This window comes from Argopecten irradians, chromosome 1 (assembly GCF_041381155.1).
Source record: "Argopecten irradians isolate NY chromosome 1, Ai_NY, whole genome shotgun sequence".
NCBI lineage: Eukaryota > Metazoa > Mollusca > Bivalvia > Pectinida > Pectinidae > Argopecten > Argopecten irradians.
In genome coordinates this window covers 5,917,602-5,982,340 of record NC_091134.1, presented here as the reverse complement: position 1 = coordinate 5,982,340, position 64,739 = coordinate 5,917,602, and the positions used below count along the sequence as shown (strand labels likewise).

At 36.4% G+C, this 64,739-nt stretch overlaps 5 protein-coding genes and 2 long non-coding RNA genes across 11 annotated transcripts; 3 read left to right on the top strand and 4 right to left on the bottom strand.

The window, feature by feature from the left end:
* Positions 1 to 6,758: 6,758 nt before the first annotated feature.
* On the top strand, positions 6,759 to 16,486 carry LOC138316185 (E3 ubiquitin-protein ligase MIB2-like). Of its 5 annotated transcripts, none has more exons than XM_069257771.1 (12): positions 6,759 to 6,858; positions 9,868 to 10,084; positions 10,209 to 10,379; positions 10,698 to 10,804; positions 11,866 to 12,072; positions 12,328 to 12,464; positions 12,855 to 12,959; positions 13,258 to 13,362; positions 13,679 to 13,838; positions 14,732 to 14,889; positions 15,853 to 16,005; positions 16,348 to 16,486. In XM_069257771.1, the coding sequence occupies exons 3-11, from the start codon at positions 10,264 to 10,266 to the stop codon at positions 15,967 to 15,969; spliced, it is 1,212 nt and encodes a 403-aa protein (XP_069113872.1). In that variant the 5' UTR covers positions 6,759 to 6,858; positions 9,868 to 10,084; positions 10,209 to 10,263; the 3' UTR covers positions 15,970 to 16,005; positions 16,348 to 16,486. The 5 variants fall into 5 exon arrangements, with proteins under 5 accessions (XP_069113872.1, XP_069113854.1, XP_069113863.1 ...); XM_069257753.1 differs by having other exon boundaries at positions 12,834 to 12,959; XM_069257762.1 differs by having other exon boundaries at positions 12,834 to 12,959; positions 16,255 to 16,386.
* Positions 14,096 to 15,757, bottom strand: LOC138316262 (uncharacterized). Its single transcript, XR_011207612.1, has 3 exons — positions 15,361 to 15,757; positions 14,711 to 14,912; positions 14,096 to 14,193 (listed from the first exon to the last, which is right to left on the bottom strand). It is a non-coding gene; the product is annotated as an uncharacterized lncRNA (long non-coding RNA).
* On the top strand, positions 16,018 to 32,043 carry LOC138308951 (E3 ubiquitin-protein ligase mib1-like). The gene is made up of 9 exons (XM_069250011.1): positions 16,018 to 16,049; positions 16,348 to 16,504; positions 16,727 to 16,881; positions 17,058 to 17,184; positions 17,987 to 18,089; positions 18,334 to 18,413; positions 23,183 to 23,361; positions 23,788 to 23,998; positions 30,711 to 32,043. Exons 1-9 carry the CDS (start codon positions 16,018 to 16,020, stop codon positions 30,762 to 30,764), a joined length of 1,098 nt encoding a protein of 365 aa, XP_069106112.1. The 3' UTR covers positions 30,765 to 32,043.
* A 1,644-nt stretch (positions 32,044 to 33,687) lies between these two features.
* On the bottom strand, positions 33,688 to 37,106 carry LOC138316142 (toll-like receptor 2). The gene has a single exon (XM_069257670.1). It carries the CDS (start codon positions 37,066 to 37,068, stop codon positions 35,263 to 35,265), a length of 1,806 nt encoding a protein of 601 aa, XP_069113771.1. The 5' UTR covers positions 37,069 to 37,106; the 3' UTR covers positions 33,688 to 35,262.
* LOC138308941 (uncharacterized) lies at positions 33,789 to 35,186 on the bottom strand. Its single transcript, XM_069250001.1, has 4 exons — positions 35,157 to 35,186; positions 34,537 to 34,883; positions 34,055 to 34,486; positions 33,789 to 33,816 (listed from the first exon to the last, which is right to left on the bottom strand). The coding sequence occupies exons 1-4, from the start codon at positions 35,184 to 35,186 to the stop codon at positions 33,789 to 33,791; spliced, it is 837 nt and encodes a 278-aa protein (XP_069106102.1).
* Positions 37,107 to 37,696: 590 nt separating the features above from the next.
* On the bottom strand, positions 37,697 to 48,119 carry LOC138316169 (synaptotagmin-B-like). Its single transcript, XM_069257731.1, has 7 exons — positions 48,014 to 48,119; positions 47,707 to 47,885; positions 42,761 to 42,989; positions 41,999 to 42,159; positions 41,087 to 41,584; positions 40,392 to 40,509; positions 37,697 to 40,179 (listed from the first exon to the last, which is right to left on the bottom strand). The coding sequence occupies exons 3-7, from the start codon at positions 42,954 to 42,956 to the stop codon at positions 39,872 to 39,874; spliced, it is 1,281 nt and encodes a 426-aa protein (XP_069113832.1). The 5' UTR covers positions 42,957 to 42,989; positions 47,707 to 47,885; positions 48,014 to 48,119; the 3' UTR covers positions 37,697 to 39,871.
* A 6,537-nt stretch (positions 48,120 to 54,656) lies between these two features.
* On the top strand, positions 54,657 to 63,113 carry LOC138316037 (uncharacterized). Its single transcript, XR_011207586.1, has 5 exons — positions 54,657 to 58,487; positions 58,703 to 59,597; positions 60,132 to 60,255; positions 61,265 to 61,527; positions 61,870 to 63,113. It is a non-coding gene; the product is annotated as an uncharacterized lncRNA (long non-coding RNA).
* The last annotated feature ends 1,626 nt before the right edge of the window (positions 63,114 to 64,739 follow it).

The window sequence follows — 64,739 nt, the reverse complement described above, 5'->3', positions numbered from 1 at the left end:
TCGACAAACGGACGGACCGAAACTCGGGATTAATGATTAAACTATCAAATAAATATTATAAAGAGGGGCGAATAATTGTGCAAAAAATTGTCTATAAATATAGACGTTTATTTTTGCCCTGCTCATTCTTATACAGCTCTAAACTACTACTTGGACTACATCGTCTTCCCTGCAGCATAGCTCTGTTCACACAAAATGATCAATGCAACAAGGTAATGGCGTTCATGGCTCACCCCAGCCGGGGTGGCCGGATTTATTAATAATAAAGTCGATTAAAATCTTACTTTTTTATCAAAATATAAGTTTTTTGTGTGAAGGTGCGGCTAAAATACCGCCACAAGAGAACCTGCCTTAACGAAGAAATTAAGGCAGGTTATCGCCGCCACCTGAGGGCTGATCGAATACGACAGATCTGAGCTCCCGGCAAGCCATGAAAGGTGACGTAATCCCGATCGAGACCTAAATTAGCCTGCCCGTGTAAGTCTAAAGCATAACGCTCTAAACGCGCTATGAAACTATGCCCCAACACCAAAGCTTGCCTCCCTCGACCTGCCATAACGGATTATCTTGAATAAAACCGTTAAACCGAGAGATAACCTCTCAAAATATCACAAAAGGATACTAATAATGTAAACAATGTAAATACTCACTTGCTTTGTCCAAATATTTTTGTTAAAATGAGAACAATTGAGCCATTACTCTGGAGCGTTTTTGGCTGTGATGATTTTTAAAGATGGCGTCTCTATAAGGGGTTAGCTGTGGGGCCGCTGTGGGGCTACCCAAAGGTAAAGTGCCCACGGGGTCACCAGTCAGCTAAAATTTCGAAATCGACAAACGGACGGACCGAAACTCGGGATTAATGATTAAACTATCAAATAAATATTATAAAGAGGGGCGAATAATTGTGCAAAAAATTGTCTATAAATATAGACGTTTATTTATCTACGACAGGTACATCAATATATGCATGGTATAAATCCCTATTTTCAAGCGTATTCCAAACTCATATCTGTGATTGAGGATAATATTAAATAGGTATCGGACATGTACAGAGGTACTTGTGTCTGTAAAAATCGATATTTACAAACAGATTGTTTATATTAGATGGCAGACACAGAAAATCGCCACTCTATCTTATGCGAGTAGAGTAGGTCCCGTTGTCCTCGTGACGTCACAGGTCAGGGGTCCCGAATCGGGGTCAATGGCTTTGGGCTTCAGGTGTGTTCTAGAGAAAAGTCGCATTATCTCTAATACCGTATTCGCTATGAAACTCGTACTTTCTCCATTCTAAATTTTATACAATGACACATTTATTTAGCCTTATATACCAAACCATTCCGTGTACACTTTAGGCGTTAACCCGTGTGAGGAAGGCTCTAGGTCCAAGACAGACGAAGTTAATCATATATTATGTAGTAGTGTCCGTGTTAAGTAATTACCCATGTGAGATAGGCTCTACGGCCAAGACAGACAAAGTCAGTAATATAAGTGTCCATGTTAAGATGTCACTCATGCAAGGAAGGTTCTAGGGCCAAGACATACGAAGTTAATAATAGTAATGTCTATGTTAAGCGTTAACCCAAGTGAGGAAGGCTCTAGGGCCAAGGCAGACGCAGTCAGTAATATTAGTGACCATGTTAAGCATTTGCCCATGTGAGGAAGGCTCTAGGGCCAAGACAGACGAAGTTAATAATAGTAGTGTCCATGTTAAGCATTTGTCCATGTGAGGAAGGCTCTAGGGCCAAGACAGACGAAGTAAATAATAAAAGTGTCCATGTTAAGTGTTTGCCCATGTGAGGAAGGCTCTAGGGCCAAGACAGACGAAGTTAATAATAGTAGTGTCCATGTTAAGCATTTGTCCATGTGAGGAAGGCTCTAGGGCCAAGACAGACGAAGTAAATAATAAAAGTGTCCATGTTAAGTGTTTGCCCATGTGAGGAAGGCTCTGGGGCCAAGACAGACGAAGTTAATAATAGTAGTGTCCATGTTAAGCATTTGCCCATGTGAGGAAGGCTCTGGGGCCAAGACAGACGTAGTTAATAATAGTAGTGTCCATGTTAAGCATTTGCCCATGTAAAGAAGGCTCTACGGCCAAGACAGATGAAGTTAATAATAGTAGTGTCCATGTTAAGCATTTGCCCATGTGAGGAAGGCTCTGGGGCCAAGACAGACGTAGTTAATAATAGTAGTGTCCATGTTAAGCATTTGCTCATTTGAAGAAGGCTCTGATGCCAAGACAGATGAGGTTGATAATAGTAGTGTCAATGTTAAGTATTTGCCCATGTAAGGAAGGCGCTAGGGCCAAGACAGACGAAGTCAACAATAGTAGTGTCGAATGTTAAGCGTTCGCCCATGTGAGGAAGGCTCTAGAGCCAAGACAGACGAAATTAGTAATAGAAGTGTCCATGTTAAGCATTTGCCTATGTGAGGAAGGCTCTGGGGCCAAAACAGACGTAGTTAATAATAGTAGTGTCCATGTTAAGCATTTGCCCATGTGAAGAAGGCTCTAGGGCCAAGACAGACGAAGTTAATAATAGTAGTGTCCATGTTAATCATTTGCCCATGAGAGGAAGGCGCTAGGGCCAAGACAGACGAAGTCAACAATAGCAGTGTTTATGTTAAGCGTTAATCCAAGTTAGGAAGGCTCTAGGGCCTAGACAGACGAAGTCAACAATAGAAGTGTCGATGTTAAGATGTCAACCATTTAAGGATGGCTCTAGGGTTAAGACAAACAAAGTTAATTATAGTAGTGTCCATGTTAAGCATTTGCCCATGTGAGGAAGGCTCTAGGGTCAAGACAGACGAAGTCAACAATAGTAGTGTCCATAGTAAGCGTTCGCCCATGTCAGGAAGGCTATAGGGCCAAGACAGACGAAATTAATAATAGTAGTGTCAACGTTAAGCATTTGCCCATGTGAGGAAGGTTTTAGAGCCAAGACAGACGAAGTTAATAATAGTAGTGTCCATGTTAAGCGTTAACCCAAGTGAGGAAGGCTCTAGGGTCAAGACAGACAAAGTTAACAATAGTAGGGTCCATAATAAGCGTTCGTCCATGTGAGGAAGATTCTAGGGCCAAGACAGACGAAGTTAATAATAGATTCTGTAGTAGTGTAAGTGTTAAGTAATCACCCATGTGAGGAAGGCTCTACGGCCAAGACAGACAAAGTCAGCAATATTAGTGTCCGTGTTAAGATGTCACCCATGAAAGGAAGGCTCTAGGGCCAAGACAGACGAAGTTAATAATAGTAGTGTCCATGTTAAGCATTTGCCCATGTTAGGAAGGCTCTAGGGCCAAGACAAACGAAGTAAATAACAAAAGTGTCCATGTTAAGCATTTGCCCATGTGAGGAAGGCACCAGGGCCAAGGCAGACGAAGTTAATAATAGTAGTGTCCATGTTAAGCGTTAACCCAAGTGAGGAAGGCTCTAGGGTCAAGACAGACAAAGTTAACAATAGCAGTGTCCATAATAAGCGTTCGCCCATGTGAGGAAGGTTCTAGGGCCAAGACAGACGAAGTTAACAATGGTAGTGTCCATAATAAGCGTTAACCCAAGTGAGGAAGGTTCTAGGGCCAAGACAGACGAAGTTAATCATAGATTTTGTAGTAGTGTAAGTGTTAAGTAATCACCCATGTGAGGAAGGCTCTACGGCCAAGACAGACAAAGTCAGCAATATAAGTGTCCGTGTTAATATGTCACCCATGAAAGGAAGGCTCTAGGGCCAAGACAGACGAAGTCAACAATAGTAGTGTCGATGTTAAGATGTCACCAATTTAAGGATGGCTCTAGGGCCAAGACAGACAAAGTTAATTATAGTAGTGTCCATGTTAAGCATTTGCCCATGTGAGGAAGGCTCTAGGGCCAAGACAGACGAAGTCAACAATAGTAGTGTCCATGTTAAGCATTTGCCCATGTTAGGAAGGCTCTAGGGCCAAGACAGACGAAGTTAACAATAGTAGTGTCCAGGTTAAGCGTTCGCCCATGTGAGGAAGGTTCTAGGCCCAAGACAGACGAAATTAATAATAGCAGTGTCCATGTTAATCGATCGCCCATGTGAAGAAGGCTCTAGGGCCAAGACAGATGAGGTTGATAATAGTAGTGTCAATGTTAAGTATTTGCCCATGTAAGGAAGGCTCTAGAGCCAAGACAGACGAAATTAGTAATAAAAGTGTCCATGTTAAGCATTTGCCTATGTGAGGAAGGCTCTGGGGCCAAAACAGACGTAGTTAATAATAGTAGTGTCCATGTAAGGCATTTGCCCATGCGAGGAAGGCTCTAGGGCCAAGAGAGACGAAGTTAATAATAGTAGTGTCCATGTTAAGCATTTTCCCATGTGAGGAAGGCGCTAGGGCCAAGACAGACGAAGTTAACAATAGTGGTGTCCAGGTTAAGCGTTCGCCCATGTGAGGAAGGTTCTAGGGCCAAGACAGACGAAATTAATAATAGCAGTGTTCATGTTAAGCGTTAATCCAAGTTAGGAAGGCTCTAGGGCCTAGACAGACGAAGTCAACAATAGAAGTGTCGATGTTAAGATGTCAACCATTTAAGGATGGCTCTAGGGTTAAGACAGACAAAGTTAATTATAGTAGTGTCCATGTTAAGCCTTTGCCCATGTGAGGAAGGCTCTAGGATCAAGACAGACGAAGTAAGAAATAAAAGTGTCCATGTTAAGCATTTGCCCATGTGTGGAAGGCTCTAGGGCCAAGAGAGACGAAGTTAATGATAGTAGTGTCCATGTTAAGCATTTTCCCATGTGAGGAAGGTTCTAGGGGCAAGACAGACGAAAGCAATAATAGCAGTGTTCATGTTAATCGATCGCCCATATGAGGAAGGCTCTTTGGCCAAAACAGACGAAGTCAACAATAGTAGTGTCCATAGTAAGCGTTCGCCCATGTCAGGAAGGCTATAGGGCCAAGACAGACGAAATAAATAATAGTAGTGTCAACGTTAAGCATTTGCCCATGTTAGGAAGGTTCTAGGGCCAAGACAGACAAAGTTAACAATAGTATGGTCCATAATAAGCGTTCGCCCATGTGAGGAAGGTTCTAGGGCCAAGACAGACGAAGTTAATAATAGATTCTGTAGTAGTGTAAGTGTTAAGTAATCACCCATGTGAGGAAGGCTCTACGGCCAAGACAGACAAAGTCAGCAATATTAGTGTCCGTGTTAAGATGTCATCCATGAAAGGAAGGCTCTAGGGCCAAGACAGACGAAGTTAATAATAGTAGTGTCCATGTTAAGCATTTGCCCATGTGAGGAAGGCTCTAGGGCCAAGACAGACGAAGTTAATAATAGTAGTGTCCATGTTAAGCATTTGCCCATGTTAGGAAGGCTCTAGGGCCAAGACAAACGAAGTAAATAACAAAAGTGTCCATGTTAAGCATTTGCCCATGTGAGGAAGGCTCTAGGGTCAAGACAGACAAAGTTAACAATAGTAGTGTCCATAATAAGCGTTCGCCCATGTGAGGAAGGTTCTAGGGCCAAGATAGACGAAGTTAACAATGGTAGTGTCCATAATAAGCGTTAACCCAAGTGAGGAAGGTTCTAGGGCCAAGACAGACGAAGTTAATCATAGATTTTGTAGTAGTGTAAGTGTTAAGTAATCACCCATGTGAGGAAGGCTCTACGGCCAAGACAGACAAAGTCAGCAATATAAGTGTCCGTGTTAATATGTCACCCATGAAAGGAAGGCTCTAGGGCCAAGACAGACGAAGTCAACAATAGTAGTGTCGATGTTAAGATGTCACCCATTTAAGGATGGCTCTAGGGCCAAGACAGACAAAGTTAATTATAGTAGTGTCCATGTTAAGCATTTGCCCATGTGAGGAAGGCTCTAGGGCCAAGACAGACGAAGTCAACAATAGTAGTGTCCATGTTAAGCATTTGCCCATGTTAGGAAGGCTCTAGGGCCAAGACAGACGAAATTAATAATAGCAGTGTCCATGTTAATCGATCGCCCATGTGAGGAAGGCTCTTTGGCCAAAACAGACGAAGTTAATAATAGTGGTGCCCATGTTACACTGAAAGCGTTTGCCCATGTGAAGAAGGCTCTAGGGCCAAGACAGACGAAGTTAATAATAAAAGTGTCAATGTTATGCGTTTGCCCATGTGAGGAAGGCTCTAGGGCCAAGACAGACGAAGTTAAAAATAGTAGTGTCAATGTTAATCAATCGCCCATGTGAGGAAGGCTCGATGGCAAAAACAGACGAAATTAAAAATAGTAGTGTCCATGTTACACTTCAAGCGTTCGCCCATGTGAGGAAGGATCTAGGGCCAAGACAGACGAAGTTAATAATAGAGGTGTCAATGTTAAGATGTCCCCCATGTAAGAAAGGCTCTAGGACCAAAACAGACGAATAATAGTAGTGTCCATGTTAAGCGTTCGCCGAAAAAAAGAAGGCTCGAGGGCCAAGACAGACGAAGTTAATAATAGTAGTGTCCAGGGTAAGCGTTAGCCCATGTGAGGAAGGCTCTAGGGGCAAAACAGACAAAGATTACTATAGTAGTGTCATTATTAAGCGTTCGCCAATGTGCGGAGGGCTCTAGGGCCAAAACAGATGAAGTTAATAACGTCAGTTATGTCTGATCTTACTAAGCGTTCACTATCAGCTACTACCCGTCTCCAAAATAACTGTTACAAACGTTTTCAGGTATTTATTAGAACTATGCCTGCTGCTTCTATTATCTCTTCCTTGATACCGTCACACATTTGACCTTTTGTTATTTCAAAATAAAAGGATTCTCAGAAAAGTGGATCAATAAAGAATCGTGTACTGTCATGTGATTTATAATACATGGAAACAAACAAGGAAGTTACCTGTAAAGGTGGCAGGAGGTATACGGTGAGCGGTAACGTGAGGTAAGTGTCTGTCACAGCACTTTCGTGTGTTACTCAGCAATTACGTGTCTCACTCAGCACCCATCAGTTTGTTAGCACAATAACCTTTAACTGTTTAAATACAAGAACAATTATTTCGAAAATGATGTTTTGACAAGAATGTAATATGAACAAGTTCAATCATGTCTTTTGTAAAATTGTAAATTCAATGCCTTTAATGTATGCTATACTTCAACCGGGATACAAAAATGTACTCTCAAATCGAGTTATAATGAAATCATGCTATTAAATCCTGTTAATACGATCCGTTTTATGTGAGCTGTATTGTCATAGTGACTTTTATCCACTGTTTTCTTATCGCCATTGTGCGCAAAATGAAAATGGTCATCATTTAGCATTTAACATTACAATTTCCAACAGTGTAAACATACTTATAACAATATTGACCAGCTCATAGGTTGGGGTGTGGTGCTTGGTGTCTTCGGCGGCATGATTCAGTGATATAGCACTATACAAATGGCAACAGTTCCACTATACAACACGAATATAACGCAGTCTCCCAAAACACGCATATCACACTACTGGGGGCAATTATCATGTACTGACTGTTGTTCAGTGGTTTTTCTGTGGGTAATCCAGTTTTCCTCTACATCAAACCTGGCACGTCATGAAATGACCCTGGCTGTTAATAGGACGTAAAACAAATCAAATCAATATAATCCTTAAATGAAAGGTTGATGCGTTTAAGATTTAACACCAATGTATATAATTATTTATATTTTGTGATTGAATCTGCCATAGACCACAATGTTTTAGCCATAGGCAATTTATTTAGACATTATATATATATTGTGAAATTATGAAAATAAAATAAAAGGAATATTTCTGAAAAAAGAATAATAAGAATGTCGAGTTTACGTTGACTTTGAGTGAACGTAAGCGTATCTATGGATACATGCAACGATTTTACCTTCCACTTTTCGGATACAATGGGTGTTTCAAACCTACTGAAACGAACAAAATAATATCCCTTAAATCGTTTTCTTGTTCTAGGTTTTTATATACTCCACTTACGCCATAACAGGAATTACACTGATTATTATTTTCTGAAAAATAAAAAAAGCAAACCAAATATGCTTTTATGTCAGTTTGACAATTAACATATCTGTATTTGTGTATTGTTTGCTTCCATAGGGATGCATTAACATATCTGTATTTGTGTATTGTTTGCTTCCATAGGGATGCATCAACATATCTGACCTCTTTACAACGTGCTACTTAGACAGAATACGCGTATATTGATGACACAAGCGTTATATGTAACCTAATTATGAAAATGTCCGAAGCATTGAGTCGTGACGCACCGATATTGCAAAGAAAATGATTTAATTGGTATTTAAAACTAAATACGATATATTATGTACATTGTATATTAATGTCCTGGTGTTCGATTTACATGTAAACACATTCCGTCAGAGTAGATTAATCATTTGAGCATTTAACTACAAGGCTGTCGGTGTTTGTATTAGCTGTCAGATTTTGCGGAATTTCACAAGGTTAATATGTCATTAAATTGTGCATTTCATTTTAACAAATTGCAAATTATCATTGGTTAAAGTCCAACTATGAATTATTGAATTTGTTAATGTTAAACACACACAATTTTTGCCAACTGATTAAGTCTATAACCCACTGTAAATATTTGTTACTGGAAAAAGAGGTCCCAGAGGGGCGCCTACCAACGACTAGGCCCAGCACCAGAAATGTTTCTCAGACATATTTTTACTCAAGTCTATGTTAAATGCCCCTATTGCATAATCGTAAAAGGCGACTAAATATTGGATCTTATCTTTTATCTTATCTCTCCTTCCTAACTGACTTTATGTTTGCTAATGCCTTCCTTGGCACCGCCTCACTTTTGGCCTTGAGTTGAGCGTTCATCCCAGTGTGGAAGGCTCTGGGTTCTGTCCCCTGGCCGAGAAACACCGAAGTTTATAAAAGTGGTAGTTTCTTCTCCTGCTTAGCGCTCAGCGAACACACGCTACACACCGCATACATGGGAGGCCGTCCTTTCATGACTCTGGCTGTTAATAGGTGTTGAAAATAATCAAAACAAACAAACAAGCCGGGCCCGCACCTATGCTTGACATAGGAAAGAGAAATCAATTCTGTTCTTTTCCCTCTCCCTTTCAAATATTGAATGCACATATGAATGCTTCACATAAAGGTTACTCACAGGAAGTGGCTTTAGCAGAAACAGTCACTTAAATTGTCGTTTAATCTGACACTGCCAAAATTGATATGCAGAACTCGGGACCAACAATACCCTAGTTTAATTTGAGGAATATATACCTTTTAAGTACTTATTGAAAAAGTGACAAAATCCAAGATGGCTGTTTCCTTTTTACGGAAGGAAGGACGGACAGAAGGCTATTTGAATAGACCACTATCTGATAATGGTGGGTGGCTAAAATACAACTGTTAATCAGGATTTTGTGATTGACAACTCAATTCAATTCTTTGTTTTTTAAACCTAACGGTTCACCAGAAAAGGTGTATAATTACGTATATATATGAAGAAGGTATAACAAAACTTATTTTACAATATAAGACATTTTTACTGCACAGTTACACATCAGATACATCCAACACGTACACGGCGGCTGCGATAGTGTAGAGAGTATTTCTACTTGTGTTTTTAACACACACATTATTTAACAATTGACACTGATCATGGTGTCGTCTATATAATTATAGCGAAAAACAAATCGGGCGATATTATATACCGATATTTGATTGGTCACGGGCGATATGGCATACGAATGAAAACATGTACGCTGTCCACGCTCTGTTTAGGCGAAATTAGCGAAAATAAACACTGGCGAGAAAAAAACACTTTTCTTAACTAAGATCTAGTATGACTTTGATTGGATGATTAGACATAATGTCTTTAAATGGTCATAGCTGCTTCTAGACCATTTTGTATTTTTACAAGTAAATTCATCTGATGCGGCTTTTATCATGTCATAGGCATATAAAACCGAAATGGTTCTGGGACTGAGGGTGGTGAGAGGACCGGACTGTAATCTAGGGAACGAGGATGGTGGTGACGGCCATCTTGGAACTGTGGTGGAGTACAACGGTGATGACAACGTCACGGTTGTGTGGGACATGGGGTCAAGGACGAACTGTCGCGCGGGACAGGACGGTAAATGTGATCTCCGTATCCTGGACAACGGTCCAATAGGTAATGCTATCGACTTGATGAAGTATCGCATTCCAAAATATTTTAAATGCATTTCTATAACAGTGCTTTGTTATGGGTTTTGTTTTTGTATTGTCTATACATCTATTTCATTTCATGAATACAGGGATACGGTTTGGTTCCTCCAAATGTTTTGAGTGTAAAGTAGACGGTGTGTTGGCATGAAGTGGAACTGTAGGGAATGTGAAGATGTTTGTCTCTGTAGTGTGTGTTACATTAAAGGGAGACATGACGAGAGGCACGAGTTTATCAGATACTTCAGTCCAGGATCGATCGGGTAAGGCAATTAAGTGTCTAATAATTAAACATTTCTTTATTTAAAAAATATTATACCTGGTATTCAATAAGTTGTACTCTTATACATGAGCAAACACATTTAATTCTATGATTGAAAATTATGTTCGTAGTTTGAAGTAATTCCTTTCTTTGATAAACATTAAGCATGATGTCTTGATGATAGTTATAAATGTTTCCAATGGTTACGCCTTGTTTATGATATTTGAATTATTAAAATATGAAATCTGCATTTGGCACATATTGCAAAGATTATACATTTATATAGATATTGCACAGTTGTATAATGTAAATATTTCAGAGTGAAGGTTCCGAAGCGCTTCATCTCGCAGAAACAGAAATCCCTTGGGATCTTCCCAGGAGCAACGGTCGCTCGTGGTACTGACTGGAGTTGGGCTGAGCAGGATGGTAAGAATGTATGTTAGAGGAACAGAATTCTCGTGGCAGGATGGTAAGAATGTATGTTAGAGGAACAGAATTCTCGTGGCAGGATGGTAAGAATGTATGTTAAATGAACAGAATTCTCATAGCTGTTTATTTTCGCCGGAGGTGTTACGTTATTTGTGCTAGCCTATAACTGTCTTACCACGTACAGTATCAAATAATAAACACGGTTGTACAGGTTCTCATCTTGTATATTCTTCCCATGTGCTCTTCACAACAACCAATGACGTAATCATAAATTGTGTAACAGTACTAGCGTGTTCGATTACGCTGTAAATGAATAGGTAAGTTCAATGACATATAAAATTACAATAATGAGACATCGTTACAGGAGGGACATTTTCAGAATCTCATCTGCAGTTGAACCAAAAACTGTCCACGAAGTATTATCGAGTTTCCTTAAGCATGTTTAAATTCTTATTTTGCTCCTTAAAAACAAACATCAGTATTTTACTAATTACCTCAGTAATAACAACAGTAACGCCATGATTCACAAGTATGAAACATTTTTCAGTGCCGATATAACGTCCTTTTGAAGTGCCGAAATATCAAAATATATTATGTGTGTCGAAAGTGATAACAATTTTGAATACTAACATAATTTATGGGACATCTCAGCATAAAGGGAGTGGGACGAATGGTTTGGCCGTTGTCAGTGGGGTGTGCTTGTTTAGTGTCTACGACGATATACTTAGTGAGATACACTATAAAAATGCCAAGAGTTCCCACCAACCAATCCTGATGTAAAGGGTTAACAATCTACCACAATTATGTGTTTCTCGCTAAAAAAGGATATTTCTGTTAGATCTACCCAAAAAGAATACTGTAGAGGAAATATGACTTCCACCCGATAACAACACGGTCATCCAAACTGACACCGAGTCCATACTTTCATAAATAACTTATATTTTCTGTATATTGAAAAAATGAAACAGTGATTTCTATTTTATGACACTAGCCGCCAACAAGCAGTCGTGACAACTTTCAGTATTTGTGTTTATATAAACTTATATAGTGCTGTTTAGGAGGAGCTGGGAGCCCCGGTAAAGTGACAGGACTGCGATCATACGAGGAGGGCATTGGTGATCGAAACAGCGTTACAGTCACGTGGGAAAAGACACAAAAAACTGCAAACTACCGGGTGGGATTCGAGGGCAAGGTCGACCTTAAATGCATGGTAGACGGCGAAGCCCCTGGTTACGAGTATTACAAAGAACATCTTCCTCTTCTTGGTAGGTAGATAGATGTAAGATAAAATACCTGAACGTATCAATTCTGATTATTATCGCTGGGGAAGGACTAGCATATGATATGTGAGAGTTGATTCTAAATGCGAATATGAAACAATATTTTGATACTGATTTTTAATATTTCTTTTACTTATAGTATCTTATTATGTGATCCTTGAAGTGCGGTCGTGAGTACGACTTAAGTTTTTTTTCAACCCTAATTTCTCAAACTAGTCATTTGTTTACATACTTTTCCAGATGGCGACATTTTAGCAAAATATACAGATACTTCATCTTCAATTAAAGTCAATGATATGATTTGTGTGGGCATGTCAAGGGAAGATTTGAAGAGTGCACAAGATAAACATGGCGGCTGGACAGTACGAATGAATGACGTAGGTCTTTATCCTCAAAGCAATAGTTATTCGTTTTGGCTCAAGGAAGATGATAAACATAGAAAGCTGTTTGGAAGAAAGTGAATTTCACGGGGTTTAAGCAAATTAAGTATTACCGAATGACATTGCACCAATGTACCGGACACTTGCATGTTTCCTGTTATACAAATTTTATCGCGCGAGAGTCAAGATAACCTTGTTTATATTGTCGATATACAAGTTAGTATTTACATTAAGCGAAATAAACAAATATATCTACATCGCGCACATATTAACATGTTTGGATAAACGTTGGCTTTTATTTTTCAGACAAGATATCTATTATCATGAAGTTTTGAATTAACAAAATATTATTTACTTTAACAAAAGTTATTGTTGACTTCCACACAGCTACCAGGATGTATGGGCAAATTACTGAAGTTTTCTCGATCTGGCGATGCCGTTGTTGAGATCGGCATGAACAAGTGGATTCTCAACCCAGATGCTTTGGTCAAGGTATAAAAATAAAATACAAAGACACTATTTAAAACAAAGTATAAAATGTCGTAGTATTTGTGTTAGCGCCTAATTTTATGAAGTTATCATTTATTTTTCTTAGTTTAATAACTCCTATTTTGGCTTTAACAATTAAAGTCTTCATTATTATTTCAAATATTTTTCACTATTTCATTGTCAATTCTTATTTTATATATGTCTACCCTTAAAACATTGTAAGAATTGTACCACATATATCACATTGAGATTCATTGCACATACATGTCTATAGATTTGATGACATTTGACACTTTCCTAGGTTTACGATGTCGATATTGGTGACATTGTAAGGGTGTCAGATGACCGGAAGTTTGTACAAACAGTACAACAGGACCACGGTGGATGGGTCGACGATATGGATATGGTACGTAGTAATCACAAAATAGCAAATTACTAGAAACTTAAAACGCCTAATAAAATGACAACGCATGAAAGAAAATATTTTTTTTGATAAAGAATAACAATTTTTCCTGAATTGTCCAATTGGAACTACAAGGGTATTGCTTTAAACAAGAAATAAGATCAAAATCGTCTTTCTGTCACCGCCTTAGGAACTTTTGAGGTAGTTAACAGCTGTTAACAGAAATGAAAAATAAAAATGCAATGATATGGTGATCAATAAAACCAGTCACATAAAACTCACCTACTCAGGTTTGAAGGTTATGATAATTGGTTTGCAGGTCCTTGGTAAAGTAGGTAAAGCTGTGCGTATCACCCCGAAGAAAGATGTAGTAGTGGCGTTCGGGAGGAAAACCTGGATCTTCCATCCCGCCTGTCTCATACCTGATCCAGAGGGGCAGATATTTGAAATTGATCCGATCTCTTCGGGTGCTCAGCAATGTAAGTGAACCAATCAGTAGCGGATAATTATTTTGTTATTGCCTTCAAGTTCAAACTAATGTTAGCATCAACAACGTGTGTTAATAATGCATTTACACTGTTGATACTTGCTAAAACGAGTTGATGTGTTAATAAATAAATTGATGCGGTAACAGATTCTTACTATAAGTGGTTATAATGTTTATCTATGTATTCATTGAGCTACACACATATATAAAGATGAACACGTGTATACAATATTGCATTTTTATAGGTAATCCAATGTACGCTACATACGTGCGCCAAACACACAACAACTACTACTTTTATAAATTTCCAGATTTACTCTTCCTCTCCCTTCAGGTCAAAATTTCACCTAAAACGAAAAATATAATAGCAGGTTAAGTTTCTTAATTTGGAGCTTATATCAAACCATTTATTAATATCGTCGTCGATCATCAAAAAAATATCATCCCCGCGGAAATAGCTACATATACCTTATTATTAGATGATTAAGTAATTCCAAACCAATGCAAATGCTCATTTCAAGAAAAATTGAAATACAAATACCTTGGTATATCATTCTATTGGCTGTAAATCGGTAACAGTCACAGCAATAGAATAGTTCAAAGTTTATCAACGTTACATGGAAATGCTATTAGGATATAATACAATGGTATCAGTCGATTCATGTTTGCTCGATAGAGTTAAAATGTAAATAAACTTTTTAAAATCCCCTCTATTTCAATGAGTGTGATATCAATTCTTCTAGTAAACAGTATCCACACTTCACAAAATAAATGTGATATGCAATTAAAATGAGGTTAAAATGTAATGTGTGTATAAATGACATTCATCATCCGTCACTTAAAGTGTGAAAAATCAATTCTCACATGTAACATTTGTTTATACAGCTGCAGCAGGACTGGGTGATATTCTTGGTTTGATGTTGGCACAAATGCTTCTCGGTGGAGGAGGTGTAAGAGTTGTCGGTCCTGAAGATTTTTTGCAGGCAGCTGCCAGAGGAGATGACGATCTCATTGTCAAAATCTTAAAGTCCAATCCACAGTTGGTAAGACAATAAATGCATCCTCACTGAAAATAAAATGATTACTTGATTAGCGATTATGCACCAGTTAGGAATTCACAAATGTCTTAAGACAACTGTATTATACAAATGTAAGTACATGTAAAGATGTGAATTGAAGCATGCAAAAAACAGCAAACAACCACACCCACTCGGTAGTATATGAGATGTGCCAGGTCAAAGCAGGGGAGGGGTCAACATGGATCGTTGCATGAAAATACACTCTAATTATCTTTGAAAATAGATATTGAAATATTTAATAATAAACCAATATAATATTGTTGTTTTTTTCATTTAAATGCGCGATCCTTTTGATGTTAGACATATACCTGCTGTCCCTATTGCACGATATCGTAAAAGGGCGACTTATCTATGAACTTATTTTTTCGTTTTCCGTCACCAACTTAAAAGATGATTAAATGTAGAATCTTATCTTGTGTTTTCTTCATAACTAACCTTCGTCTTCCTTACGTCTCCCTTCATACCGTCACACATTTGGCATGACTTTGAACGTTCGTCCTTGTGAGGTAGTCCCTGGGTTCTGTCCCCTGACCGAGAATAACCATCATCTTTAAAAGTTGTGGTTTCTGTTCCTGTTTAGCATTCAGCATAAATAAAGTGGGACGACTTGTTTTTCCGTTAACAGTAAAATGTGACCGGGTGGGGTGTGCTGTTCAGTGTCTGGCGGTATCCTTCAGTGATGTAGCACTTTAAAATAGGTACGAGTTTCCACTATGGCAAAGACACACAACACACACATACCGCATTAACACAACCACACTGCATACAGAAGAGGCCACACTTAAATTGCTCTGGCTGTTAATATGACGTCAATAAAACAACAAACCAACCATCAAACGTATTCATAGAAAAAAAACCACGAGAGAGTAGAACATAAAGGAATAAAATGAAATTCAGATAATAGTTAACTTGGGTTTGTTTATGCAGGCCAATGAAGTGATTAAGGGAACAACCGCTCTGGTGTTGGCTAGTCATGAAGGGCACAACACGGTAGTGAGGACGCTACGTACTACAGTACAACGCGAAACCCAACCAGACAACTGATGAGGGGAACACACCTCTACTCGCCGCTGTTGTAGGGTAAGTTGTGATATGTACAAACCTCTACTAGCTGCTGTTTTAGGGTAAGTTGCATTAATGATTTCATTCGAATATTACTGGAGTTTTTTGTTTTTATTTAAATTCTAAGCGAATTATCTTAGACAACGATTGTTAAAACACAATACAGTATGTTACACTTGTAACAACAAAATCATATTGCATTCTCAAATACCAGAATTTATACTTTACTTTATACTAATTTGTATTTGATCAATTTGTTCTTCGTAGAATATCGTCAGGTTTATTCTAAAAGTGACTCCTTAGGAATTCGCCAATACTTGTTTGGTTTCTCCACTAAGTCATATCTATATTACAAACCAGAAAGCAGGCCAGTACAACAGCTATTCTACTTGACGCTGGAGCGAGTATCAATACCGCCAACCTTAAAGGTCGTACAGCGCTCCACGCGGCATCTAATGCTGGAGAGCAGGCGTTAGTCAAACTCTTACTCGACAGGAAGTGTGACGTCAATTTACAGGTTAGGTATTGTTTTGAACGTTTTTAATATAATAAAACCAATTTAAACATTATTATAAACATTATACAAATTCAAATGTTAACATTTAATTACTCTAAAGAACTTTTCCATGTATTGAGGATGTGCATACTAGTATTGAAATATGTATATATCTGATAACTCTTTAAAGACTTTTAATGGTCCGTTGACTTCAAGATAATGATAACTTGTGGTATTTCACAGGACAACCTTGGAAACACACCATTGCATGACGCCATCTTTGGTTACCATAACAAAGTCGTTGATTTGCTAGTAAGTTCGGCCACTGTTGACCTCCTGAAACAGAACAAACGTGGCATGAATGCTTTACACTGGGCGGCGTATCATAACAATTTCAGGTACGAATTGTGAAATCAGAAAATTTATATATTTACCTTCAGGACGACATAATTTCTTGAAATTTGTTTATTTCTAAATGTATAATGCAGTTAAGTTTATATATTCAATTATTTCATAAAAAAATATTTGTTTATCTTATCATGATAATTTCCAATAGTTTCCAATTTTAAAATAGCGCAGTCGATAGAATTCTCGGTAAGAACAAGGATATAGCTGATGTAAAGAACAATGGAGGTTTTGCGGCGCTTCACATCGCTGCTGTCAACAACCACATCCAGGTCTCTTCTCACCTCTTAATAAAGGTACGTGTATCATTGTAATGTTTGAAGATTATTAAGATTTTAAAAGCAAAGTTTAATATTATTTTTCTTTTAATTGGAGTCGTTATTTTGTTACTATTCAATAGGGCTATCAACCACATCGTAAGGCTTAGTCAGACTTGAGTTAGTAAACGTGAGGAAAACATATATCTGATGGTAGAATCAATGGTATGAACATGAATTTACTATAAAGTATTAAAATTGTGAGGAAGTGGAGATCTATTGATAGGTTTTACTGGCAGCCCACTAGTCAAAGCGTACAGCAACCAAACTTTTAGAAAAAAATGACAAAATCTGTCCAGTAATAATGCAAAGTTTGGAAATGATAGAATCGATGCTAGTACGCTAGTAAGTATATGCTAATTGGGGTTCATTTTATTCGGATGTGCGTTTCTTGGGATTCAAACTTTTAAATTTCATTTGTCGAAAGAATATTACTTGTACAAATATTTACTAACATTATAAGGTAACATCTTAAGACGCTAAAATAAACACATTTTGACTTTATTAGATTGCTACAAAAACTACCAAATAAATCGAATGAATGTAAAATCGTCCTTTTATAGAAACAAAGTATCTGATCTGATTCCTAACATAGATTTCCATGTCAAAGAAGGAAAGACATCGATCGCAGTCTTGTTAAGGGCATTTTATTTTATTTTTTCTGTTGTGTTTATTTCGTGTGAAATATGAACAATGTTGCTCACAATAGCAGTCTTTTTTTTCTTTCATTTCTACTCACACAAACATCGACATGGTATTTTACAATATAAATACTTCACAGGGATCTGCAGATGTAAATATCCGGACTAATAGAGAGGAGACACCACTCCATCTGGCGGCAGGGAAGTGCCACTACACTATGGTTAAACTTCTCCTTGACCACAGTAAGTGTCTCTATACTGTTCGTCTCTGTAGGAATGTATTTGTTTTCGCTCTAATTTAGATTAAGATAGTCTCGGCCAGGGAAGATCATAAAGCCATCATTACCTGTTGTTAGGGGGGATCTAACATAAGAATTAAAATACTTATGATCATCGTAATTTAATTCACATTTTTTATTTAATTACTTTTCGAGAAAATATTGTTTTTGATCATTCAATATTTTTGATATTGACTATTGTTTTACAGCGGCGGATGTGAAACTTCAGGATAAAGGTGGAAATACATCCCTCCACGTCGTTCTTGGTGCAGACATGTCGCAGCAAACGGTAATCAATACCATCTGTCTGATGAAAGTGACAGTGTACGCATCGTACTAGTCATCTGTCTGACGCAGGTGACAGTGTACATATTGTACTAGTCATTTATACGATGAAGATGAAAGTGTACATATCGTTCAATCATTTGTCTGACGAAGTCGACAGTGTTCACATCGTAGTAGTAATTTGTCTTATGAAAATGAGAGTGTACACATCGTCCTAGTCACTTGTCTGATGAAGGGGACAGTGTACACATCGTACTAGTCATTTGCCTGATGAAGGGGGCAGTGTACACATCTTCCTAGTCATTTGTCTGATGAAGGGGACAGTGTACACATCATACTAGTCATTTGTCTGATGAAGATTTATAGTGTACACATCGTAGTAGTCATTTGTCTGATGAAGGTGACAGTGTATTCATCATACTAGCCATTTGTCTGATGAAGGTGACAGTGTACACATCATCCTAGTCATTTGTCTGATGAAGATTTATAGTGTACACATCGTAGTAGTCATTTGTCTGATGAAGGTGACAGTGTACACATCATACTAGTCATTTGTCTGATGAAGGTGACAGTGTACACATCATACTAGTCATTTGTCTGATGAAGATTTATAGTGTACACATCGTAGTAGTCATTTGTCTGATGAAGGTGACAGTGTACACATCATACTAGCCATTTGTCTGATGAAGGTGACAGTGTACACATCATACTAGTCATTTGTCTGATGAAGGTGACAGTGTACACATCATCCTAGTCATTTGTCTGATGAAGATTTATAGTGTACACATCGTCCTAGTCATTTGTCTGATGAAGGGTCAGTGTACACATCATATTAGTCATTTGTCTGATGAAGGTGACAGTGTACACATCATCTTAGTCATTTGTTCTGATGAAGATTTTTAGTGTACACATCATACTAGTCATTTGTCTGATGAAGGTTACAGTGTACACATCGTACAAGTCAATTGTCTGATGAAGGGTCAGTGTACACATCGTACTAGTCATTTGTCTGATGAAGGGGACAGTGTACACATCATACTAGTCATTTGTCTGATGAAGATTTATAGTGTACACATCGTAATAGTCATCTGTCTGATGAAGGTGACAGTGTACACATCATACTAGTCATTTGTCTGATGAAGATTTATAGTGTACACATCGTACTAGTCATCTGTCTGATGAAGGTGACAGTGTACACATCATACTAGTCATTTGTCTGATGAATATTTATAGTGTACACATCGTACTAGTCATCTGTCTGATGAAGGGGACAGTGTACACATCGTACTAGTCATTTGTCTGATGAAGGTGACAGTGTACACATCATACTAGTCATTTGTCTGATGAAGATTTATAGTGTACACATCGTACTAGTCATCTGTCTGATGAAGGGTCAGTTACACATCGTACTAGTCATTTGTCTGATGAAGGGGACAGTATACACATCGTAGTAGTCATTTGTCTGATGAAGGTGACAGTGTACACATCATACTAGTCATTTGTCTGATGAAGGTGACAGTGTACACATCATACTAGTCATTTGTCTGATGAAGGTGACAGTGTACACATCATCCTAGTCATTTGTCTGATGAAGAGTTATAGTGTACACATCGTCCTAGTCATTTGTCTGATGAAGGGTCAGTGTACACATCATATTAGTCATTTGTCTGATGAAGGTGACAGTGTACACATCATCTTAGTCATTTGTCTGATGAAGATTTTTAGTGTAAACATCATACTAGTCATTTGTCTGATGAAGGTTACAGTGTACACATCGTACAAGTCAATTGTCTGATGAAGGGTCAGTGTACACATCGTACTAGTCATTTGTCTGATGAAGGGGACAGTGTACACATCATACTAGTCATTTGTCTGATGAAGATTTATAGTGTACACATCGTAATAGTCATCTGTCTGATGAAGGTGACAGTGTACACATCATACTAGTCATTTGTCTGATGAAGATTTATAGTGTACACATCGTACTAGTCATCTGTCTGATGAAGGTGACAGTGTACACATCATACTAGTCATTTGTCTGATGAATATTTATAGTGTACACATCGTACTAGTCATCTGTCTGATGAAGGGGACAGTGTACACATCATACTAGTCATTTGTCTGATGAAGGTGACAGTGTACACATCATACTAGTCATTTGTCTGATGAAGGTGACAGTGTACACATCATCCTAGTCATTTGTCTGATGAAGATTTATAGTGTACACATCGTCCTAGTCATTTGTCTGATGAAGGGTCAGTGTACACATCATATTAGTCATTTGTCTGATGAAGGTGACAGTGTACACATCATCTTAGTCATTTGTCTGATGAAGATTTTTAGTGTACACATCATACTAGTCATTTGTCTGATGAAGGTTACAGTGTACACATCGTACAAGTCAATTGTCTGATGAAGGGTCAGTGTACACATCGTACTAGTCATTTGTCTGATGAAGGGGACAGTGTACACATCATACTAGTCATTTGTCTGATGAAGATTTATAGTGTACACATCGTAATAGTCATCTGTCTGATGAAGGTGACAGTGTACACATCATACTAGTCATTTGTCTGATGAAGATTTATAGTGTACACATCGTACTAGTCATCTGTCTGATGAAGGTGACAGTGTACACATCATACTAGTCATTTGTCTGATGAATATTTATAGTGTACACATCGTACTAGTCATCTGTCTGATGAAGGGGACAGTGTACACATCGTACTAGTCATTTGTCTGATGAAGGTGACAGTGTACACATCATACTAGTCATTTGTCTGATGAAGATTTATAGTGTACACATCGTACTAGTCATCTGTCTGATGAAGGGTCAGTTACACATCGTACTAGTCATTTGTCTGATGAAGGGGACAGTATACACATCGTAGTAGTCATTTGTCTGATGAAGGTGACAGTGTACACATCATACTAGCCATTTGTCTGATGAAGGTGACAGTGTACACATCATACTAGTCATTTGTCTGATGAAGGTGACAGTGTACACATCATCCTAGTCATTTGTCTGATGAAGAGTTATAGTGTACACATCGTCCTAGTCATTTGTCTGATGAAGGGTCAGTGTACACATCATATTAGTCATTTGTCTGATGAAGGTGACAGTGTACACATCATCTTAGTCATTTGTCTGATGAAGATTTTTAGTGTAAACATCATACTAGTCATTTGTCTGATGAAGGTTACAGTGTACACATCGTACAAGTCAATTGTCTGATGAAGGGTCAGTGTACACATCGTACTAGTCATTTGTCTGATGAAGGGGACAGTGTACACATCATACTAGTCATTTGTCTGATGAAGATTTATAGTGTACACATCGTAATAGTCATCTGTCTGATGAAGGTGACAGTGTACACATCATACTAGTCATTTGTCTGATGAAGATTTATAGTGTACACATCGTACTAGTCATCTGTCTGATGAAGGTGACAGTGTACACATCATACTAGTCATTTGTCTGATGAATATTTATAGTGTACACATCGTACTAGTCATCTGTCTGATGAAGGGGACAGTGTACACATCGTACTAGTCATTTGTCTGATGAAGGTGACAGTGTACACATCGTACTAGTCATCTGTCTGATGAAGGGTCAGTTACACATCGTACTAGTCATTTGTCTGATGAAGGGGACAGTATACACATCATACTAGTCATTTGTCTAATGAAGGTTACAGTGTACACATCGTACAAGTCAATTGTCGGACGATGAAGGTGACAGTGCACAAATCTTACTAGTCATTTGTCTGATGAAGGTGACAGGGAATACATCGTATAAGTTATTTATCTGATAAAGGTGACAGTGTTCAAATCGTACCAGTCATTTGTCTGACGAAAGTGACAGTGTTCACATCGTGCTAGTCATTTGTCTGATGAATGTGACAGGGTACACATCGTACCAGTCATTTGTTTGATGAAAGTGACAGTGTACACATCCAACTAGTCATTTGTCTGATGAAGATGACAGTGTATATATCATACTCGTACTAGTCATTTGACTGATGCAGGTGACAGTGTGCACATCATACTAGTCAATTGTCTGATGAAGGTGACAGTGTACACATCTTACTAGTCATCTGTCTGATGAAAATGACTTTGTACACATCGCACTAGACAGCGAAACATCGTCACACACCAACTATTCACTGGTTGCATAACAATATTATTACATAAAATTACACTGCAATATTCTTTATATGATTTAATCGCGATATATTTGATTAGAAAAATATCTAAGTATGATTCATCTAATCATAAAAAGAGAAAATTAAAATAAAATGAATATCGTGATATGTTTATTGATTGAGAAATGTTCTATCAGTATGCTTTACCAATGTATCTATCAGTATGCTTTACCAATGTATGCATGTGTTCCTTATCCAAGACTAATGAATAACATTCCTTTTATTCATGATATTTTTACAACAAAATACTGTCTGTTTTAACCGGATTTACGATAACACTATACTGCAAAACTGCGATAAACATAATCATAACTTTCTTAGATACTGGTGTTTCGACCAAAGGTCAGGCATTAGGAAGGAGTTTCGGTTTTGCTGTCATGAATTTTCGGTTGTTTTAGCTTTCTTAAAGCCTTTCATTAGCAACTTAAAGTATTGGACATTACATGGTTAATGTTGGATAGAAATTTATGTAACACTAATACTTCTGTGTGTCGGGCTATTTGATAAATTATTTTATCTGATTTACCAACATTTTATAATCTGTCGAATATTTTTATTTCTGTTAAAGCTGCTTCATCTTCTCATGCCAATGCCAAGAGTGAGCCAAATAGAAAAGGTCAAGATCGGATGTCTTTTGGTACAGTCTGGCGCGAAAATCGACGTACGGAACACCGATGGGAAAACTCCTATAGATGTGTGCTCAGATCTAAACGTACGAAGGGCAATTGTCGACTGTGCAGCACAAATGTACGTTAACTCAGGGTTTGTTTGTCGTATGTAAAGTAAAAAACACGTTATTTATCTTCTGTGTTATATGTAACATATTGATGCTATTCTTGATAATTCATAGGTCAAATGTCGATGTACGACGAGCGTCAATTTTAGAGTATTGACAAAAATTGAATTTTATATGTTCCTGAATTTATTGTGCTATTGCAATGCCACTTCTCCTGATTGATTCTGAATGTATGTCCTGTTTTACCGTGTTTGTGTTCGGCATTGAAACGTTCCAACACAATATATTGTTCTCTGTATTACAACCAATGTCGTCAAAAATAATGATCAAATCGGCTTCATTAATAAAAAAACAATGATCAAAGGCGCCATCATTTATAACTTATAGCATGTCAAACACATAGATAATCTACAAATAACCAGCACTGATCATTGCAGAAAACCAGCGGCACTGGCAAGTCGTCGACCAACATCCGCAAGTAGAGAGAAGATGCTTTTCTCTCAGAGGAGAAACTGTGTAGAATGCGGGATCGATCCAGCGGAGATAACATATGAACCCTGCAAACACAAAGCACATTGCTTGCAGTGTACCTTTTACTCTGACGCATGTCCAGTCTGCTACAGGACTATAGAGAAAAGGAAAGTAACGGTAAAATCATTTTTAAATCTAATTTGATAATAACACTTTACCAACGTATTTGGTAGAACATTACAGATGTATGATCTTTGTAAGATATGTCCATTAAATTTTATTGTATAATCCCAACAGACAGTGTGCTATTGATGTATATTACCAACAGACAGTGGGCTATTGTTGTATAACAGTGGGCTATTGTTGTATAATACAACAGACAGTGGGCTATTGTTGTATAATACAACAGACAGTGGGCTATTGTTGTATAATACAACAGACAGTGGGCTATTGTTGTATAATACCAACAGACAGTGGGCTATTGTTGTATAATACCAACATACAGTGGGCTATTGTTGTATAATACAACAGATAGTGGACTGTTGTTGTATGATACCAACATACAGTGTGCTATTGTTGTATAATACAACAGACAGTGTGCTATTGTTGTATAATACAACAGACAGTGGACTGTTGTTGTATGATACCAACAGACAGTGGGCTATTGTTGTATAATACCAACAGACAGTGGGCTATTGTTGTATAATATAACAGACAGTAGTCTATTGTTGTATAATATAACAGACAATGGGCTATTGTTGTATAATACAACAGACAGTAGGCTATTGTTGTATAATACAACAGACAGTGGGCTATTGTTGTATAATACCAACAGACAGTGGGCTATTGTTGTATAATACAACAGACAGTGGGCTATTGTTGTATAATACAACAGACAGTGGGCTATTGTTGTATAATACCAACAGACAGTGGGCTATTGTTGTATAATACAACAGACAGTGGGCTATTGTTGTATAATACAACAGACAGTGGGCTATTGTTGTATAATACAACAGACAGTGGGCTATTGTTGTATAATACCAACAGACAGTGGGCTATTGTTGTATAATATAACAGACAGTGGGCTATTGATGTATAATATAACAGACAGTGGGCTATTTTTGTATAATAACAACAGACAGTGGGCTATTGTTGTATAAAACCAACAGACAGTGTGCTATTATTGTATGATACCAACAGACAGTGGGCTATTGTTGTATAATACCAACAGACAGTGTGCTATTATTGTATGATACCAACAGACAGTGGGCTATTGTTGTATAATATAACGGACAGTGGGATATTGATGTATAATACCAACAGACAGTGGGCTATTGTTGTATAATACCAACAGACAGTGGGCTATTGTTGTATAATACCAACAGACAGTGGGCTATTGTTGTATAACTCAACAGACAGTGGGATATTGATGTATAATATAACAGTGGGCTATTGTTGTACGATACCAACAGACAGTGGGCTATTGTTGTATAATATAACGGACAGTGGGCTATAATTGTATGATACCAACAGACAGTGGGCTTTTGTTGTATAACTCAACAGACAGTGGGATATTGATGTATAATATAACAGTGGGCTATTGTTGTATAATACCAACAGACAGTGGGCTATTGTTGTATAATATAACAGACAGTGGGCTATTGTTGTATAATACCAACAGACAGTGGGCTATTGTTGTATAATACAACAGACAGTGGGCTATTGTTGTATAATACAACAGACAGTGGGCTATTGTTGTATAATACCAACAGACAGTGGGCTATTGTTGTATAATACCAACAGACAGTGGGCTATTGTTGTATAATATAACAGACAGTGGGCTATTGTTGTATAATACCAACAGACAGTGGGCTATTGTTGTATAATACCAACAGACAGTGGGCTATTGTTGTATAATACCAACAGACAGTGGGCTATTGTTGTATAATACCAACAGACAGTGGGCTATTGTTGTATAATACCAACAGACAGTGGGCTATTGTTGTATAATACAACAGACAGTGGGCTATTGTTGTATAATACAACAGACAGTGGGCTATTGTTGTATAATACAACAGACAGTGGGCTATTGTTGTATAATACAACAGACAGTGGGCTATTGTTGTATAATACCACAGACAGTGGGCTATTGTTGTATAATATAACAGACAGTGGGCTATTGTTGTATAATACAACAGACAGTGGGCTATTGTTGTATAATACCACAGACAGTGGGCTATTGTTGTATAATATAACAGACAGTGGGCTATTGTTGTATAATACAACAGACAGAGGGCTATTGTTGTATAATATAACAGACAGTGGGCTATTGGTGTATAATACCAACATACAGTGGGCTATTGTTGTATGATACCACAGACAGTGGGCTATTGTTGTATAATATACCAGACAGTGGGTTATTGTTGTATAACACAACAGACTGTGGGCTTTGTTGTATAATACAACAGGCAGTGGGCTATTGTTGCATAATACAACAGACTGTGGGCTTTGTTGTATAATACACAGACGGTGGGCTATTGTTGTATAATACACAGACAGTGGGCTATTGTTGTATAATACACAGACAGTGGGCTATTGTTGTATAATACACAGACAGTGGGCTATTGTTGTATAATACAACAGACAGTGAGATATTGATGTATAATACTAAAAGACAGTGGGCTATTGTTGTATAATACTAAAAGACAGTGGACTATTGTTGTATAATACAACAGACAGTGAGATATTGCTGTATAATATAACAGACAGTGGGTTATTGTTGTAAAATACCAACAGACAGTGGGCTATTGTTGTATAATATAACAGACAGTGGGCTATTGATGTATAATATAACAGACAGTGGGCTATTGTTGTATAATAACAACAGACAGTGGGCTATTGTTGTATAAAACCAACAGACAGTGTGCTATTATTGTATGATACCAACAGACAGTGGGCTATTGTTGTATAATACCAACAGACAGTGTGCTATTGTTGTATAATACCAACAGACAGTGTGCTATTATTGTATGATACCAACAGACAGTGGGCTATTGTTGTATAATATAACAGACAGTGGGCTATTGTTGTATAATACCAACAGACAGTGGGCTATTGTTGTATAATACCAACAGACAGTGGGCTATTGTTGTATAATACAACAGACAGTGGGCTATTGTTGTATAACTCAACAGACAGTGGGATATTGATGTATAATATAACAGTGGGCTATTGTTGTATAATACCAACAGACAGTGGGCTATTGTTGTATAATATAACGGACAGTGGGCTATAATTGTATGATACCAACAGACAGTGGGCTTTTGTTGTATAACTCAACAGACAGTGGGATATTGATGTATAATATAACAGTGGGCTATTGTTGTATAATACAACAGACAGTGGGCTATTGTTGTATAATATAACAGACAGTGGGCTATTGTTGTATAATACAACAGACAGTGGGCTATTGTTGTATAATATGACAGTGGGCTATTGTTGTATAATACCAACAGACAGTGGGCTATTGTTGTATAATACCAACAGACAGTGGGCTATTGTTGTATAATACCAACAGACAGTGGACTATTGTTGTATAATATAACAGACAGTGGGCTATTGTTGTATAATACCAACAGACAGTGGGCTATTGTTGTATAATACCAACAGACAGTGGGCTATTGTTGTATAATACCAACAGACAGTGGGCTATTGTTGTATAATACCAACAGACACTGGGCTATTGTTGTATAATACCAACAGACTGTGGGCTATTGTTGTATAATACAACAGACAGTGGGCTATTGTTGTATGATACCACAGACAGTGGGCTATTGTTGTATGATATAACAGACAGTGGGTTATTGTTGTATAATACAACAGACAGTGGGCTATTGTTGTATGATACCACAGACAATGGGCTATTGTTGTATAATATAACAGACAGTCAGCTATTGTTGTATAATACAACAAACAGAGGGCTATTGTTGTATAGTATAACAGACAGTGGGCTATTGGTGTATAATACCAACATACAGTGGGCTATTGTTGTATGATACCACAGACAGTGGGCTATTGTTGTATAATATACCAGACAGTGGGTTATTGTTGTATAACACAACAGACTGTGGGCTTTGTTGTATAATACAACAGGCAGTGGGCTATTGTTGCATAATACAACAGACTGTGGGCTTTGTTGTATAATACACAGACGGTGGGCTATTGTTGTATAATACACAGACAGTGGGCTATTGTTGTATAATACACAGACAGTGGGCTATTGTTGTATAATACAACAGACAGTGAGATATTGATGTATAATACTAAAAGACAGTGGGCTATTGTTGTATAATACTAAAAGACAGTGGGCTTTTGTTGTATAATACTAAAAGACAGTGGGCTATTGTTGTATAATACTAAAAGACAGTGGGCTATTGTTGTATAATACTAAAAGACAGTGGGCTATTGTTGTATAATACTAAAAGACAGTGGGCTATTGTTGTATAATACTAAAAGACAGTGGGCTATTGTTGTATAATATAACAGACAGTGGGCTATTGTTGTATAATACAACAGACAGTGGGCTATTGTTGTATAATATAACAGACAGTGGGCTATTGTTGTATAATACCAACAGACAGTGGGCTATTGTTGTATAATACAACAGACAGTGGGCTATATTTGTATAATACAACAGACAGTGGGATATTGTTGTATAATATAACAGACAGTTGGTTATTGTTGTATAATACAACAGACAGTGGGCTGTTGTTGTATAATACTAAAAGACAGTGGGCTATTGTTGTATAATATAACAGACAGTGGGCTATTGTTGTATAATACCAACAGACAGTGGACTATTGTTGTATAATACCAACAGACAGTGGGCTATTGTTGTATAATACTAAAAGACAGTGGGCTATTGTTGTATAATACAACAGACAGTGGGCTATTGTTGTATAATACTAAAAGACAGTGGGCTATTGTTGTATAATACTAAAAGACAGTGGGCTATTGTTGTATAATACACAGACAGTGGGCTATTGTTGTATAATACTAAAAGACAGTGGACTATTGTTGTATAATACAACAGACAGTGGGCTATTGTTGTATAATATAACAGACAGTGGGCTATTGTTGTATAATACTAAAAGACAGTGGGCTATTGTTGTATAATATAACAGACAGTGGGCTATTGTTGTATAATACAACAAACAGTGGGCTATTGTTGTATAATACTAAAAGACAGTGGGCTATTGCTGTATAATGTAACAGACAGTGGACTATTGTTGTATAATACCAACAAACAGTGGGCTATTGTTGTACGATACCAACAGACAGTGGGCTATTGTTGTATAATATACCAGACAGTGGGCTATTGCTGTATGATAAAACAGACAGTGGGCTATTGTTGTATAATACCAACAGACAGTGGGCTATTGTTGTATAATACCAACATACAGTGGGCTATTGTTGTATAATATAACAGACAGTGGGCTATTGATGTATAATACAACAAACAGTGGGCTATTGTTATAATACCAACAGACAGTGGGCTATTGTTGTATAATATAACAGACAGTGGGCTATTGTTGTATAATACAACAGACAGTGGGCTATTGTTGTATAATACAACAGACAGTGGGCTATTGTTGTATAATACAACAGACAGTGGGCTATTGTTGTATAATACAACAGACAGTGGGCTATTGTTGTATAATACAACAGACAGTGGGCTATTGTTGTATAATACAACAGACAGTGGGCTATTGTTGTATAATACAACAGACAGTGGGCTATTGTTGTATAATACCAACAGACAGTGGGCTATTGTTGTATAATACAACAGACAGTGGGCTATTGTTGTATAATACCAACAGACAGTGGGCTATTGTTGTATAATACAACAGACAGTGTGCTATTGTTGCATACTCTAACAGACAGTGGGTTATTGTTGTATCATACAACAGACAGTGTGCTATTGTTGCATAATCTAACAGACAGTGGGCTATTATTGTACAATACCACAGGCAGTGGGCTGTTGTTGTATAATATCAACAGACAGTCGGCTATTGTTTTATAATACAACAAACAGAGGGTTATTGTTGTATAATACCACAGACAGTGGGCTATTGCTGTATAATGTAACAGACAGTGGGCTATTGTTGTATAATACCACAGACAGTGGGCTATTGTTGTATAATATAACAGACAGTGGGCTATTGTTGTATAATACAACAGACAGTGGGCTATTGTTGTATAATACCACAGACAGTGGGCTATTGCTGTATAATGTAACAGACAGTGGACTATTGTTGTATAATACCAACAGACAGTATTGGTACTCAATTTATTAAGTGACTTTTAGTCCTAGAATCGTCTCCCGCCCGTTCGTAACCAATTATCATTATAGCTGTATCTCCAAAGGTTAGGTACTAAAGAGATATATCATTTGAATGGTTCTTTTGGTCCCTCGCTTTAGGACCCATCGAAACATAGCCAACCGGTAGTAGCCATCGAAGGTTTTAAAGTTGTTTTAATTGTTACTTATCAGAATATGCTATTATATTTAGGGTCAACCAGCAAGGAAAACGTGATCGACAGATAGCCTTCTTAGATTTTGACGATTGAAATTTGGATCTAGGCTTGAATATGATATTTGGAAGCTGACGGAAAAGCAAAATGGCAGAAATAAAACATCTAAAATAATTACATTTAGCATTAAGATGTTGTTTCTGTCCAAGCCACAACATTTCATTAAAGTGCGGACCAATTGTTACACGTAACGAATTTAATAATAATACTAAATTCTAGAATATATTTTGCAAGCAATTGGTTAACCATTACTTTTTCGTTAGAGTTTGAACTATCATGCTTCTGTCTATTGCAGATGGCAATGTCATCATTGAAGCACAAGAACCATGTCATGTACAGTGAAAATTGAAAGATGAACATTACTAAACGAATGCCAAGGTCAATGAAGAACAATATCCCATCACGATACATTGCTATGAAGCAGCAGTATACTGTTAACCAGGCCATAATGGGTTTATTACAGAAGTCATTTATAATCGCTCTCTTTTTCACTTCTTACATAAGAACATAAATTGTTCAAGAGCCATCGCATAATGTTATCTTCAGATCCATGTAATTATACTGCAAACAAGTGACTTCTATTTCAGGCAGAGATGATTATTTGTATAATTAGTTCTGAATTTGTCTTTCAGTTTTTTTCTGGTAATAAAATCTCTATTCCCTGAAAAGTAGGCTAGTTTGTCAACATATGTGCATTACTTCAGTCTTGGACTTTTTTCGTATTTTAATATAAATTTTGTCATTTCAATCCAATTGAGTAGTCCCTGTTAAGTATTAAGTACCCATGTGTGTAGGCACTCTGAAGTCAGTATTCTGTCACGTGACGAACTCATTTGAAATACAGGCAATATCGATCTATGAATTTATTTTTGTAGATATTGTATCGTTGTATTAGCTTTGCGATGTATATTAGTACATGTATTGATGCTATGTCATTACCCAGTATAAGTTGATTTGTTTCTTTTTGTGTACACAGGCTGGTTTAGTTACCATGTACACATTCTGTTAAACGGATTGGGTTTAACTTCATGTAGGGAGATATTCATTTTCAAAATATGAACAGATTAATATATCATTTTTTCAAGAATAATTTATATTGTTGCTACAAACCTTTTAAAGTAGATGTGCTTGTTGAATTGTAATGCTCAATATCGTGATAAATGACATAGCCGTGTGTCTGTTTACCATTGTAATAAAACAAATAGGCATCAATATTATTACAAGTTTAAATGAATGTTGCTTTCAATTGATTGAAATAACCTTCACATCCTATTTACAGATGTAATTAGTTTGCTTTATCAGTAAAGACTTCAGATGAGAAGAAATTTAAATCAACTTCAAAAAAACGCAAATGGATACATTTTCTTGCTTTAAAACCAATTGGATTATACAGCAAAATCTCGAAACGGAAAGACAAAGAAACAATTTTAACTTGTATGCGGGCACTAATGAGTTTATTAGGTTATATTTACAGATTACACAAACATTGACTTAATATATATAATTTGGAAATAGCCCTCATAATCAATGTTTGCAGAATGTCATATAAGATATATATACGTATATGTTTAAATTGTTTATATTGTCATCTATCGTTCAGTAATTAGTTTCCATTCGTCTGTGATATTGTTTGTCTGTGATAGTTTTTTATATTGTCATCTATCGTTCAGTAATTAGTTTCCATTCGTCTGTGATATTGATAGTTTTTATATTGTCATCTATCGTTCAGTAATTAGTTTCCATTCGTCTGTGATATTGATAGTTTTTATATTGTCATCTATTTTTTCAGTAATAAGTGTTTCCATTCGGCTGTGATATTTATTGTTTTATATTTACATTTTCTTGACACTTCTACTATATAAACTAATCAAGGCAAAGTGAAGTATATGACGGTATAACTGACACCCAAAACGTGACCATTATGACGCCACTAATGTTCACCATAAAAATGGCTGTTCCATTTTTGTGGATTAAATCGTCGTTGATTAACGGTTTTCCTGGTCTCGCTTAAACAGTGTAAATGCAAAGACCCCAAAATGAGTTGATAATGTAAATATAAGCATTAAACTATCTCCCTATGGTATCTATGGTCTATATAGATGCCAGAGCTTTGCAAACAATCATCTCATAATAGACCATATATGCAATAGGAAGGTAGTTTAATGCTTAAATATTGGCATGTTTTGTTCAGTAACTAGCTTCCTTTCGACTGTGATGTTCATAGTTTTATATTGCCATCTATTATTCAGTCATAAGTTTCCATTCGGCTGTGATGCAATACACCGCATACATGGGAGGCCATCCTTATATGACCATAGCCGTTAATAGGACGTTAATATATCAAATAAACAAAGTATACAGGCTGTGGTAGTCATAGCTCTTTGTATAAAAAATTGCAACTAATTTCTGTCTGTTTTCCATTGGTTTGAAAGCAAATTATTCAGTAACACTGGAATATACACAGTATATGTCTTCATGTAAATTAAGCTTAAAATGAGATCAAATTTATTTGAAAATAATAGCAAAAAATCAATTAAGGTCAAAATCCTAACTTGAATTTGATATGAAGAAGTTTTCAGACCACCAGATTGACTTGAAATGAAGTTTTCTTATGTGAAATTTACATCATTTTCAAGTAAATTTCAGATGGATATCTGGTAAAATTGAGCGGAAGATATTTTGCCTGTGTATAAACACGAATCCGTAGGAAAATCCTTTATGTTTTATCTTTAGGAACTACTTTCTTTAGGAACTACTTTCCTCTCCACTTTTGTAGTGATTGCTTGGTAGACAAGGAGTCACGTCTGGATGAGATCACACTGGGTGGACAGCTTTTCTGCCATACTTGACAGGGTTATCCCGCGGAAGCAAAGGAAAAGGTAACTCTGTTTTTTACCGGGGTAGGGGAAAGACAGCTCACACGCGCCAGACAATGACGTGACTTCATCAATACCTGCGGTTTTTTTCGGCGACGTCATAAATTTTGACGCACTGCGACGCTCCTATGATGGCGGCCCTTTGGAAATGTTTCTTAAAACTGCATTTTCATAATGTTTCATGAAAGCATGGGAGAAAAAGAATCAAACATGGGTTTATCAATTTGACAGGACTATCTCAACCCTCGTGAATGATATTGGCCGCCAAACCTCGGCAAACCTCGGGTTGACCTGCCAAAATCTTTCACTCGGGTTGAGATATCCCTGTCCACTTGAAAAACCCATTTATGAGTCTATTAATATACTGTAGATTCGACGTAGTAAAGAAAGCTGATGAATAAGCCATTCTATATTTGGATCAGGGTGCAAATTATTATAATAAAACAACCACAAACAACATAACAAGTAATTCATTACTTTGGCTTGTCTTAAATTTGTTAAAAGTTACCAGAGTTTGTGAGTGAGCTAAAATATCAAAAGTAAATATGCGTAAACTATTGAAGTGGTTTTCTCTATCATAACTATCATACTTCTCGTCATACCTATCATAGTTGTCGTCATAACTATCGTAATTGTCGTCGTAACTATCATACTCATACCTCTCGTTATAACTATCATACTTGTCGTCATAACTATCATACTTGTCGTCATACCTATCATACCTCTCGTCGTATCTATCAAACTCTCGTCATAACTATCATACCTCTCGTCATAACTATCATACTTGTCGTCATAACTATCATACCTCTCGTCAAAGCTATCATACTTGTCGTCATAACTATCATACCTCTCGTCATAGCTATCATACTTCTCGTCATAACTATCATACTTCTCGTCATAACTATCATACGTGTCGTCATAACTATCATACCTGTCGTCATAACTATCATACTTGTCGTCATACCTATCATACTTGTCGTCATAACTATCATACTTGTCGTCATACCTATCATACCTCTCGTCGTATCTATCAAACCTCTCGTCATAACTATCATACCTCTCGTCATAACTATCATACTTGTCGTCATAACTATCATACCTCTCGTCATAGCTATCATACTTGTCGTCATAACTATCATACCTCTCGTCATAGCTATCATACTTCTCGTCATAACTATCATACTTCTCGTCATAACTATCATACGTGTCGTCATAACTATCATAATGTCGTCGTAACTATCATACCTCTCGTCATAGCTATCATACTTCTCGTCATAACTATCATATCTCTCGTCATAACTATCATACTTGTCGTCATAACTATCATACCTCTCGTCATAGCTATCATACTTGTCGTCATAACTATCATACCTCTCGTCATAGCTATCATACTTCTCGTCATAACTATCATACTTCTCGTCATAACTATCATACGTGTCGTCATAACTATCATACCTCTCGTCATAACTATCATACCTGTCGTCATACCTATCATACTTGTCGTCATAACTATCATACTTGTCGTCATAACTATCATACTTGTCGTCATACCTATCATACTTGTCGTCATAACTATCATAATGTCGTCGTAACTATCATACTTATCGTCATAACTATCATAATGTCGTCGTAACTATCATACCTCTCGTCATAACTATCATACTTATCGTCATAACTATCATACTTATCGTCATAACTATCATACCTATCGTCATAACTATCATACCTCTCGTCATAACTATCATACTTGTCGTCATAAATATCATACTTATCGTCATAAATATCATACCTCTCGTCATAACTATCATACTTGTCGTCATAAATATCATACCTCTCGTCATAACTATCATACCTCTCGTCATAACTATCATAATGTCGTCATAACTATCATACATCTCGTCATAACTATCATACTTATCGTCATAACTATCATACCTCTCGTCATAACTATCATACCTCTCGTCATAACTATCATACTTCTGTAGTATTGTCATATGTACGTGTATCGCTGTCTTTACGAGCCTGTACGATACCATTCACCAACTTCTCCCAGAATCCATATTCTGTCACACGGAGATATGTGTGAGTCTTAAGAAAAAGATCAACATCCGGCGGAAGTGACGCTTTTAGTCCATCCAAGTCGTCTAATACTATAACAAGGACACGACTCTGGGTCTGTAACATACTTTTATAGCTGGCCTCCCTGAACTCCATCATACACCACTGACTACTAAGGAAGTGTTCTGACATCACTGCCACCGTAAGACGGCTGGATCTTACTGCATCAAATATATTATCAGCGATGGTCACTCCCGGCACAAAATGGTGGTCATGAAGACAAAGTTTCGCGTGATATGGCGGTCCCCCCAAACGTCCACACATCATCTTTACCCAGGATTCGTCCTCGCTGCTGTACGAAATGAAGGCATCATATTCGTAATTGTTTGACGATATAGTGTCCCGTTTCTGTGTAAGTCTTTTATATCGCAAACAAACAAAATATTTGTTGTAACATAGATAGGCTATAACGACAAAGACACTAATAACAGCACCTACTACGCATATAACAGTAATCGTTATATCGTTACCATTACTTTCCAAAGGATGGCATTCTTTTTCAAAAGGCACATCACTCAAAACATGTCCCTTGTACCTTATGGGTGTCTTGCATTTTTCCCGATATATGTATTTGTAATTCAATACAAGCGTCTTTGGCGAGTTTTTCAGAAACTCTATCAAACTATGTTGGTCACATTTGCATGAAAACGGGTTACTGTAAAACAGAAGGACTCCAGGGTATATTGCTTCCAATGTTGATATTAACAGTGGAGTTATAACGCGGACATTATTGTGGCTCAAATCAATGGTAAACTGGTTTCTGTTGGTGTTATTAAACGATCCAAACTCAACTTGGGATATTCTGTTATAGGAGAGATCTATGTAGTATTGCTTGATGAAATGTTCAGAACTCAATTCATATCCACGAAGTTTTTGTGGTATTGTCGCTAAATGTAGCCGTGTGAAATTCAACACTCGAATAAGCGGGAAATAACCTTTATCCAGGAACCTACTCACGAATTTCAATTTGCTTCTGGTCGAAATGGACTTTTCATAATAACTAAGATGAGTATAATTACAGGTTGGGATACGTTTGCGGTGTCGTATTCTGTCATCATGATCGATATATCCATTTCTGATGGCGGTCACAGATACGTTACGTTCCACATACCTTTCCAGAGAGGGTGGGATGTAGCAGGGATACAGAGAATTCACCTCCGCACTATGTTGAGAATACAGCTTACTTAGTTCTTGGTATGTTATCACATGTATAGATTCTACTACCTCCATTGTTTTGATTGTAAATGGAAGTAATCGAATATCTTTAGACAAGTCATATCTGTAATATTGATGTATTTTACATGTCTCGATGTACAATGCTGCAAGGCCATGTGACTTCACAGGTTGGCGAAGAATGATACTTCCATTTTGGCCACACTTTATATAAACAGTCATATTTTCTACCGTATGTTCCTCAGCCCATTTCTGCACTATTTGGAACGTCCAATTAGAATTGTCTGTAATGAAGCAATTAAGATCTACGGCTGAGCTGGCGATATTCCAGGTGCTAGAACATTGATATGGTGATCCTGATATTTTCGTTAGTTGATTTCCAATGGTACTCTTAACGGAAATAATGGCATACAACCATAATGTATATAACCACATTTTCAACACTTTAGTGTGATCGGAAACTATTCCGTCCGCTTCGGTCATCATCTTTGATTACTTAGTATCCGGCTTTGTAAGGCATTTTATAATGATTGTAACACACGCGTAGAACTTGTTTTTAAAATCACTCTTGCGTGTAAGCCGTCGCTATGTGAGCCTTAAGGGGTATTAAATTTTCATAGGGAACATGATGCGTTCTTACATCATGAGTTGAAACATAGGACAAAATGATAAAATTCCTGACATTTGTTTGATGCGTTCAGTATGCGCAATATGAAAATAGACACTACTGGTGACCAAGTGTATAATTACAGATCGGCCTAGATAAGATATATAGTATGGGTTACCTGATATCATTCGACTACATCATGCGGCTGTTTCGTCATCCGATTCCCATGTAATGTTTGGGGCCGACAGTTGTGATGCACGACGTTAAGTCGTCTGTAACAGGACATGAAATGTACGTGTCAATGTACAGGTGGATGAGTAGTAATCACAGGCATTTCGAATATTTCAATTTCACTGTAACTCACTTTTCTTGATCGGTATTAATATTTTGATTTTGTTTGAATCATATTACTGCTCTAAAGACACAAGCTCATTAACGTATTTAAATCGCCATAGCTTTGAACAGAGAAAACATTTGATTTGTTATTTTACTTTTATTTTGGGAAAACAAACAGATCATACAGTATGAACAAAATTACTTTTGAATTTCTGACTATATCTCAGATTACAAAAGCTGAATATAACTCAATAATTGATATCTACATGTATCTGCTCCATCGTACAGCTGTCGCTCAAGACTATCACACCATCGTGCAAGCGATTATATATCTAAATAGTTATATCTATTTCAAGCGTAGCAGGGCGATGATAATAATGTAAAAAAATGAGAAATCTTGAACAATGGAAACTTGACTTGAAGACGTTTTAAAGACACATCCGTATCACGATTCCGAGAACCAGGAAGTCTTATAACCGGTAGACCAGGTCCGGGTCCGCCCATTCAGTTAAGTGGTATATGCTATACGGGAACTAACATCACCCACGCCATCGTGTAACAGCGGCGTGACAATAGCCCTGTATGATACAATTTGTGGTATTCTGATATCGGTAGAGCAGGTGTACAGAATATATAACACAGTAATTGCAATACAAATGTAACATAAAGTATTATATTTGTGAAAAGAATTACAGTACTGAATATTTAATACACTCTTTATGTATACAGCTATTACTACTATCAAAAGATAGATTTTTTTCGGATATATCAAATATCAGAAATCTGTGTCCATCTGATATGAAATTCTATAAAACAAGTCTCAATTTTTATTTTGTTTCAGTGAGCTTGACGAGCGAGCATGGATATATTGAGACGATTGTCATAAAATCTCAAAGAAGACGGATACAGATTTGGGAAAAAAACGAAAAAAAACACCATTAATGTCGGTATTTTTTGAAAGAAAAAAACATTTTGGTAATTAAAAACATTTTTCCCGTACAATTGTCATTTCTGACGTCATATTATCATTTTAATGACGATATCGTAACGGTGCCTAGGTCACATATGGTTATTTTTTTGATCAAACAATTACAGACTCATCCATAATTACTGCACGAGAATAACATTTGTTACATAATTAAAACAGAATTTAATAATTCAATATATATTTAACATATGTATAAAATGTAATACTCACTCCAACAATACTGAAATAATCAACACGTGACGTCATCTCGGGTAAAAACAATAAAAAAGCTTCCTAGTCTACCCAGACACGCGAAGCACTTTCTAAATATCACAACTGAAGATACAAATTAATATATAGCCCTAATACGTTAGATATGGATAACTTAGGACTACACAAAAGCCATGAACAGTGTCATAACCACTTATTGAAAACTACATACTATTTAAGCCTAACATAAATTATATCATCTGTACACCCATTATCTTTGAGGTAATACTAAATAATAATGCCACTAATGCTACAATTGCTTCCAAAGCATTTTCCAAATGTTACAAGATGTAAATTTTAGCATGATAGCATCCTGTGACTCTTTTTGTTAAAGATGCTCCATCGCTGACAAACGTTATTTTTTCACTATCAAAAATATGAGCAGACGATTAAGTATTTTTCTTCAGTTAAAAAAGTTACTTACTTTACACGATTACCACCATTGAAAAGTTTGAGCTTCTAATTTTACTTTAAGTTAAAAATATGAGAAATAATTAATTGCATCCCGAAAAAATCCCATGTCACTATATCCTATATGGAATGAAATACTGATTGCTTATGCACCAAAGGCAAAATAAATTATTTTATTACATTTTTTGTGCTAATTATACAAATATATACAAGATTAAACACCAATTACTGTTCAAGTGATGAATATCATGTATGCTCTGTCGGCGGTGGAGCATCTTTAATCATTGGTTATTTGTTTTAATCGATAAAAAATCATTTTACCATCCACAACCTTTTATACATCCTTGACAAAAAATGACTATTTCTAAAACAAATAATGAACTTCTTATCTTGATTTTAATATTGTCCATCTACCAAGGCCCTAAATGACCTTGGCTGAAAGCTTAACACAATGTTCTCTGTTTGGTTTGAGTAATTTATTAATATTCTATTATCAGAGTCTTTGAGGGACGGCCTCCCATGTGTGCAATGTGTTGCTGCGCCTGAACTGTACTGTAATTGGTATATTGCTCTACGCAAAAACATGATGTATGTTAAGAGTTGCTCAATTATCACCATTATTGGCCAGTGGTTGACCAAGTTGTTCCCATTTTGTCGGCCGAATGTTTTGTGACATATGTGTCTAGAAGTAGGAGACATTAACAGTGGAGTTTATGCCAACATGTCACTTGTTTCCGTTGGTTTTGTGTCATTTCAACCCAGTGCGCATGCGCATCTGTGCTAAAACTCGGTCCCAAATACATCCGGCCTATAAGTCTGTGTTGTCTCAGCTCTTTATTCGCATGAATGACAGCTGCACAAAAGTAAACATTGTTGAGCTCCTGACCTGGTATGTCGAATGCGAAGGTTTCGTCAAATTCCGGGTTCAAATTCGATCGTTTTATTACGGTTTTTACTTTTTTGAGTTGTCTCCCTTCATGCATGAGAACAACCTTAACATAGGCATCTGTAATTTAACACAGAAAATGCTTATTATTCACGGAAGCCTAATTATGGAATCTGATAGCAAACCAGTAACACCTTTTGAATTTCCGTTTCGTTCGTTTTTTAACGTCCGTAAAACAGTTGAAATATTTATGTGAGGTTGATGGCGTAAAGTATTATTTAATTGTTACAAGAAATATTATTTGTTTTTTCTACCCTCCCTAATTGAATTACCTGTAGTATTGGTTGTCCGATTCATGGCCTTAAGACCACGCACGCGGACCACAGTCAGGTAGAGTTTCTCGGCTGTAGGCAGATAGTTCATACCAAGACATATTTCCCCAAGGTCTTCCTATAACATAAACAAAGAAAACTCCGACCAGCAATCACACCAAAGGTCAACATTTCAAATTTAACCGCGTTTTTACGATCACGAAATGGGCAGCAGACACAATATTATCCTGCAGTGTAGGTATTTTCTTCGGATTATCTCATAAACCAAACATAATAACAAAAAAAAAGATTTTTAAAACATGCAAAATCCAGAAGATGTGAAGCTGACAGACGATACCGTTAATTGAATATAACTTCGATTTATCCCCGTCACCCAGTCTATATAATCCTAGAATATTATCATCTGAAGGAGGTCAGGATCTACATGCAGTACTAAACACTAATCTCAAACTACTGAATTGATGCAAAATGAACGTCTTTAGTAAAATCATTGAAGCTTGTAACGCTAAAATAGAACAATCGCTTATCTAGGTCACTGTGACCTTCATATTTTCAGCTGTTTTCAGAATTGACATACACAAACTCATGATTTGTAAGCAGCAACTGCAAAACGAACACTATTTCTTGTCATTATTCAATTTGTTAATATCCATAACAATTAGAATAAACAACCAAATATTGAAAATACGAATTACCTCAGAAGGAAGTTCAAGTTTTTCGGTAAACATAATCTCCGTGATCTCCTGAAAGTCAAGCTTTTTCACCATTACCGTCGCTTCTCCTAGGAGGATATGTCTGGAGAATTTATCAAAGTCGCAGAGCTGAAGCCGTATAGTATACAATGGAAGATCTCGTTGATCCACAATCAACGAGAAAGTCTCGTTAAAAACCGGATTTTCACTCGCTTTCTGCATTTTAGTTTGCACCTCCACATCCAGGTTATTTATCACATTGTCTTTGCCGAAACTGAAGAGTTGTTTTGGTGCCCTGTAAAACCGTGCCCGAACATATGGAGATATAACTGCGTTGATGTCTTGTAAGGATAAGTTCTTAATCTGTTGGATCTTCAGAAATAGCTTCCCCTCAAGCAGGTCATACTTTAAAGAGAACTCTATATCTCCCGACTTTAAAACGGCGTGAGCCTGATCCGTTAACATAGAATCTGGAAAGGACGGAGGCCCTCTGACACTTGTCTGTAAGGGAGAAACGAATAGGTACTGCGCGGAATTTAACAAATAGAAATAAAAGGATAATGACATTACAATAACGATGAGAATGCTCATTAACATTAATCTATTTTTTTTTTTTTTACAGTTTTTAGTTCGTATTGCTTAGTATATATATATATATCGCTCAATATCTCGTACCAAATATTACATGACAGTTAATGAAGGTCATTTTCCGTTATTTATGCGGGGGAAATTTATATTTCATCTATACCACACATAAATCTAAATCATCAGCATCAGCCATACACACCTTCTATTGATACAGCGATCATTAACCTAGTTTTCAGCGTAATGTTATGTATGAATTGTTTATTGAGCCGTTATCAGGAAAAATACCACAAAACATGCATTCGTTTATAATGAATAAGTTCTAATAACCTTTTTCATTTCAATTATTGTTGGTCCACTCGAGTCTGACCACTCGGACGAATAATCTTCCTTGATGGACCCGAGACGACCTTTTCGCTTGCCCTTGAAAGACCGTTCCTTTGTGACGTCATATTGGGTTGCTCCGTATCCCGGCGGTGAGTAGGGCGAAACTGTGGAACAGAAAGTTTCCCCTTTCCCATGCATTTATTTCATTCTAAAACTTAAATCTCTATGTAGGTTTCATCAAATGGAATCTAGTCTCTTTCTTATGGCTTTCTAACTACTCAAATCGCTCTTACAATATTGTATTGTACCTACGTAGATGTGTGATCATGTGTAATTAGCAACTGACAGCTCTTTATTTCATTTGTGAACCTTACTGCCAACCACAAGACCTGCTTAATCGTATAGATATACCACCAAGAACTCCATCGCATGAATTAAAATTGTTAATAATAAACTGGATTTCGTCATTATTTATCTCTATTTAACCATTTATTTGTCATAAGGAATATAGAACAATAGTGATATGAAGTCATTATTTCATTCGCGTGGTTAAGTATAATATACTTCACTGGATTGTCTCTTTGAAGCATTTTATGGAAGATCATATCTCTTTGAAACATGTTATTAAAGAATCGTGTATTTAAAGATTTGTATTGAAGGAAATGTCGATGCATAAATTGTAATAGAATCATGGTAATGCACACATACTATCACACATACGTCGTGCTTCCTTATTCCGAACTCTGATACGTCTGTATAACTTACCTTCTGATGGTTTGTCGTACTGAAACGGACAGAATTTGTACAGCCAGCAGAATGGCGATAACACGCAGACCATACAGAGCAGTGCCAGGGCAAAGAAGAGACCAACAGCAGCGAGGATGGCCAGCTTGTCCCATACGTCGAGTTGGAGTACGTCTGAATCATGTATCTGACCTCCCGATACACTGGCAAAGATCATCGTGTTGATGTTCCAATACTTCTCCCATGGAACCTTTCAAAACACATATGAAATTAAAAAAATGCACAAATAGAAATGCAATATCATTTAACATCCCTTTCTACAAATTATAAACTTTAGAATCATTGGCCACAGTAAACCACAGATTTTCACTTAAAGAGCCCGGGGGTCAATTTGTTTCGTGAAATGATTTATTAGCCAATATGTTGAAAACATTGTAGACGCGAAATATTGTATACCGGTAAATTAGTTTACACTATTTGTTTTCATTGAATGCTTTCTTTTTTATAAGTGGATGCTTTTTGGCTTCAGAGCTAGTTACCGACTTTCTCTCTTTTGTCAACAACCTGATTTAGTGCGGTAGTTTGGAACAACGTAGGATTAATGTTAACTTTAACCTTACTTGTCATTTGTGATTGTTTCTTTACATGCGCACTCGATGAGAGGACTAAAGAAACTATTGTTTGCAACCCATAATAATACAAGACAATTATACAACTTATGGAGTTCGTACATTTAATACAAAATGGTGTTGTGAAAAGATTGCCCTGGTCTCTCTCTCCTTTCATTATTTTGTTACTATCTTCAACATTTATTCATTATTTCCCCATGCCTACCACTGATGTGATATTCCGTTCGTAACACGGTGTTAGTTTGCTGGAAAGACGCTTGTTTGATTTCACTTATCATATTACAGCAAACAGACTGGTCATTAAGGATTGGGAATTGTTTTTGAAACTTAGAAAACTGTAAGGAAAAAGGAGTTTTAAACTATGGCTAGTTCATTTCGGGGGAAATAATTTTAAAACGCCGTCAATTGATATATACGTTATCTATGATATATTTCAGACTTCCAACCTATATGGGTCACGCTTTGACAGTAACAAAACAATGTTGATAAAAAGTTGTAGACGATGAACCTACTTTCCGCCATTTAATACAGGTTTATACCTGAGCCCAAACAACTCGCCTTGCACAATATCGATGTTTTTTGAAGCAACTGTTTGATATGTGTATATATGAAATAGTTTCGAAGCGTAGATATCAATCTATTGGACAGCTGTTGTGACAGTCCTATACTTACTTCCGATCAATACCGCTCACTCCATGGGACAGTGTACTGATCAGAGGACAATCACACTATGGAAATATATATATATATATACAAACGGACGACATTATCTCCTGAACGTGAAAGGATGTTCACTTAGGTAAACATTTCATCCCAGAATTTTGAGGGAAAAAAATTTGCCTGCAATCAAAATATCTAAATAATCTACATAACCTTAGCAACGAATTTACTAGCTGATTTTCGCGGGTAGAAATTGTGAAAAAATAAAACATGCAAAAAAATTTAAACGTAAATACAGTGAGCCCTACAGGTAGGGCGTTAGAATTGTACCTGCTGCCCCTATTGCATGATCGTAAAAGGCGGCTAAATATAGGATCTTATTTTTTCTCTTCCTCCTAAATGACTTTATCTTTCCTAATGCCTCCCTTGGCACTGCCTCACTTTTGGCCTTGAGTTGAGCATTCGCCCCTGTGAGGAAGGCTCTGGGTTCTGTCCCCTGGCCGAGACACACCAAAGTCTATAAAAGTGGTAGTTTCTGCTCCTGCTTGGCGCTCAGCATACAGGAAGTGGGACGACTGGTTCGCCCGTTGTCAGTATAATGTGACCGGTTGGGGTGTGTTGCTTGGTGTCTTCGACGGCATGCTTCAGTGATATAGCACTATAAAAAGGGCAACAGTTCCACTATACAACAAGACACAACATGAATATACCACAGTCTCCCAAAACACGCACCTCGCACAACATACACGCAACACACCACATACATGGGAGACCGTCCTTACATGACCATAGCTATTAATAGGACGTTCAAACAAACAAACAAACAATGTAACCACAGTAGAATAAAATGGGTCTGAGTTGCGAAATGAAATCCCTGAGCGCTCGCCCCTGTGAGATAGGCTCTGGGTTCTGTCCCCTGGTCGAGACACGACAAAGTCTATAAAAGTTGTAGTGTCTGCTTCTACTAAGCGCTCAGCATACAGGGAGTGGAACGACTGGTTCATCCGTTGTCAGTATAATGTGAAAGGATGAGATGTGTTGCTTGGTGTCTTCGGCAGCATGCTTCAGTGATATAAGATTATAAAAAGGGCAAGATTTCCACTATGCAAGAAGACACAAAACTAACATGTCCAAAAACACTGTCCATGTAATGACGGCCTTCCATGCATGTGGTGTAAAGCGTGTATGAAGTGTGGGTGTGTTTTGGGGGAGACTGTGGTATATTTTTGTTGTGTCTTTTAGAATAGTGGAAATGTTGCCCTTTTTATAGCGTTATATCAATGAAGCATGCCAAGACACACCTCGCCCGATCATATCATACTGATAACGGGCGAACCAGTCGTCAGCTGCTAACCATTTTGAGATAAAACACAACACTAATATACCACAGTCTCCCAAAACACGCACCATGCACTTCATACACACTAAACACTGCACACATCGGAGGCCGAACTTGCATGACCCTGACTGTTAACAGGACGTTAATTAATCAATCAAGAAATCACAAGATAAAGCTTAATTTACACATTTCCGCGTCAGTTGCTTATGCACCCCGGCAAGGATTGCTTTGGGTGTTGTATACTGGCCAAAAACCAATTTAAGCAATAAATGTGGTAGTTCTTGTTGCAAAAAATGATTTGGGACGCCTGGCGGGACCGTCGGTATTATGGCTCAGTCTGACATATCCTGTATTGAGAGCCAAAACAGTATGCGGTAAGACTATACTTCCAAATACTAGTTCTCCAGAGGCTATATACTGTATGACCCGGTACAATAAAGCTATATACAAGTTCTTTATGTATGACTCAACTGTAGTTTATAAGAGGATTTAACAGTGATTGGCTCCATTTGATTTTATTTATCGACATGATAAATATATGAATATGATAATTTTTGATAAAGGTCGATAATTTGTTCTGATAATAGAGCGTTCCTGCCTTGTGACGAACAGTGATTTTTATAATCTTTATTGAAAAAGTAAAGGTTATACCTTAACTAAAGAACGCCAAATCTTTTTTATGATTCGTCCGAAAAAGTTATAGGAAATAAAGCCAAGCGTTTAATTAACGATTCAAGTTGACGGGCATTATACACTTGTTGATTATTCTGTACGTCTGTCTCCCTCTGTAGAATACGTCATGTTCTAATAAGCTTCAAACTCACACATCTGCTTGACCTTGGATATTTATTACAACTAATTGTTTACATCTTAAATACATGTTAAAATAATGATTTAGCTGTCAAAAATATACATCCACGTATATCCAACCTCACTATACAGACAAGATATTGGAGGAATGCCAGTATCAGTATAAGTTGATAATTTACTGTACTGTTAGGTGGTGGTCACTGACTTGATATGGACAATCACACGGTCACTGGCCTTGTAGTAATTATGTAGAATATAATGTGATGGTCACTGGCGTTTTATGGACAACGACGTGGTGTTTTTTTATAAATATTAAACTATTAATATATTGTTTTACATGATATAAAAATTGTATTTGTCGTTTTATAGCGTGTACCGATATAAAGATGCTACACCGCCGACAGAGCATTTAATTATTTAATTATTATTAGTATTTATATGTTGAATCAAAATTAGAAGCTCAAACTTTTCACTGGTGATAATGGTGTAAATTAAGTAACTGAAGAAAAAATACTAATTCGTCTGCTCCTTTTTTGATAGCGAAACGATGTCATTTGTCAGCGGTGTAGTATCTTTAAGTTCAAGCTTTTAAAAAAATCAAACATTCCATAATCATTAATTCTAATGCAAAATCTCACAAATATAACAATGAAACACCTAGTCATTGTAATGAAAGAAAGCCAGATTTGGTAAAAGCATATTTTCTGCATAATTGAAGTCATTGTTTACATAGGTTCAACACCATCTTTTCCTTTTAACCTTGTAAAGTCGAGGAGAAAATGGAAGATTAAATGAAATTACATTGGTTAATATTGCCATTATGTTTTAATCATTTCTTTATTTTTTCTTTATTTGGAATTTTATTTATATTGGAAATCTAGATACGATATATATAGGCTTTTGCTTTTGATTTAATATTTTCATGAAATAGTTTTTATTTTGTGAGTTTCACCTAAAGATATTTTCATCAAATTATTTTTGGGATGTTTTGAAAGAATATATCTAACTGAAAGTGTAGAAGTTGCCCGGCAGTTATTGTTCAATATTACAATAATTTATGATTGACTGATTTGAATTCTCGCTGGTATATATTGTTGTTTTATCTGCCTTTTACAAACGATCTATAATAAGTTTTTATGTAGTGCATTGCCATGTTTTTGGATAGAGTATCGATAGTATATTGAGTTATACCACTCAACACAGAGGTGGAGGAAAGCCCGAGTACCTGGATAAATAGTCGAACAACGTTCAGAGTCTAACATGAATTTCAAATCAGCAACATACTAGTTTATGATAAAATTTCACCAACAGCAGTCTACGGAACTTCTGTTTTATAATGCTTAAGTTTGAATCATATTTTTCCCCTTCATTTTCTATTGAACAATTTAACTGTAACGCCATCAGTAATCTCATCCACTGTTGTGTATTTTGCGCAAAGATAATTACATGTCAAATGAATACCTTAGAAACTAAGATGACAAAATCGACATCTGAAATACACAGCTCATTCTATTGCTTAGCATACAAACCTGTATTGGCGTCCTAATAATGTGACGCTACAAACAGTTCCGCCATTTTGCATTTGATGCAAAATCACACGTCGTCCAATGGTGTTTACAGTCCTGTGAAATACATATAGTAGCGTGATCTTGGTGAATATAGTTCTTCTGTGTTCTCCTCGCCATCAATATACGGAAATAAAAAGTTTCTGAAAGTTGAAAAAGTATCTAAAAACTTTCAAAACTTCTGTCTTTCCAGTATGCAGTTAATATACAGCAAATATAATGTTACTCAGTGTTCTATTTTTCTATATCTCACAATATAGCATATACATACATTAAAATATTCAGCTTTGACATTTAACGATATACAAGTCTCCGGTGTCGGCTAATTGGTGTTAATAGCCCGCGGTATATATGGGCTGCGTCCGTCCTGTGTTGTGTTGATCGGGCCGTGAACAACTGTTGACGTACCAGTATTGATCTGTGTATGATTCACTCTGTCCACCTGTTACCAGGCCAAAACCTTCACTGGAAACAGAGGCTGGATACATACACAGAACTAAATTATAAAAATAGTGTCGGTCAAAGTGATTATAAGTTTTCGATTTTCACCGATGATTTAATATGATCATACAAATTTCACAGATAAAGGATGTGCTAAGTTCAGAAACTTGTTTTAGTTTAAACTAGTGTTTTAACCACAAGCCGGTTAAATCTACGTTTAATCTTAAATCGGATAATTTAAAGCGATCAAACCACTCATATGGATTATTTGATTAGTTTGAACGGCGTTCAAATTGCAAATGTGTTGGGAGTTCTCCAAACAAAATTGACAAAATATCAAGGGTATAACTTTCAATTTCTTACGTATCTGTTATATTGTAAGTATATGCTTCTCTCTCATTGGAGGAAATAATACGATATTTTAGTCTGAATAAAAGCTCTCGATTAGAAAACATACGAAAGTACTATACTCTTTAAAAGTATTTCCCATTTTTTTGGAAATCGAATTTTTCACTTGTTTCCACCATTAAACTTCTATCTGGTAAACTTAGTCCATATTTATGTCAAAAGAGAGTCAAGAAGAATTTCTATGAATGACCCAGGTAATATCAAGTGGCTAGACCTCTGTGTTTCAGGATTTTAGCCTATTATACCCTGTGACATTGAATGAAGGTCAAGGTCATTCATTTGAAGAAACTAGTTAGCCCTGTATTACAGCATGTTACAGACCTAATATCAGGTCTCTGGATCTCTTGGTTATTATTAGATTTCGTTTAATGATTTTATCTTATTTTACTCCTGTGACCTTGAATGCAGGTCAATGTCATTAATTTGAACAAGGCAATGTTCAGGGTCTCCTACTTTTGGGGAAGAAATTGTTTAAATGGAAAAGTTGACGCCGGACGAAAGGACGGACGGCCGGACCACGGACGTCGTGTCACGGCATAAGTTCACCTGCCCTGTTGAGATAGAGATCACTTTATTAAACATTTTAAAACAAAAAAAAGATGTGTCTTGTAAATGATATCAAAGTAATATGTTACTAAGATCTTCTCTGGGTTTTTTTGGAAGTCCTAAAATCCAAAAATGAGATGAAAAGTATAAATTGTAAGCTGCAAATATGAAAAATATCGTTTTGCTATTATCGAAATCAGTAACCAAAGAGACGTCCATGCAATTACACGATTATTAGGACAATACAAGTACAAAGAGTACCGATCCCCCCAAAAAAACCAATACATTGTGTTCCTTATATGAGGAACAAACAGTCGGTAAGTCTTGTGTTTTAGACTTACCTTCATACATCTTTGATGATACTGATGCGTCATGGTTCCGTCGTCAGGTGAATCCTTCTTCCTTGGTTGTTTCGGAGCTGTTCACTATAACCTCCGGAGGTGCGTCGACTGTAATGAGAGAAAGGATAGTGAAAAGTGAGATAAAGTAAGTTCATTATGTCGACGATGAAATGTTTTTGTAGCTTATTTACCTATCTCACTACCTATCATCTTTATATATAATTATTAAGTCAATTATCAAAACTGTGACGTAAATTTAGAGTGTGTTCATATTTGTTACTATATTTGTAAGAGAGGGAGCGAGAGATCCCATATGAAAATATGTCTTTTTGTGCGAAAAGACATTGAAGTTTAGCTTTGTAGTAACACACATATGTATGTTTAAAGTGTATTTTAATGTGTTTTGTTGTAATTAGGGCAATATTAATTATCAAGAATTTGTAAGAATCCCAAATATAAAGTTATGATCGTTTGTAATCTTAATACAATGTTTAAATAGTACTCCATAGCTATTGTCCGCTAAGCTGTCAGTTGGATCGTAAGCATGTGTGACTACAATATCAGTATCAGACTATATTTATTGTAACTGAAGAGTTTTTATTGTGTATCATTAAAGTTTTAGCTTGTTTAACGTTCTTCTGTTTTTTCCTTCATCGACTTCCACAAACCTTCTAAATCTGACGCGACCTTACAATACCAGCCGCTGATAGTACGTAAACAAAGACATATACATGTATTGGACAATAGGATATTAAGTAATGGTGATACATATGTAACTGTTATCAAATATTAATAGAGATATTATGCCATCGATTACAAGTCTTGCCACATTGAAATTGCTTTAAAGACATAAGTTCTTCTTTGGTGAAATGATTATTTAAATTTACGTGCCCGTAAAATAAGATAGATAACTATCTATACATTCAGAAGAGTATAGACTTTACGTTTCAGAAGATGACATACTCCTCTACAAGGCCATTTGATAAGTCCACGATGGGACATATGCATCCTGAGAGTCCTTGGTTATAGTTGGCTGACAATGATAGCAACGACGCCAGCATTACGAACCTTAACCTTAGAACCGAACAAACATACGCCAAAGAGCCTTCCACACACGGACGAGCAAACATTGAGACGCCAGGGAAAAGTAAGTATAATAACTTTTTTAATAGAAATATAAGTGAAACTTTTTAATTTTTTCTCTATATATAACAGTAGAAAACCTGTTCGGATATGACTTTTCCGTCTACTGAGACAATCATGCGGCGTCATATTAAGATTATGACGTCAAAACTACATATGTCACAATAAAGTTATTACACACGTGTCTTACGACATTTATGACATGACCGTATGACATGCCTTGACGAACCAGTTATGTGATAAAATAACTTTTAATTATGATACAGCAAATTGAATTCTGCATTGGTTCATTAGATTTTGCAATGCTTATTAATATGACTAATTTCCCCAGGGAAAAGACAATATAATTTATTATAATGACCCTTTGCATTTAGATGTTTTTATCAATTGAAATTTAATTATTTACTTGTTTTTGCTGTGGCGGAGACACTGTTACGCCGACACGGGTCAAAGAGGCGATATCATAATAAGCATACGACATTGAGGACATCTAAGAGGTTATAACCATTGAAATACCGTATGTTTTTAAGATTCCCTAATGTCATGTATTTGTACATGTATTCAGGTGAGTCCGTTGTTCATATTGTTCTTAATGTAGCTAATCTTGCAACTTTGCTGAAATATGTTTAAGTTTTTTAAGGCTTATATTTTATATCAAACTGCCATTAAATAATGGTTAATTTGCCCTAAATGACCTTAGTTGTCAATAGGCCGTAAAAGTCAAACAAACAAATTCATCGGATAATTAGACAGTGAAGACGAATTGATTCATTAGACAGTCGTCTAAGTTGTTAGTAAGTAAAATAATCAAAGTATGATATACCATGTTCGGAAACTGATTAATAAGAAACTCACATTTTGAGCTTTCATATATTTGTGTCTTACTAGAGCCACTCGAGTAGATAATCAATCATTATACAAAGTATATTTATTCCACTCAACCTACCTTCATCATTTCCACAATCGTTAGTTTGGACAACACGGGTACAATTTAATAGTAACTTGCTGCTGATCCTAACATAGGGTTATTCTCTATAGGAATATAGAAATGATCAAGTTATTGTATATATATCGTCGTTTTTGTTATTTTCCTTATTGAAATTATCATATATTTAAAGTGATATGTGCCGTAAAAAGTTCTATTTGATTCTTGCGTATGAAAATTACGGCAGACTTCAAAACAAGAGCTCAATATGGACTAAGGAAGATATTGTATTGAGTATGCGAAAACATTATATTCTTGAGGAGGACTTATTTGGACAGAAGACTTAAAACAATTTTGTACCAGACGTACATATACTATACGTTCTGTTCAAATACACGAACGATGTCTTTTAGTACTATGTGCAATTGTAATTAGATATTTTCCGCTGCTTAGGTCCTTTCCTCCTGCCCCAGGGAAGGTAGTTGTTATATATAAAATCTATTTCACTTTCCTAAATAATGTGTCTTACCAGATTCGATTAAAATCTGCCTATTACCAATTGAAAGGAACAACTTCTCCTTTTCTATTTGTATAGCCCCCTGTATTTGGGATCACACTCAACATATATACAGACTCCCTTCTCCGGGGTTGTTTCTGATCAAGCTTGGTTAGAACCCATTTAAGAGTTCTAAGACTAGTAGAGTACCATTAAGACTAGCAGAGTACCGTTAAGACTAGTAGAGTACCAATATTTCCTCTCACGGATATCCGTCTTTACATTCAACATTTATGACTTTCGTCGGCTTACAGGAATTGACAATTGACGGATTTATGACGGAAACTGCATAACATACGCTAACAGGTAGTTTTGGCAAGATGTGATAAATAACAAGATACCCAGAGGGCCTGTATCGCTTACCTGGTTTGTAATGTAAAGTTATGTTCTGAAAACAAGTTCATTATTCCTTTTTCTGAAAGAATTTAGATATCTACCTCTATATCTCCTACTGCGCCAGGCCCCGTCTGCCACCAGGGGGTCAGAGCAAATATATATACAACTTATGTTCCCCTTCCTGAGATGATGTTTCTGGCCAAATTTGGTTACAATTATTCCAGAACTCTACGACTAGTAGCGACTTATAGAATTTACCTCTATTTCCCCTAATCTATACAAATTCTGTTCCCTTTCGCTTAAAGATGTTCCATCGCTGACAAATGGTATTTTTATTCTATATCAAAAACAGAAGCAGATGAGTATTTTTCTTCTGTTACAAAAATTACTTACTTTACACTATTACCACCATTTAAAAGTTTGAGCTTCTAATTTTACTTCAAGATAGAAATACCAAAAATAATTAATTGTATCCCGAAAAAATTATGCGGTACTGTCCTATATGGAATGCAGTACTGATTGCGCATGCACCTAAAATTTTTAGATTTTAAATTTAAATCATTTGATTTTTTTGTGTTAATGAGACAAATATATACACGTATAAACACACCTTATTGTCCAAGTCATGATATCATTTAGGTTCTGTCTGCGGTGGAGCATCTATAACGAAGTTTCTGGCCGAATTTGATCCATGTAGAGCTCTATGACTAATAGCGATTTAAAGGAAATGTTGACGGACGAACGACGCACGGACGGACGTCTGACGCCGCGTCATGACATAACCTCACCGGCACTTCAGGCCAGATGAGCTCAAAACAAAATGCTGATTATCTTTTTTTATTAATGTTTTGTTTTCTGAAAGATTTGAAACTTGTATGATATATAACAATACAATACAAATACTATTGTTTTGTTCGACGATCGTGCGTTTTAAAAGTCGCAGAAATGCGTTTGGAGGATTCGAGAATCCGTGTATGCTAGCTTAGTGGTATCATCATGTGGCTAGAGTTTAAGGGAGCACTGTAACAACCAATGATATGATTTCTATGCTTTAACGACAAATCCATCGATGATTTCCACGCACGTGTTGTGGAACGTGCAAAGGAGGAAACCGTTGGGACTGATACAAATAGTTATCATCTGTTTGTTTCTCCTTTTCGTTCATTGTATAGAATACACAAGAAAGAAATAGACATATCTGACTGTTCACATCAGGTGAGTAACGCCATCATCAATCGATTAATATATTAAGAAAACGTTTTAACTAAATATTTATGTAAACTATTTCGTCATTATTCGAATTATATATTTATACATGCATGTAATGAATTCTTTATGGTTGTCTTTTTCTGTATTATGTTGTTTAACCTTATTTGAAAAACATTGCAATTTATTTCTGTTTTTGTAGATTTTCTTAACGTCTTTTTTCCAGCTTAATCTGAAAGACCTGACCATTTATTTATATTGCGTTTTTCCAGTTATGTGATCACTGTTAAAGCGGAAAAATGTTACACTTGTTTGTTTGTATCTAAAGCAGTTTGTATTGAAAAACATCTTCGGGTAGACTGTTCTATAATTTCACTGTTCTTATTGTGAAATTGTTACAATATATAGTGTCCTAGAACTTTGTATTTTCTCTATTTTGCCTAGTTGCAACATTCTGTATAAGTTGAACTCTTCATTCCCGGAAGACTTTAGTTGTTCTACGCTGCATTGTTTCTAGTCTGTCAATGCCCTTAATTTGGTATGGATTCCACACTGAACTTAAATTGTTTAGTTGTGTCTTAGCTTAACTTTTGTATAGTGGAAGGAATAACTTTTTCTTAATTATCTTTTCACTTATATGTTCATCATAAATTCTTAATAAATTTTTTCACAAGTATCTTTCTCCTTTCCCGTATCAGGTCGTTCCCAAGAAGATTCATACCTTTGTTTGTCTTTATTTAAAATCACACGCTTTTTTGTTTGTTTGTTTGATTAATTAACGTCCTATTAACAGCTATGGTCATGTAAGGACGGCCTCCCATGTATGCGGTGTGTTGCGTGTATGTTGTGCGAGGTGCGTGTTTCGGGAGACTGCGGTATATTCATGTTGTGTCTTCTTGTATAGTGGAACTGTTGCCCTTTTTTTAGTGCTATATCACTGAAGCATGCCGCCGAAGACACCAAGCAACACACCCCACCCGGTCACATTATACTGACAACGGGTGAACCAGTCGTCCCACTCCCTTTTTGCTGAGCGCTAAGCAGGAGCAGAAACTACCACTTTTACAGACTTTGGTGTGTCTCGGCCAGGGGACAGAACCCAGAGCCTTCCTCACAGGGGCGAACGCTCAACTCAAGGCCAAAAGTGAGGCGATGCCAAGGGAGGCATTAGGAAGGATAAAGTCAGTTAGGAAGAAGAGAAAAGATAAGATCCTAAATTTAGTCGCCTTTTACGATCATGCAATAGGGGCAGCAGGTACAATTCTAACGCCCTACATGCAGGGCACAAAATCAAAAATCACACGCAGCAGGGTTTGGTAAATGTTAAATGTTCATTTATTCGACCATTGTCGTTCAAATTGTTATCTGGCTTCTTAATATTTTGTCAGTCTATGTTGAATCCCGGTTAAAGTTTATATTGAACTGACCAATGGTCAGCAGTAACCGGTATATTTAGCCATAGTCTATGTATTGCGTTTGACTAAGTTGAGCTATAGCATGTATGTGTATGAGGAGTGAGTTTATCATAAATCTTAATTGTTTGTCTATGTGAACTTTTTCTTACGTCGATCTACATATGTAATATGTTGAATGTAGTTAACACGTTTGCTTATCACAGAGAAACCAGATGTGAATTTGAAATGCTGTTATACGCCATGATAGAATGGATTAAGATAAACTGTGAAAATCATTGTTCAACTGATTGATTCTAGCATCTTATTAGATCCAAAATGAGTGCATAATGTGAAAATAAGCATTAAAATATCTTTATATTGCGCATATGGTTTTATCAGGATGCAGATAATCTTTGCATGTCTAGAACCAAGACATATTGATTGACGATAGATTGATAGATAATGTAATTTAATAATCCCCGAAACAGGTATTAAACACTATCTTTTAAGCGTATCGATAAACAAGAGGCCCATTAGCCTATCGGTCACCTGAATTAGAATATATAATGAAACAAATTAAAGACATATAAACACAATATGCTGGGCCTTGAAGTTGGTAAGTGATTTATAAATTTGACTTTTTAGACTATGAAGAGTATTTGCTTCCATCAAACCTGTGAACTTAAAGGTATTTTTTGAAATTTTAATCATTTTGACCCTGTTTGGTCCTGCCCCTCTGGTCCCCCAGGGGGTCATCGAGGGAGGATATGGATGTTAAAATGCTATATCTTAGGCTAATAATTCTAATCAAGTTTGACTAATTTCCTACGAAAATTGGACAAATAATGTTCACAAATATGTTTTTCCTATATAAACTAAAGTAACCTTGACCTCTCTCCCCAGGGGGTAACATGAGACCCCAAGGTCATATAATTCACAATTTTTATAAAACACCTTAAGACCTTTCCATCTATAGTTATTTGAATCTATTATATCCAGAATTTTAGAAGATTTTTGAAGTTTTAGCCTATTTGACCCCTTTTTAGCCCCGCTCCTCTGCCCCCAGGGGGGACGGCCAGGACCAATGTGGATATGATATTAAAATGCTATCTCAGGCTAATAATTCTAACCATGTTTGACTCATTTCCTATGAAAATTGAGCAAAAAATGCTCATTAATGTGTTTTTCCTGTATAAACTATAGTAAACTTGACCCCTCCCCAAGGGGGAAACGTGAGAACCCAGGGTCATATAATTTACAATTTTTATAAACAAACTTTAAGACCTTTTCATATATAAGGTGTATTTGATTCTACCATTTCCAGAATTTCAGAAGAAGATTTTTGAATTTTTAGCCTATTTGACCCTTTTTTAGCCCCGCCCCTCTGCCCCCATGGGGGACGGCCAGGACCAATGTGGATATAATATTAAAATGCTATCTCAGGCTAATAATTCTAACCAAGTTTGACTCGTTTCCAATGAAAATTGAGCAAAACATGCTCATAAATGTGTTTTCCCTATATAAACTATACTAAACTTGACCCCCTCCCCAAGGGGAAACGTGAGACCCCAGGGTCATATAATTCACAATTTTTGTAAAGGACCTTAAGACCTTTCTATTTATGAAAAGTATTTGATTCTACCATTTCCAGAATTTTAGAAGAAGATTTTTGAAGTTTTAGCCTATTTGACCCCGCCCCTAAGGCCCCTGGGGGTCAGTCATAGAAAATTTGTTATTATGATTAAATGGCCATCTCATACTGATAATTCTGACAACATTTGACTCATTTCCTATTGCAAATGACTAAATAATGCGCAAAAATGTGTTTTCCCAATATTAACTATAGTAAACTCACCCCCTCCCCAGGGGGAAACTAGAGACCCCAGGGTCATATAATTCACATGAAGAGTATTTGATTCTACCACATCTGTGAGTAGAGAAGAAGATTTTTGAAATTTTACTCAATTTTACCCCCTCCCACAGCCCCCTGGGGGGTGGGGACCACATAATTCACAATTTTGACTGGCCTTATGCCTTAGAAGGTTTGTGCAAAATTTCATTGAAATTGCTTCAGCAGTTTTGGAGAAGTCGAAAATGTAAATTGTTTATGGACATACGACGCACGACGACGGACAAAAGGCGATTAGAATAGGTCACTTGAGACTTCATCTCAGGTGACCTAAAAACGAATGACAAGAGAAAATAAATCTATCTTTCAGTGTAGTGAACATACCTTTGTCACCAATGGAATACGCATGTCAACTGTATATAATAATTATACATGAATCCATGACATTTGTATTAAAGTCAGTGCCCAGCAGCCAACCGTATCTAAAGTGAACGGGGCTCATTAGATACAATACCATCAATATAAGTCAAATATCTGCGACAAAGCGTTTGACATTCTAATTGGAATTATTACCTAATTACGATAACTTGTAACGTCATTACTTTCTTAATTATCTTTGACTCTTGGGAATCAATACAATATACATAAACGATATTAGAATATTTAGAACCTTGTGAAAAAGTTTTCATTAAAACGATAAATATTTATCACCATATAGTTGTGTCTTACACAACACTTGTATAGGAAATTAATTAGATGTGGTGGACATATTCGATTTTGGATCAACCTAAAATGTAACAACACTTGTCGGGATCATGTCAGGGTCATTTCAGCCAAATCGAACTAATGAAACCTATCTTATCGGCCATCTTGGATTTCGGATCGACTCCAAAAACAACAACACTTTGTAAGTACCATGTCAGGGACATTTCATGCAAGTTTCAACTAAATTGCACAAGTAGAACTAGAGAAGTTCAAATTGTGAAAAGCTTGTGCACTGCGGACGGCGGATGACAACGGACGCAATATGATGATTATAGGGCATATGACCCGAAAATTTGTACTTTTTCAAGAAGACACATCACAAATATAGCGTAGTCGCCTAACACATACAGACACATTCATACACTTTGTAAACATCAAACGAAAGTTATCAGTATGTGTTGACTGTGTACCGCAATTATCATAAACAGATCTATTCAGTCTCTCTTGTGGATGATGTTAATTGCAAAAACATTCTGGCTGGCTTTGATTTATGTATATTCTACGTATATTCAAAGTCATTATGCTTCATGCATCTTAAGGATATTTGCAGTGAAAAACAATGAGAAATGACGAGTACACGAAAATCTCACTTAGACATTAAAACATCAGTTTGGAACATTCATACTGTCATATTTGCAATTGAAGGCAGTTCATTGCTTAATAAAAACAGATATTATACAACTCACTTCGCCTACTTTACACATCTAGTATGTTTTAAATGTTGTACCATTGTTGTGTTTAATCTTAAAGTTTGACCCTAGTTTTTTTCAGAAAATGAAGTTACAAACATTGACCTCGATTGCAATCCTGTGCTTCATTCATATTGTGAACGCAGGTAAATAATATTGATATTCCATTGCACTGTCTCAAATTAAATGTGTTAAATAGAATATTTATACAAAAGTCGATGCACATATTTGAAAAAAGGCTTGCGAGAACTTCATATGATGCTGAATCCGTTAATTAAGTGATGTTTTATTTAAAACTATATAACTTTTTCTTAATTGTGATGATTAAAAATGAAACTGATCAATCGTGATGTTCCTCCAGAATCTTGTAACGATAACCTGATCACTGGACCAAAGGGAGTGCCGGACTCTGCCATCAGTGCTTCTAGTGACGCTAGCCATTCAACTGCCGACAAAAAAAATTATAAGAAGTACAGAATCACATGGATATGGCTGGATTCCGGCCAATTACGTTAAGGGGGGTATATTCAGGAAAACTCATATAGGTATACGTGTGCATGTTTATATTAAACAGTGAGAATATTTAGGTAAACTGATATAGGTATTTTAATGGCTGTTTATATTAAGGGGAGTATATTCTGGTACACTGATATAGGCATTTCAATGCATGTTTATATTAAGGGGAGTATATTCTGGTATACTGATATAGGCATGTCAATGCATGTTTATATTAAGGGGAGTATATTCTGGTACACTGATATAGGCTTGTCAATGCATGTTTATATTAAGGGGAGTATATTCAGGTATACATATATAGGCATGTCAATGCATGTTTATATTAAGGGGAGTATATTCAGGTATACTGATATAGGCATGTCAATGCATATTAAGGGGAATGTATATTCAGGTATACCGATATAGGCATGTGAATGTGTTTGACAGCTTCCTTTGTCTTTGCAGTTAACATTTTATTTTACGTGTGATTGCGAAAACTAATTGGTAAATGACAATTTAAATTGAGTTCTGTCTATAGATCTTATTGTAGAGATGTGTCGATGTAATAGGAAAAAGGGCAAAAACATAAAAGAACCGTCCTGACAGATTATCATTGGACCGTCCAGAATAGCTCCGCTATCAGGGCTATCGTCACCTGGGGCAAAGGGATGCATAGCCAGTATGTGTCCTCCTATACGGTGGCCTTTAGTCAGGATGGTTGCACGTGGACTCCGGTCATTGGCAGCAATGGAACCATACAGGTATTAATCAAATCTATAATTACCGATTTATTGTAGTATGTAATGTGGAAAGGTTTGTTTGTTTGTTTGTTTGTTTGATTAATTAACGTCATATTAACAGCTATGGTCATGTAAGGACGGCCTCCCATGTATGCGATGTGTTGCATGTATGTTGTGCGAGGTGCATGTTTTGTGAGACTGTGGTATATTCATGTTGTGTCTTCTTGTATAGTGGAACTGTTATCCTTTTTATAGTGTTATATCACTGAAGCATGCCGCCGAAGATACCAAGCAACACACCCCACCGGGTTATACTGACAACGGGCGAACCAGTCGTCCCACTCCCTGTATGCTGAGCGCTAAGCAGGAGTAAAAACTACCACTTTTATAGACTTTGGTCTGTCTCGACCAGGGGACAGAACCCTGCCCATACAAAATTTAGTAGCTTACTACACAGGACCATATTGAAAACCAAACGAAAATGTAAATATGTTAACCTATTTAAATAGCGATTTATTACTTTGTGATTAAAGAATAAATACTTTTCTGTTACAGATTTTTCAAGGAAATACTGATGATGTTTCAAACAAAACAAACGAAATTCAAGAGCCGCTTGTCGCAAAAGCTATCAGAGTATCAATAGAAACGATGGAACTTATCGGCTGTACATATATCCCGTGTATGTATATTAACGCATTGGGATTTTTTCTTTTACGGCAAAAACAAATGCTTTTGTTAACATTCACATTTTTATTGTCAGTAGAATTATAATGTTTGGTTTGGTTTATAAAATTTATGTCTTATTAACAGCCATGGTTAAAAGAGACAATATACAAAATGAATATCGTTTACATTTAAAAAGTGCGACCCAACAAATATGGATCTCTTTATTTTTAATCCATTCATACAGATGAAATAATACAATTTTATTTTACCCATATTCTCGTCTAGATCATAAAAATATCCATTTATGAAAATTTATGAGCGGTTACAATGTATGCTACAATCTAGTCATGGATTTTGTTCCTTTTGACAATAATCACAAAACATTTTTGGTGAACGTAACATAGTAATAAAGAATATCCAAATACAATAAATGTATTATTCAAATCATGATTTGTATTGCAAAGGGCAATAACTCCGTCAGCCAATTTTCCAACTAGCCCAAAATCTTTAGTATTGTAGTATTGCCTCCAGAATTTCATCAAGGTCGTTGGATATTTACTTAAGTTATGATGTTGAGACGTTCTTCAATAACTATTATTGCAAATGGCAACAACTCCGTAAGTTCGAAATGTTTCTGTTAGTGTGCGTAGTGTTTCATTAATTTTGTTGAACATTTACAAGTCACAAGGTCCAATATTAATTGTTATTGAGAAAACAATAACTTTATCAGTTTCAAAGTCGAATTAAGCCGATTTTCGAACTCGTCCGATATCCTTGCAATGTTCGTCTGTATACAAAAAAATCAATAGTCGTGTTGAATATTTACATACATATGTATGTTATTGTTTGTTTGTTTAATTAACGTCATATTAACAGCTATGGTCATGTAAGGACGGCCTCCCATGTATGCGGTGTGTTGCGTGTATGTTGTGCGAGGTGCGTGTTTTGGGAGACTGCGGTATATTCATGTTCTTCACTGTGTATCACTGAAGCATACAGTAATAGTTTTTCTGCTTATACAGACCCGGGAAGCTGTTGAGAAGGACGTCAAAGTGTTACGAGTGGTGTGCTGGATCGTGTGATAGACGAAACAACGGCACTTAACAACGCCATGTGTGGAATGAAATGTTACAGACATCCCACATGTCAAAGTTTTAAATTTAGTTTTCACTCAAACGGATGCAGTCTGTACAGTAGCAATGCCTTAAATCTAACTGTTGACAAGTCGTTTCCAGTCCTTTACTATATAAAATGTTCTCTTCAGACTCTCCTAAACTGAGTGACGGTAGGTTCAACATCTGCCACTAATTTCAATTTCTATTCCATATATATGTATGTCAAAATTTTTACTCACACAATTAATGAAGCGGTACCATGCGGTTCACAGATTTATATCTATGTGATCAGGTCAGGTGGTTGATGATATTATCATTATTATTACAGAAAATTCTAAAATCCTTAAACTGTTATGTTTTCTGTGGAATTTCTTTTTATATAGAAAATTAACACACCCAAAACCTATGAAGGAACAGTTTAGTTTCTATAACTTTGTATGCCCGTTATTTTCACGCATGATCAATTTTATCAACAAAAATGAAATAGCACTTCAATGATTTTTACTTTTCAGTTGTTGTCGCTGACGACGAGTTCATACACTGAGAAAACCATTGAAGACCTTGCATATTGATTTCGAACAATCTTCAAATCATATCGCTATACATATCTCGTATGCTAAAAGGGAAACCAACAATCACAGAAGCTGTAACATTAAGTCCAGCATACGTAATAACCATATTGCAAACCGAAATTGCTTACTGTTTGAACTATGTGAACTCATTTCAATTGATATTCTATGCAAATATCACGATTTCGGTAATTGAAAAAAAAATGGATTTAAAATTCTTAAATAACGTTTGATGCTGAAAAACAACTAAAACAAGAAGCCGCAAACCATGGCATTATCCCAACCGCTCCGCAGTTGGTATGAAAACCCAAATCCATCAAGTTCAAAGTAACTGCGTTGAACGGTTTTTGAGTTATAGCCGGAAACAAAAAGAAACTTAAATCGCAACGGAAAAATATCCAAAAAGGAATGACCGCAATAGCAAAATGCACAGCTAGGGAAACAGAAAGTTCATGGAGCTGTGTTGAACGGTTTTTGAGTTATAGCCCGGAAAAATCTCGGACGGACGGAGGGAGCCCAATTTAATATCCCCAGCAAACGCGTTTCGCAGGAATAATTATTTTCAATCTGTTAGTTGGTATAACAACAGTTTCATATTTTGCCATATAATGTTATTGTAGCACATTTTGCGTTTTGATTTCTCATCTTAGCTTTTAGGGTAATTGAAATGTTATTACGAGATCTGTTCCGTAAATAGTGGGATCCCATTCCGTTGTTTATTATGCTTTGCTATATTTCCTTTTGTATTAGTTCAGGATTCTCCGAAAAGCCCATTTAGCCTTAAGATGTATTTGAAGCATCTGTGCAACATCATTTGTCGTCAATTTCTCAAAGCATTACATATTTATCTCCATTTTAATCGTGGTTTGCTTGTATGTACGCATTACGGCCTGTCGATACCCGAGGTCATTTAGGGCCCAACTACAAGTCATGCATTAGTTCTAAAGATCCATATTAAAGACAAACAATGGTTGCATCTGAAAGATCAGGATAAGATATAGTCAATTAGGCAATGAAACACATACAGTAAATTTTGATTCCATTAGGAGATTTGGGGTAAAATAGTTTTGGCTAAAACACATCAGAATACTCATGCACATTGTTGATAAAACGATACAATGTTTGGTAACTGTATACTGTATAATTGATAATTGATAAATCGTTTCTGTCATTTTTACCTGTGTTGTTCAGAGCTAAATGTATCTATTATATTAATGAATAATCATTTTGAACATGTAGTAGTATATATTTGTCAGTTTTATTTAATAAAGTCTGTCAAATATGATGACGGTGTTTGTTACATTTTATCTTTACAATGACATTGAATCGTTTAACGTAATTCTAAAGAAAGTTTAGACTGTTTTACGTAATACCTTTACTAAGCGAACAAATAATTTAGCTTCAAGAGAGGTAACTCTAATTCAAATTGCTATAGCAAACCAGGTTTGAAACTATTAAATATGACTTCTTCCTTCACCAATTATCGCAAACGGGATACTTTTGCATCAGGAACTTTTAGCGCTTTCGCATCAAAATGGGATAGTTAAATTTTGGGGTCTAATAATGACGTTTCCATGTATCTTTATATTTTTGTGAATGACTTTATCTGAAGGAAATATTAACAAACTTTAATATATCTTGCTCATAAAACTTACTTTCTTGTTCTAGCGTGGTTTATTATATTTAAGTCCAGACCTGTTTAGCCAGGATAATTTAAGGACGGCCAGCAGATACGATTCCTATTCAACCTAAAATGAATCATCGTCCGAAACCACACACCGATAGGGTAACACGCTAATAAACAAGAGGCCCATTGGCCTTAACGGTCATCTGACTATTAGTACAATACAACATAGTCGTTTAAAGATTTTAGCCTATTTGACCTCTGTGACCTTGATTGAAGGTCAAGGTAATTCATTTGAACAAACTTGGTAGCCCTTCATTCAAGCATGCTACATGCCCAATATCAGTACCCTTGGCCTTCTAGTTCTTGAAAAGAAGTCATTTAAAGATTTTAGCCTATTTGACCCCTGTGACCTTAAATGAAGGTCAAGGTCATTTATTTGAACAAACTTGGTAGCCCTTCATCCCAGCATGCTACATGCCCAATATCAGTACCCTGGGCCTTCTGGTTCTTAAGAAGAAGTCATTTAAAGATTTTAGCCTATTTGACCCCTGTGACCTTGAATGAAGATCAAGGTCATTCATTTGAACAAACTTGGTAGCCCTTTATCCCAGCATGCCACAGGCCTAATATCAGGTCTCTAGGCCTCTTAGTTATTCACAAGAATTTGTTTAAATGATTTTAGCCTATTTGACCCCTGTGACCTTGAATGAAGGTCAAGGTCATTTATTTGAACAAACTTGGTAGCCCTTCATCCCAGCATCCTACCGGCCAAATATCAGTACCCTGGGCCTTCTGGTTCTTGAGAAGAAGTCGTTTAAATATTTTAGCCTTTTTGACCCCTGTGACCTTGAATGAAGGTCAAGGTCATTTATTTGAACAAACTTGGTAGCCCTTCATCCCAGCATCCTACAGGCCAAATATCAGTACCCTGGGTTTTCTGGTTCTTGAGAAGAAGTTGTTTAAAGATTTAAGCCTTTTTGACCCTCGTGACCTTGAATGAAGGTCAAGGTCATTTATTTGAACAAACTTGGTAGCCCTTCATCCCAGCATGTCACAGGCCTAATATCAGGTCTCTAGGCCTCTTAGTTATTCACAAGAAGTTGTTTAAAGAATTTTAGCCTATTTGACCCCTGTGACCTTGAATGAAGGTCAAGGTCATTTATTTGAACAAACTTGGAAGCCCTTC

What these genes read in the sequence shown, in the direction of transcription:
- LOC138316185 (XM_069257753.1), top strand. Translation starts at nt 10,264, where the DNA reads ATGAAGTGGAACTGTAGGGAATGTGAAGATGTTTGTCTCTGTAGTGTG. An exon ending in GGACAGTACGAATGAATGAC is followed by an intron (nt 12,465 to 12,833) that starts GTAGGTCTTTAT and finishes CTTTAACAAAAG; the next exon opens with TTATTGTTGACTTCCACACA. An exon ending in TAAAGTCCAATCCACAGTTG is followed by an intron (nt 14,890 to 15,852) that starts GTAAGACAATAA and finishes TTGTTTATGCAG; the next exon opens with GCCAATGAAGTGATTAAGGG.
- LOC138308951 (XM_069250011.1), top strand. Translation starts at nt 16,018, where the DNA reads ATGTACAAACCTCTACTAGCTGCTGTTTTAGG. An exon ending in CTTCTCACCTCTTAATAAAG is followed by an intron (nt 17,185 to 17,986) that starts GTACGTGTATCA and finishes AATACTTCACAG; the next exon opens with GGATCTGCAGATGTAAATAT. An exon ending in CAGACATGTCGCAGCAAACG is followed by an intron (nt 18,414 to 23,182) that starts GTAATCAATACC and finishes TTTCTGTTAAAG; the next exon opens with CTGCTTCATCTTCTCATGCC.
- LOC138308941 (XM_069250001.1), bottom strand. Translation starts at nt 35,186, where the DNA reads ATGTATGATAGTTATGACGACATTATGATA. An exon ending in GTTATGACGACATTATGATA is followed by an intron (nt 34,884 to 35,156) that starts GTTATGACGAGA and finishes TAAGTATGATAG; the next exon opens with TTACGACGACATTATGATAG. An exon ending in TATGATAGTTATGACGAGAG is followed by an intron (nt 33,817 to 34,054) that starts GTATGATAGTTA and finishes TTGATATTTTAG; the next exon opens with CTCACTCACAAACTCTGGTA.
- LOC138316142 (XM_069257670.1), bottom strand. Translation starts at nt 37,068, where the DNA reads ATGATGACCGAAGCGGACGGAATAGTTTCCGATCACACTAAAGTGTTG.
- LOC138316169 (XM_069257731.1), bottom strand. Translation starts at nt 42,956, where the DNA reads ATGATCTTTGCCAGTGTATCGGGAGGTCAGATACATGATTCAGACGTA. An exon ending in AACTTGAACTTCCTTCTGAG is followed by an intron (nt 40,510 to 41,086) that starts GTAATTCGTATT and finishes TTTATGTTATAG; the next exon opens with GAAGACCTTGGGGAAATATG. An exon ending in TCGGACAACCAATACTACAG is followed by an intron (nt 40,180 to 40,391) that starts GTAATTCAATTA and finishes GTTAAATTACAG; the next exon opens with ATGCCTATGTTAAGGTTGTT.